The 72,089-nt window shown below is 35.1% G+C and overlaps 1 long non-coding RNA gene across 2 annotated transcripts; it reads left to right on the top strand.

The window, feature by feature from the left end:
* Window positions 1-38,912: 38,912 nt before the first annotated feature.
* LOC131383622 (uncharacterized) lies at window positions 38,913-60,427 on the top strand. 2 transcript variants are annotated; one of them, XR_009213783.1, is made up of 3 exons: window positions 38,913-39,056; window positions 51,172-51,324; window positions 60,297-60,427. It is a non-coding gene; the product is annotated as an uncharacterized LOC131383622 (long non-coding RNA). The 2 variants fall into 2 exon arrangements; XR_009213784.1 differs by lacking the exon at window positions 60,297-60,427 and adding an exon at window positions 53,384-53,444.
* The last annotated feature ends 11,662 nt before the right edge of the window (window positions 60,428-72,089 follow it).

Below are 72,089 nucleotides of genomic sequence, written 5' to 3'. Positions count from 1 at the left end.
TTTGTACTTTCAAGTTAGAGATTGAATGGAGAAATCTCCAATTTTAATTAGTTATCTTTCTGGCTGATTTTTTTCATTAGGTTTTCTCTCTTTTCAGAAAGTGTTTCCTGAATATAATTCAGTAGGTGGGCTGTTGACTATTATCATGTCTGGCAGTAGAGTATTACATTAATGCCACGCTCAGTTTTCTTGATCCTAGATAAGAAGGGGAAAGAGAGATCACTCATTGGTCTAAGGTTAAGGCAGAAACATCAGGGGCAGGTTGCTGAATTTTATGCTGGGTATTTTTACTTTTGAGAAATCACTTAACCTCTGCTTTGATTTTTCTAGTTGTAAAGTGGGGTGTTGAAGAGGTTATACAATTTATATTCCTAAAGTACTCTTAAAATGAAAAATGCTGTGCAGGGTGTTAATTATCTTGTCGTGTTGTTATTAATAATAATTTAAGTCATACATTTTAGAAAATGACCATCATGCCATTTTTTTGCAACCCAGCTGATTGTTTTCCCCAAAACAGCATGCATGTTAGTATAACATAAATTCAGAGTATATAAAACATCTCTTCTGTAATTGCTAGAGGTAGTCACATCTAAACAACTTGTAAGCTTACATTATGTTAAGAGAAAAAATAAAGTAAAACAGATAAGAAGACATGCAGACCAGTAATACCATAACACATGTATGGCTGTGTGTGCACGTGTACATATGTTTGCTATGCCAACTAAGAGAAATGCTGAAGGGATATTATCTTAATGAAGGAACTAGGTCAGCAAACCTCAGTTTATTTTGACAAACTCTGCTTTCTTCTGTCAATTCTCTTCCTCGTAGGCCAAACAGGAGGGGAATTTCAAGTGACTTTACTGGTTTGTGCAGGAAATAAAGAGAACACATAGCTATGTAATACATCAGGGTACTGACAGCTCACGGGCCAAGTAACGGAAAAGCTCCTATGCATAACTCCATTTCGGTTATAAAATGACATTAAGAGCAGCAGCATTGGCAGGATTCATGCGTTTTCTATGCCATCTGAGAAGAAATGCCCCCTCACGTGAGAAGAAATTACCCTTCTTAGAGTTCTTTAGGACATGTGGCAGGTAGGCTATGTGAGTAATCTTGAAAAGTTTACTGGACAGCTGTTATCAGAAGGAGCTTCATTTGTGTAGACTAAGATAGATGTAAAATACTTCTGGAGTATCACCAGAGCCAAATATAGAGCCTAATCTGCTTATTTCAGCTTGGGCCTATACTAATTTCTGTCCCCTGTCTCCTCAGACAACATTTATCTGAACCACAGATTTTGAATCCTGAAATTCCACTCTATGTTGCAAATCACCATGCTTGTTTTAATGGAAAAGTTACATGGTAAGATATGAAACTTGTTGAAAGCGCTTAATATCTAAAAGTGGAGATGAGGTATGTGCATAAATGATTGCAGGAGTTGAATGTTTATTTTCAAAAACCTCCATATCAAATGGCTTTTGTTGTGTAATAAGTCACCCCAAAACTTAGTACTTCACAACAACTGTGTGCTTGGCTCACATTTCCAGGAACTGACAATTTTGCACTAGATTCGGTTGATTTAGATCTGGGATTATTCACATGTCTGCTCTTTGCTTTAGCCTGGAGCCTCAGCTCTTTTCCACATGATGTTGTGTCCTCCAACTGGCTAGCTCAGGCTTTCCCATATTCTGTAGTGTTCCAAGAAAATAAGAGAGAGAACAGTGGAATGCTTAAGCACCTTTCTATCCTCTGCTTGTGCCACATTTGCTAATGTCCGACTGGCTAACACATGTTAAATATCAACCAGATTTGTCTCTTGAAGAAACTGCAATGTAACATTAAAATGTAATTAGGGAAAGAATTTGGGGCCATTTTTACACTCTACCAACACTGAGGGGCAAAAAATGGAGACTGTTTGGAAAGCCAGATGCCATTTCATGTACTTTGTCAATCAAGCACATATCTGCATATATTAAAAATGTAAAGTCCAATTCCTCTTCTTTGGATCTCTTTCCCTTGAGATTTAAGAAGTTTGCAGGTGTCTTATCATGTCCCAGGGGCCATTTCTTGCTATCTCTAACTCTGCTGAATGTAAAACTAGGGGGTACCTTCTTGAGGCTAGAAAGTCTCTACAATCTCTGTTTTTGTTTTTGTTTTTGTTTTTTTTTTTAAAAAAGAAAAAAAACCCGTCCTTCACCAACACTGAACATTCACAGTTTTAACACAGCTTCCATGCACAAAGAGGGTCTTTGCTTTCCATTGCTTGGCTATTGCATGATGCCATTGCAAAGTAGATGGAATTGAGCTATGACAGGGATCAGGCCACCCTATTCCAAAATGTGGCACCTTGGCATACTAAATATTTTAAGCTGAAGGAGTTTGAGAATAGGCAGGGGCAGGAAAGACCCTGACCTTACCCTGAAGCAGGTCATATGTCCCTCATATGAGAGGTGCTCCCCAAATACCTGGCAGAAAGGAAAATTTTTATTCTCAAAGACGGAGGGACACCGACAGGAATCCTAACAAACAAGCCTCGCTAACCGCCCTTCAGTTTAATACACTTAGCTTGTACCCTTTTCTCTTATACTTTTCCATAACTTTCCATTCGTCATCAAATGTAGTATAAAATGCTCAGTTTAACCATTTCTTTGGATCTTCATTTGCTAATGAAGGCATCAAGTCACATAAAACTTATATTAAATGCTTTCCTTTTGTTAATCTGTCTTTTGACAAGGAGACCCAGCCAAGAATCCAGAAGAGTGGAAGGAAAAGGATACGTGTGCTCCCCTCCAGCTATCTGTTCTGATTGCTGCCTCTGCCCTTGCTGCAGAACTTCTTCAAGTTGCAAAGTAAAAACAAATCAGGGCCTATGCTATCTCAGGGTGTTTAAACCTAAATTTTCAAATTTGTGCCTGTACTTCCAACATTATATCTTTTTATATTCACTTACATATTCACCTTACCAGAAAGTAAGCCTGGCCTCTTACAAATTCAGAACTACCATACATACTTTTTTCACCAGTGCAGCTTCTAGGTAAAGCTCAGGAACTGCAGGACGGTTTTATTTTAAGGGCTCTGTTGCTGTTACCTGTGTTCAGGCCTAGTGCAGGGTCATCCTGGTGAGAGGTGACAGCATGCTGGCAGTCCTCACAGCCCTCGCTCGCTCTCCGCGCCTCCTCCGCCTGGGCTCCCACTTTGGCGGCACTTAAGGAGCCCTTCAGCGCCCCGCTGCACTGTAAGAGCCCCTTTTCGGGCTGGCCAAGGCCAGGGCCGGCTCCCTCAGCTTGCAGGGAGGTTTGGACGGAGAGGCGCGAGCCCGGAACCGGAACCCGGGCTGCGCGCGGCGCCTGAGGGCCGGCTGGAGTTCCGGGTGGGCGTGGGCTTGGCGGGCCCCGCACTCGGAGCAGCCCACCGGCCCTGCCGGCCCCGGGCGATGAGGGGCTTAGCACCAGCGCCAGCGGCTGCAGAGACACTCCGAACACGTCCGAACATCAGAAGGAACGAACAACTCCAGAGGCGCCACCTTAAGAGCTGTGACAGTCACCGCGAGGGTCCGCGGCTTCATTGTTGAAGTCAGTGAGACCAAGAACCCACCAATTCCGGACACACTGGGACATCCCAAAGGGTATGGTAACATTAAATTCAGAGATAAATATGTGGTCTTGATCATTTCTTACCAGAATTTCCCTAGAATTCCAGTGCCTACTTTCTAGGTGCCCTCTCAAAATCTTTTATTTTTCGGTGTCTTTCTCTCCCTATACATCTTACAGCCAGAAAACCAATTAATTACTAAATACTCAGATTCTTGGCCACACCATACCACGAAAGTAGAATGGTTTAAGTTATAGAAGAGTTCATGGCAGAGATAAGTGTCCATGCTAAAGATAAATTATTTAAAACTAGGGGAATTAAGAGAAAGATTTTATGAAAATTATTATTTCATTTTTTCCTTTACTTGAAAAATGCATAATCTTTGGTTATTAAGAAAAAAATGGGAAAAACTCTCTGAGTGGATAAAAGTGGAGCAAATACATAATTACTAGAAGTTCAAGCTGTTTGGGCAGAAGAGAATGCTGGAGTAGATTGAAACTTAGAGTTTTTAGAGGGAAGAAAGAGGTGATAATTATTGATGGTATAAAAAAAAGATCTTGTAGTACCTTTAAAGGTAGCCTAAGAGGTTTAAATTTTTCCATAGGGAGTAATAAAAATCACAAAATCAGAGATATGGTTTAGAAATATTAATTTGAAAATAGCTTGAAGAGTGTACTCGAGAAAGGTATGGGTCATATGGAAATGAGCTTTGGGAAAGCTATCAAGATAGTCCAGGGTAGGCCGGGCGCGGTGGCTCACGCTTGTAATCCCAGCACTTTGGGAGGCCGAGGCGGGCGGATCACGAGGTCAGGAGATCGAGACCACGACGAAACCCCGTCTCTACTAAAAATACAAAAAATTAGCCGGGCGTGGTGGCGTGCACCTGTAGTCCCAGCTACTCAGAGAGGCTGAGGCAGGAGAATGGCGTGAACCCGGGAGGCGGAGCTTGCAGTGAGCCGAGATTTCGCCACTGCACTCCAGCCTGGGCAACAGAGCGAGACTCCGTCTCAAAAAAAAAAAAAAAAAAAGATAGTCCAGGGTAAAAAAACTTTCCAGTTCCCTCATTTGTTTAATGGATATAATAATATCTTGTTTACTTACCTTGAGGATTAGAAAAGATATTTCACTATAGTATCCAACACAGTACTTGGCACTTAAAAAGAAGGCTGTAATAATGGTAAATTGCTACTGCAAGTTTCAAATATCCCTATCAGAATATATATCTCGTTTCCAATAGAGTGATTCTAAACTTAAGAGGACAAACTTTTTCTGTGCCTTTAATGACCCTTTTCCCTCTTTATATTTGACACAATTTAAGTTCTCAGAAAATACTTGTTGAGTAAAATGCACACCCACATAGTACACTATTGCTTTTATGTAGAAATATCTATAATTTGACATATATTTAGTTATTCAAATTTTAAGATTATATACTTTAAAAGTTTTAATTTTATTGCCTCTCTATGCTACTGTGCAGGGTTTTTTACTTCCCTTTATTGTTGGAATTATCTCACAAATCCAGAGGTTTTTGCAATCTGGAAAATAAAGTCAGAGGGAGGTTTTTAACTGTCTCATTTTAATGCCAAACCAAATTTCAGGTTCTAGTTCAATTCATTCTATCACAGGCCTTCTGCACAGACTCACTTTGCCTCCAGTTACCTGCAGCAGATAAAAATCGAGCCCCATGTCTTCCAGCACATGTCTAGAACTGGTCTAGCCTGTTGCTTTCTGTTCTCCCTTCTCTCCTGACTTTCAAGGGCTTCTTGGCTTTCTCAGATTTATCTCATTTCTATAATATCTCTGTGTGCACATACTTTTATGACTTTGTCCTTAGTTATTTTACTTGGATTCCATTTGCTATTTGTTTTCTTTGTCTGTACATCACATCCATTACTCTCTCTTCTATCTAGCTCCCCAGATCCGCAGGAGCCTTACTAACTGGAAAGCCCTATTGACCTTCCAATTGATGTAGGGGGATCAGGCACTGTTAAATATTTTGTTCTGTCTTAAGGCAACAAATGTGAGAAGCACTAGAATTAAGTCAAGGCTATAGGCCAATGTAAATGCCAATGTAACTTCCAGAAGAGTGGGATAAGCATGCCACAGGTGGCATCCGGTAAAGGATGTTGCTTATTAGTTTGTACACTCTGGGCTTTGGATTGTTGATGGTGATGGTATTTCAGAGCCTACCAAATCCAAATATGCCTATCTTAGCTTTGTGTATACAATTCAAATATGTTTAGAGACTCACTTGCCTACAGAGGCCGTGCAGTGATCCTTAATAAATAAGATCGTTATTGTGTCAGAAAGAAAATAGAAAATGGAAAAGACAGTAATGAATCAAGAGGATAATTCCATAGAGAGCTGCCAGCTACTACGCAACTCCAGCTAATTGTTCCATGAGGAAATGCAAGCCTGAATATACATAATATTCTGAACTTTTTTCAAAGAAGATGAAAATCTGCAGTTTTATATGGTTAAGTGTACTTAGGACACTGTAGGACCACCATTTTGTGAATGTAACCTCTCTTTTACAATAATAAGAAAATGGAGGAAAATTTTACAAATATGTTACTCTATTCAATTAGGGATATTAAAATTAAATTATGATATAGCATTTACTCAGTAGTATAAGTATGCGTTTATTTACAAAAAAAATATTATTCAGTGGGATTTGTTTTTCATTGCCAATTTATGTATCTATTACGGGATATTTGGAAAATATTTACCAGATTTATTTTTTATTTCTCCTGAATAATTTCCCCCTATAGCCTCTTCTTAAGGGCAAGCCAAGAGGCTTAAGTCTTAGAAAGATGGATATACCAATTAGAGCAATGAAATCATTACTAGATTTTGACTGTCAAATTAGCCATTAAAGCCACTAAGAATTCTGAGTCTTTTGTTAGACAATTATTCTGGAAAGCTAGGCATTACTGAGAGAAAAGAGGATTTTCTAAATTCCTTAAGCTCCATTAACATATCAAGAGCCAATTCTGATAGAGTCAAGCTTGAATAGCCAGTTTTATTCTAAGCCAGGTAGAGAAATAAGGTTATGATGTACTAGAAATTCCACCTGCCAAAATAGAATGCAGAAACTTGACTGAGTTGGATGCAAGAGAATTTCGAGAGAAAATTTTAATGAAAGAAAACAGGTGCTAATATATAATTTTTCCCTCAAAGAGAATCCTCAAGGTGGTCTGTGTGAGAAATATCTAGATTAAGACGGAGGAACCTGGGAAAAAAACAAAACTCTTCTCCAATAATATCACATTGTTTTAGTACCATATCCAGCATCACAAGCATTTGCTAATACATATGTATTTGAAGCAAATGATCAAAGAGTAGTTGTCCTGTTTCTTCATAGCCTGCACACATCGGGTTTCTATGCAGAAGATGTGTAGAATGATCAGAAGATTAACATCTTGTGGTCCAGATGAAGAACTCATGGTATACAAGGCCCATGAACCGAGGCTAATGGCCATGATCTTGAACTTCCACAGCTGATGTCTACAGGATGTCGCTTAAGCTGACTGGCACCTTGGACAGGTTAGTGTGGAGTAGGAAAAAACTCTGAAAGACTGAACTTTTACACATTAAAAAGTGGAATCTACTGGCTTAAACCTGAAAAGTCAAGGCTATCCTCACTTGTCAGTTATAAGTCCTTATTCCTTCCATCACCATTCAACAGGTTAGGAGCTTAAGAGCAAGATTATATAAATCAAAAATAAAATAGCTATTTTCTTGCACACCTTAAGAATGATTTGTTAGTTATTGACCTTACCACATCTCTAAGTAATTAAAAAGCTTCTTAGATAGGGCTAACTCAATGGTCTCTGCTGGGAAATTGAGTTAATTTCTTTTTTATTTTAATTCTTAATGGTCTTATGCTTTGCTGCTATGTCCAGCACTGGTCTTACCTCATGCTTGTTTGCTATAAGATGTTCCTTTCTAAAATTAAGGTATTTGCCACCATTTGGGGGAAAAATCAACCTACAACAGTTCATATTTCAGATTTCAATTGTCAAATCCTCATCAACATATTTTATAGTTCCTATTGTTCAGTTCTTTGTCACAATAAACTAAGAATATTTTATTTCTTCATGTAGTTCTTGGCTGATCGTTATATAAATCCTCAGTTTTCTGTCCTTTTTCTTTTTCTGTAGTTTGCCTGCAAATAACCATCAAATGGGAGGATGAGGGGAACATAAACATTTTATTGGTAGTGTGGAGAACAATTTCACATCTAAGACGGATTTACAAGTCCCTGTTTAGCATTTCCCTTCGCTGTGAACTCAAACCAAAAAATGTTTGGTCCAGAAATATGGACTTTATGGTACATGTATAGTGCCAGGATAAAAAGGCTTGTTTAATAGTAATAACAGATTAGGAAGTTCTTATGTTGCCACTTCCTGACAATGTTCTATAGCTAGGCCAACATAACATATGACTAAGTTGTGTGTCAGATTGGATGGGAACAGTAAGATATTGAGGATGTTTGGGCAAAGCAGCTCTTCAGCACTAGGAAGTGGTCATGGTAGAGAAAATCTGAGCAGGCAAAAAAAGCAACAAGCTAATGGGTTAAATTTATGATCAGGCAACTCACAGAAAAGGAAACTGGAATGAACAAAAGCAGATAAAGAAGAGAAACACTGTTGTGACTGTATTTGGTACAGCCATTGTGGGGTGATTTTGTGGACAATAATAAATAGTTTGAATGTGTATATACTCTATGACACAAGCTTCCACTACTGAGTATAGCAATACTCTGGAGAAATTCACACACATTGACAAGGAAACATGTTCAACACTTCCAACTAGTTATTTCTAGTAACAGGGGATTAAATTTAAAAATAGTAAAATTACATAATGGAAAAGTTAAAACTTGAAAGAATTAATTCTCTTTCTTGTTTGTGTTTTTTGGAGACAGTATCTCACTCTATCACCCAGACTGGAGTGCAGTGGCATGACTGTGGCTCACAGCAGCCTCTACCTCCTGGGCTCAAGCAATCCTCCCCGCTCAGCCTCCTGAGTAGCTGGGACTACAGCCACATGCCACCACACTCAGCTATTTTTTTTTATTTTTTGTAAAGATAAGGTTTCACTATGTTGCCAGGCTAGTCTCAAATTCCTGAGCTCCAGTGATCTACTCACCTCAGCCTCTCAAAGTGCTGGGATTATAGGTGCATGCCACCATGCCTGGCCAGAATAAATTCTCTAGATAGCTAAATAGATTACTCTCTATAAAGGTATGTGTGTATGCATTTGTGTGTGTATGTTACATATATACAACATAAATCCATGGAAACCAACATGAATAGCAACTTTCAGAATAATACATAAGGTATATTATGTGATACTATTTGTACAAGTGATAAATATAATAGACATTATTCATTCATACATATATAGATATATGGAAATTTGAAATAGAGATAAAAATCATGATAAAGACTGCCTCTGTAAAAACAGACAAGAAGATATGACACAGTGTAAGTCAAATAACACTTCTAATACTTCAAAATTATCTGTATCCTTTTCTTAAAATAATACTTGAAGCAAATTTGGCAAAATGGTTGACAATTTCTAAAAATTATTGGAGCATAAGTGTTAGTTACATTATTTTCTTTAACATCGACATTTTAAAAATTTCTAAAAATGATTGATGGAATCAGAAATCCCTCATGATTGTCAGCTTTGAAAAAAATAGATATGGATTATACTATCTTCTAGCTCTTTCTAAGGAAAATGAATCTTAACTTTGTTATAAGATGAGCCATAGTAATAAGAATTCTGCTCCTTTGCTTCATCCCCCAAAGAAACCTGTTCCTAATTCCTTAAAAAGCACAATGAAGGAATTAATGTAGGATTTTTATCTCCATTCCTCTTTGAAAACTTGGGTAGCTGCTGGCATTCTTACTGCTAAGTAATTAGCTAAGGCAGCTCCTGCAAAGACAAGGCAGGTGCATCCATGTGATGGTGGTTCTGAGCTGACTTGTCCAACAAGTTGACACTGAATAGCTTGCATAAAACACTTTGCTCTGATGCTGTTGCTTTAGAAAAAAAATTGCTCCTACTTTCATAATCTCTGAAAACTCATGTAGAATTCAGAACACAAAAAAAGAATACATGTAAATGGCTTTTAGATAATATAAATTTTGAAATTGTGTTCATGTGGATATACACTTCACCCATCTCTTTAAAACACTTTAAAATGAATGGAAGCAGTATAACTCACTTTCTAAGACTCATGGGGTTGAGAACAGTATGTGGCATCTTGCAGCTACTTAGTAAATATTTGTGGAAGGAAAGAGGAACAGAGTAAGAAATTTGTTATGAATAAACATGGAGACCAAAGTTAGATGCAGTGCAATTAGCTTCATATTCAGAAAATGACTTGCATTGTAGTCATAAACAGTAACACCTAGCCCAGAAAAACATCCTGTAAATTTGTGTGAAGTTCCTCCCAAGGTATGGATCTCTGAAATCTTAGGTGAAAGAGTGTTTGAAGGATACATTGTTGGAAGAGAAGCTAAAGAGGAAACAAAAGTCCTTATATTTAAGTGACATTCGCCTGTGGGGACTGAGTTTTTTTATTCTTATGCTATGACTGATTGTCTTTGGATGAGAACCTGGGAACACCAAATGTGAGGCAGGGCATCTGAGGTCCAGGGAGTGCACTATTTTTATACTTTACAGAATTGTGAAAATCCAAGCAAAATGACTTCCTGTGACTCACATAATACTGGGCCCAGATTACAGGGACCAGCACTTCCACAGAGATATTTGAGGCCAAAAAGGTAGATAAACCTCATTTTTTGATCCTCTGTAAATATCCCTGGGATAATAGAACTCAAACATGCACTTCTTTAACAGTGAGATTGTGTATTTTCCCATTGCATTGCGACATAACCATGGTATGAGATCAACTGCCTCCAGAGAGCTGAGCATTCACAAAGTCAAATTTCACAGCCTTGTTAATTTCTTCATTTCCACATTTTAATCAACATTACACTTAGGAGGAAAAAATACAGTTACCATTATCATCCGAATATCGCTTTATTTTCTCTTTTAGGGTAATTTTGTGCGTAATCCCTAACCTGTCATTAAAGTGAATTGAAATAACATACGAATATAAAATACCAGGAAACCTGGGTATGAAATAGTGGCTTTAAACTTCATTTTTGAGAAATAAGAGTATTTTCATACTGATATTTTCCAACTTTTTTTTTCTTTCTGCTTGTCTGTTAAGTTAGTGAGCAGGCTGTTGAACAATGAAAATTTTCCATCTGTAATGCAGAAAGTCTCTGAGATTTCCAGTCACTGAGTTTTTTCTGCTACACTGTGTGAGTTTTAAAGAGTAACTTACCTTGCCGGTGCCTGTTCCATATTAAATTTTATGTATAACAATTAAATTCCCCTCTGAGCCATCTGGTTTATTGGTTGTTTGAATTTACATTCTTCAAGTTGTCCTCCCAATTTACCCATAGTGGGACCAGATTTTCTCAGTTCGTTTTTCATAAATTCCCTGCATGTAGCCAGTCCAGTAAACTCCCCGCTGAGGTGGCTATAATGTGGCTCATACTTTTAAAGTTATATATTCATGCATTAGACCCCACAAGGAAATGCGCATAGTTCTACTTCTGTGCATGCAAGTAAATTGGGACATAATCTACTTTCAGAAAAATCACCTTGCTGGATAAGTTTACTCTGAAATTAGTCCCTTTTTCTCTTTTTGTTATAATTGTAATCTGGGAAGAATTCTGTTATATATGTTATAGAGGTTCTTTATTTATACTTTAAATTGGAACCTGTTCTGTATATATTCATCCAAATAATTTATTTTAAGTAAATGAAAAGAAAAAAGAATTACTTTTCCTCCAAGCTTTTATTTTAGAAGGTTGGTTAGGTCATCAAATTGAGGGAAAATATCCAAATTCAAAAATCAAACTTCTTGTTGAAATGTATAAATTTCTTATTCTTCATACATTGAAGCTGCATAATAGAATATGCAGCCTAAGTAATACATGAATTCAGTAAAAAGGAAAACTAACCAGACTTTCATATTAGTAAAACCTGGTTGAGAGTTTAATATTTCATTAAATATAATTTCAGGTATTTATTTTTGTAATATAAGTGCCATATATAAGTGCCATAAATTTAAGTGCCATATATATAAATATAAGTGCCACAAATATAAGTGCCATAAATTTTGTAATTTAAGTGTCAACAACAGCAAATCAATTTCATCTTACATAATTTTACATGTGTTATATTTTCATTGATTGTTTTATCAACTTTTTAAAACATTTTTTAAAAAGAAAAAGAATCTTTCAAATATGCAGACTATACAGAATTAATAATTTTGAATTCTACATAATTTTTTTCTAAGCATTTAGTAAAGCATATTATGTATATATATAATACCTATATTTCATATATGTATATTTCATGCAGATATGAAATATGTATATACTAAAGCCCTTCAAGAAATAATTGCTAAACACCACAAATGCTGGGTACTGTGTTAGGTGCTAAGTCTACATTGGTGAATGATAGAAACAAAAATTTTTTCCCTCTTGGAACTTCACGCTAGTGAAGGGAGACAAAAAATAAGCAATAAGTATAATCAAACAATTTATACAGTATTTTAGAAACATACAAATTCTATTATATAGGTATAGATGAAAGAGATTGAGGGTTCCAGGGTGGGAGTGGATTTTCTGTTTTAGCTGGGGTTGGGAAGTCATGGTAGACACATGAAGTAGGAGACTGAGTCTTGTAAATAATGGGGGAAGAATGTTCCAGGCAGAGCAAAAAAACAGTAACAGGGTCTTAATGGTGGGACTATTTTGAGAGGGAGGAGGCCAGTGTGTCTAGAGTAGAGGTGGTCCAGCAATGGAGGGAGACATAGTGGATAAGAATAGAGAAATAAAGAAATGACACAAGTCATGAATGACTTTGTAGGCCTTGGTAAAGAGTTTGGGTTTTACTATTAACAAAAATAAGTACGATAATTTTGACTTAGATTTTAATAATATGCCTCATGCTTTTTGTTCTAATCCCTACCTCTTTCCTGAAGCAATCATATCAATAATTCATTGAAGATATTTCTCTTTTCCTTTTTTATCATTTCACTATTTAAAAAATTTAGGACTTTATTGATGTACAATTGACAAACAATAGACCACATGTATTTAAAATGTGCAGTTCGTTAACTTTTGACATATGTGTATGCAGTGAGCCCATGAATGCAATCAATATAATGACATTTCTACCACCTCCAAAAGTTTCTGCTTGACTCTTTGTAATCCATTACTCCCTTCACTGTGTCCGCAGGGAAACCCTGAGCTGCTTTTTTGTCATTATAGATTATTTTGCATGTTCTAGAGCTTTACATAAATGGAATTATATAGTAGATATTCTATTTTTGGTCTGTCTTCCTTACTTAAGGAAGGAAGAAATAAATTTTGAGACTTATTCAGGTTGTTGCATGTATCATTAGTTCATTGCTTTTTATTGCTGAGTAGTATCCCATTGTATGGGTATAGCATATTTTGGTTATCTATTCAACTGTTGATAGACATTTGAGGTATTTCCACTTTTGGCTATTGTAAATAAAGCTTCTCTAAACATTGGCATATAAGTCTTTACTTATATGTATGAACATATGTTTTCATTTTTCTTTTAGAAATGGAATGGCTGCATCATATGTTAGTTATATGTTTAGTGTTTTAAGACGCTGCTAAACTATTTTCCAAAGTAGATTGCCATCTTACATTCCCACTGGCAACATGTGAAAGTTCCAGTTGCTCCACATTTTTGCCAACATTTTGTACGTTGATGATTTATTTGTATTATTTTTATTTTTTCCAGCTTTATTGAGATATAGTAGACAAAAAATTGTATATGTTTAAAGTGTACATGTTTTGCTATAACTGTACATTGTGAAATGATTACCACAATCCAGCCGATGAACATATTCATTACTTCAAATAGTTACCATTTTGTGTGTGTGATGAGAATATTTGAGACCTACTCTCTTAGTAAATTTCAAGTACACAAAACAGTATTACTAGCTATAGTCACCATGCTGTACAGATCTCCAAAACTGCATAACAAAACTTTTAACCCTTTGACCAACATCTCTCCATTTCTTCCACTCCACTTCTGCCTGCCCCCTGGAAACCATCATTCTACTCTCTGTTTCTATGAGTCCAACTTTTTTAGATTCATCATATAGATGAGATCATGTAGTATCTCTCGTTCTGTACTTGGCCTATTTCACTTTGCATAATGTCCTCCACATCCGTCTGTGTTGTCTCAAATGGCAGAATTTTCTTCTTTTTAAGGATTAGTAATATTTCATGTTATATAGACACCACATTTTCTTTATCCATTCATCCACTGATGAACACTTAATTTCATATCTTGACAATTATGAATAATACTATAATGAACATGGGAGTGCAGATATTACTCTGACATACTAATTTTACTTCTTTCAGGCATATACTCAGAAATGAGATTTCTGGATCATGTGGGAGTTCTATTCTTAATATCTTGAGGAACCTCCATACTATTTTTCATAATGACTATATCAATTTACATTCCCGTTGACGGTGTACAAGGGTTCCCTTATCTCCGCACCTTTGCCAACACTTGCTATAAAGTTTTTTGATGATAACCATTCTAACATACATTAAGTGATATATCTTATTGTGGTTTTGATTTGCATTTTCCTAATAATTAGTGACACTTAGTGTTTTTTCATATACCTGTTGGTCATTTGTATGTCTTCCATTAATAAGTGTCTATTCAGGTCTTTGCTCAGTTTCAATGTGGTTGTTTCCTAGCTATTGAGTTTAGTTCCTTATATACTTTGGATTTTAAACTTTTACTTGATGTATGGTTTATAAATATTTTTTCCACTCATAGATAAGTTGTGTCTTCTCTCTGTTAATTATTTCCTTGGAGCACAGAATAATTTTTAGTTTCATGCAATCCCATTTTGCTATTTTTGCTTTCACTACCCATCCTTTTGGGGTCATATCTAAAAATTCAGTTTACCCAAACCAGTGCCAAGAAGCTGTTCCCCTGTGCTTTATTCTAATAGTTTTACAGTTTCAGGTTGTAAATTTAAGCTTTTAATTCATTTTGAGTAGTTTTTTTAATATGTTATAAGATAGAGTCCAGTATCATGCTTTTGCATGTGGATATTCAGTTTTCTCAACATCATTTATTGAAGAGATTGTCATTTCTCCGATTGTGTGTTATTGACAACCTTGTGGAAAATCAATTGGCTGGAAATGCATGAATTTATTTCTGTGCTCTCTGTTCCATTCATCTATATATCCATTTTTATGCCAGTTCCATACTGTTTTGTTTACTATGGCTTTGTAGCATATTGAAATCAGGTAGTGCAATACCTTCAGCTTTGTTCTTCTTGCTCAAGATTGCTCTGTCTATTCCAGATATTTTGTGGTTTCATATGAATTTTCGGGTTGTTTTTACAATTTATGTGCAAAATGCCATTGAGGTTTTAATAGGAATTGCTTTGAATATGTAGATAACTTTAGGTAGTAGAAAAATATTAATTTTGTAATTCCTGAACATTTTCCATTTATTTGAAACTTCTTCAATTTCTCTCATCAAGGTTTTATTGTGTTTAGTGTATGGACTTTTCACCTCCTTGGTTAAATTTATTCTTAGTATTGTATTCTCTTTGATACTAATAAAAATTGATTTGGTTTCTTAATTTGTTTTTTGGATAGCATTTTGTTAGTATATAGAAACACTTTTTCTTTGTATTTTGGTTTTGTATTTTGCAAATTTACCTAATTCGTTTATTAGCTCTAATAGTTTTTACGATTAAGTCTTTACTTTTTTTGTACAGAAACAAATCAAATAGACTCAAAGCACCGATTTTTATCATTCTTATTATTTTATTGTCATTATTATATTAAAGAGTGAGTTTTCTAGTTCTAAGTGTAACATGCAATTATTGACCGTACAGTCTTCTTATATCTTTTCCTATTTGAATGTTTGTTTTTTTCTTAATTATTTGTATGACCTCTGCTGCATATCTTCTAAATATGAATCATTTTTCATCAAAAATATGTCATAATCTTCTTCTAGTCTCTTGTCTTTTAAATTAGTTTATGGTATTTATTTCTATCTTTTTGTTAGATTGCTTTTCATTATCCCCATGTTAAGTTTAACAATTTTTAAAATATATTTTTATATCTTGTTTTAAATATTCTTTCTATTCTGAGGTAAAAAAATAAATAAATAAAACAAACTGTCGATGTGCTCATAAAAGCGTTGAATTTTTTTTCTCCTCTCCCAGACACAAAGTTTTGAATTTTCTTCCTCATTTAGGCCATTACTACATAAAGAGTTTATCTAACTTTTTATTTCTTTTCCATGTAAAAAGCTGGTTTTCCTAACCAGTTTGAAGGGTCCTTTCCCCAGTGATTTCCAATGTCACCTCTTATTTACCCAGGTAGCTGTTTTGTATATAACTGACCATTTTGTTTATGAAGTTTCTGTGGGAAGAAAATCTTATTTGTTTATCTTTGTAGCCATACTAATTAGCATGGACCAGTTAACAATAAAGTCTTTCAAAATGGAATGTCATTTGAATTGGAGCTTGACAGATATGGTACAATTATCTAAAAGCACATGACTGGCTCATGAGTTTTTATTAAATTTGGTTTAAGAAATATTTCTTGAAAGCAAATATAAATATAAGAACTATTTTCCTATCTACTATACCACTCTAAATGTCTTAAGGGCTTACATTTTCAATTTATGTTTGAATAACTATTAAACATAAGATCTTCACGTTGAAATTATTTTTGTTTATTCATTTAACCAAATATATTGATTATTCAATATCTAATCTGTGATGCACTATAGCTCAAGGCATAGGGTATAAAGTCAGCCAGGTCATATTGTCTATTCTCATGAAGCTCATCATCTTTTCAGGATAGGTGGATGAAGAAGTAACTTTGATATAATAAGTGCTCTAGGACGGACATGTATAAAGGACAACAGAATATAGTGAAGGAAGAGTTAATTTTGCAATAGAGAGCCAGAGAAGTCTTCACCGAAGTGATCATGACTTAGTTAAATCTCTATATGAAAATTTAAAGTTCACCAGGCAGGAAAAAAAAAAATGTATTTTCTTACCAGTGGAATTACAAGCACAAAGTCACAGAGGCCTGAAGTCATGTGGCATGTTCAGGAAATAGCAAACAACCTTTTATAACTAAAGCAAATACATCAGATATGGGGAAGGGCATTGGAAATTAATCTGAAAAAAATAGATTGGGATCAGATTTTGAAGAGATTTGTGTGAAGAAGTAGGTCATAAATCTATGCACAACAGGCAACCACTGAAATTTTGAAATAAGCACATCATGTGATCCAATTTTTATTTCGGGAATTAACTGATGTCAGGATGATGAATGGACTGAAAGACATAAAAACTAAGACTTAGTAACGTTTATTTTTGTAGACAGAATAAGAAACAGATTTCTGGGTTTCTGTAATAAAATCTTCACTTGTTTTCTTGCCTCTATCTTTGCCTCTTATAGAATAATCATGACACAGCAGCCAGAGCTATTCTTTTAAAGACAAAATCAGGAAAGCAAATCAGGTCATGTCACTTCTCTGCTCAACTCTTGCAATGATTCTTCAAATAGCTCAGAGTAAAAGACAAAGTCTTTGTAATCAATAACTTACAAGCTCCCATCACCTGTCTGCTTTTGTCTCTTACTACTCTTTCCCTGGTTCCTTCATTCTAGCCTCAATGGCCTCCTTGCTAATTCTCATAAATGCCAGATATGCCCCATCCTAGGATCTTTGTCTCATAAATGCAGAGTTAATTATTGCTTTTAAATCTTAGCTCAAGTGTCACCCTTTCACTGAGGGCTTTCCTTGTTACCCTATTTGAATTGCAAACATCCATTTCTTCCTAGCACTCACAATCCTCTATGTCCTGCTCTACATTTCCTCCCAAAGCATTTGTTATTCTCTAACATACTATTTAATTTATTCTTTAAATTATCCTGTTGTCTTTCTCCCTCGCAAAAGTTTAAGGCAGCAGTCTTCTCCTTGGTTCAGTAATGTGTCTGAAAATGCCTAGAACTTTGTCCGGCACATAGCAGGCTCTTAATTAATATTTTCAATGAAAAAAATAAGAGTCTTAAGACAGTAAGAGTGAAAAAGGAACGGTTGGATTGAAGAGTTTTGAAATGAATTTAGTGTAATTGTGGGTGGGACTTAGTAACTGATTTAATACAATCATTAAGTGAGATGAGAGAATAAAAGCTTTACCTATTTATTTGGCTTTGTTGAATCAGTGGATTATATAGTGTTACTAGCCTATATTCTCTTATTTCTAGTAAAGGCAGAAAAGTTAGTTTCCTTATTAATTTTAAAACCATGTAAAGACTATACAAAATATATTAAAGATTTTAAAACTCTCTTAAAATCTCCAGCTATACAAATACGCATTGTCTTTGCTTTAGTGTTTGATAAATATTTTTATTTTTCCTTGGAAAAGACAGAGAGACAGAGACATAGAGAGAGTGAGATGCAAGAAGATAGGCTCTCAAATTATCATCTACCTTCCTCAAATACACAAATTAAATAAAGAGAAAAATAGATCCAAATTACCCTCTATTGCTCTTGTTTCTCTCTCCCTCTCTCTTTTTTTTTTTAAACTATGGGACCCTTGTCCTCATGGTTCTGGTTATTGTGAACTTTAGCTCTTACATAGATGTAATTACTTGCTCTTGCAATAGTCTGGTGTCCTATAAGAGCATAGGTACCATGACTACTATACTCTGAACAGTGTGGCCCTGAGAAGAGAAAAAAAGAGCTTAAATCTAGCTTGGATTCAACACTTACTTTCAAGTTCCAGCTTTGTTAATTTATTAGCAACAAACCATAAAGCAAATTATTTAACCTCATAAAAAATCAGTTCCTTTGTTTGTAAAACAATACTATTGCAAAATATTGTCGTGGTGAAGAACTGTAGTTTTTGAAAATCGTGAAATGCAGTAAACATATAAGATATAGTCATCATTCTAAAGAGCAAAGTGCGCTCATAGACAAGGAATCTGGCAGAGAAATTGTTACTTGGTCTTTAGAAAACTATTCTATTTGTGGGGGGAGGGGAAAAAACAACTAGTTTTACAATTTTTTCAACCAAGTCTGGTACTAGGTTCCAGTGTTATTTTTCTACTAGACAGTCACAGACAGAGTTGTCACATTTATATTTTTGCCCCAAAAGTTGCCTTGGGGTATAGTCACTCAGGGACCCCTCTAAACTTTATATTAGCTCATATCAGGATATTTCCTGACTAGAAACACTGCCGAATGACATCTCTAAGGGAGTTAAGTGTGTTTAAAAATTAATCAGTACTCTAATTTCACCTTCAGAATATTAGCTAAAATCTGCTAATGTGTAGTCACAAATATAGCATCATACTATTTCTTATTAAGTCTAAGATTTGAGTTTTTCATCTTGATTATATGTTTGGAAATTTCAATAATCAGTAATCCTTTTATTTTTTTTCCATAATTTTCACTGCTAAAATTTTTCTGATATTATATAAGGCAAAGTCAATAGTAATTTTTTTGCTTCGTCTTTGTACTTATAAAAGTCAATAACTGTAGCAATAAGACATCACAGGTAAAACAGGACTACTTTGAACCTCAGGGAACTAAGGCATTTTTATGCAGTAGAAAGTCCACTGAACCAGAATACCAAAGGCTTACATTTAGTTCTAATCTGCCATTAGCTAGATGTCAGGCCAATCATTTTATCTTTCTATGAATCAACTCTTTACCCAAAAAGTAAGTAAATAGACTACATAATTTGTCAGTATGTTTTACCTAAAAAATTTTATGAAAATTTTCTCTTCCTGGAAGAGGGATGGCAATTAGTGGAAAAGGAATTGTTTTGAAAGCCTGCTAACTGAAAGTTAGCCAAAAATGTTTGAAGCAGATACCGTCCTGATAACTTGTAGCCGTTGGAGAAGACACCATTTACTAACTGTCCAATAGAATTAAAAATAGCAGCATAGAGAGGCAATTTTGTTATATTTATAAAATTCCCTCTCTAGGTAGTATAAAAGTCAGTAGCCAGTGACATCCAAAAGCATGCACTTGTTTTGGCTTCCCTGTGAAACTACTTTTGATATGAGAGTTTGTCAGAAGAGATTAGTGGTGATTTATATTCTCTATTTCTAATTACTTTGCCCATTTCAGATCTCCTGAACAATTCTTGATAAAACTACAGTGAAAGTTTCACAAAACCTTCAATATCTATTTCTTAAGGCTCTTCAGTTAATTCAAAACCAAAGAACAATCTGATATCCAATTTAAAAATCACAGTGCATGCCATACTAATTATTTATCTGAACAACAGAGGGTTTCAAATAAACAAGCAATAAAAGCAATATGTTAGGGGAAGATGGGAAGAGTAACAGCAATTCCATTTTTAATCAATTCTGCTGATGCTATAATTATTATTAGTTTTTGGAAATACTCCTTCATCAAAGAATGCCTGCTGAGGCATTCTGGCAGAGCCCATGTAGAGTTGATGATAAGCATTGTAAAAAGTCCCTATGCTTGTTTTTCTCTGGGAAATCAAAAACACCAACAGCTACCAATATGGATTATGAATAAAAACAAACAATAGCTCAGAGTAATTGTGTATGACCACTGTATTTTCTTTCATAGGCTCATTAATTCATTCAGGAAACATGTATTGACAACTCGTTACATACCAGATACAGTGCTCTAACTTAAAACTGTTCATGTTAGACCTTGGGTTATGACTTTACAGGCTACTAGGTACTTTTTTCTAAAAAGAATAACTTTTTCTGGCATCTTCAACATGTGCCATTTATTGCTGTTTTTCCTGATGGTGACTTCACTTAATGTTGCCTTATGTTGTACTTATCAATATTCTTAAAACATTTATTGACTCCATCTTGCTTATTACCAACTCATAAGCTTTCTACATATTTTGCTATCATATTTTATTTCTGTATTGTCCAGAGCTTTACACTTGAGGTGCAGTCATCACAGTTTGGAAGCTTGTGAACATGTTGCACTCCACAATTTACAACTGCATGGAGAAACTCATTTTTCCACAGTGTTCTTATTTTGAAAATCTTCAAACCAATTGCGAAGTTGAAAAAATAGTGTGATATAAGCACCCGGATAGTCTGCAGCTAGGCCTACTAATTGTTAGCATTGTGCCATTTTAAGTCTATTTACACATAGATACATTTTTGCTGAGCCATTTTTTAATAAGTTGCATAAACCATGACTCTACTTTTGCATGAAGCTTTGAAAAATTACAATAAAAAAAGAGTAGGACGTTTTCTACGTAATCACAATAACTCCATAATTATAAGTCTTGAAAATTAAAAATTGATCAAACAGATTTATCTAATTTACAGTCCCTTATAAAATGGCCTCAGTTGTTGTCCTGGTAATGTCCTTCATAGCTGTTTCATTGTTTTGGTGTTGAGCCAAAATTCAGTTAAGGATCACATGCTATAAGTTAACTGTCATAACTCTTTACTGTCTTTTCATCTAAAATAGTGCCCTGCTTTAAGAAAGATTGTCTTAATGTATTAAAACTTGAAGAATCCAAGGCAGCTGCTTTTGTGATATAATTCATACTTCTCTAATAATGCTACATAGCTGGTGTTGGACCGTGGTCAATGTTTCACTAGAAGTCATGTATCATAAGTTTGATCTATGAGTGGTAATGTTTTTTTTTTTTTCTGTTGTAAAGGCATTTTATGTCCTTTGTAATTATTTTTAAACCCTATTTTAAATAAATTTGATGTAAATCTCTTTTTTTGACAATTTACTAATGGTTTGCAGAAGACATTGATGACTCTTCACTGTCTTGAAAATATAAACATCTTCATACATCTGTTACTCTTTTTGCGCTGGGTAGATCAGTTACAACAATCTTCTTGTTCCCCCATGATTCTGTCTAGAATAACTTGAATTCTTGGGCATGCAATTGTGAAATCATTTTTAACTTTTGACCAAATGTAATATCTATTAAATTTTCATATAATGATTCCATCAATCTGTTAAAATAAAGCTGGAATTAATTATCGAAAATCAGAAATATTGAACAGGAATGAAGTCTAACTGTACCTGTCGCATGATACAAAATGTTAGCATAGTTTCTAATATATTCTTTCCTGGGAACCAAATCTTAGTAACTAGAAAATCCAGGATGACTCGTTCTCCAATATCTTTAATAGATGTAGTAAAACAGTAATATGATTATCTGCTGGTTTCCTAAGTAATACTCTTGAACTATAATGTTGTATTTTCTAAGTTGTTGAACTCAAATATCTTTTCGAGAAGAGGACATAATTTAGCAGTTTCTCTTTCTCTTTCTTTCCCTTTCTTTCTTTCTTTCTTTCTTTCTTTCTTTCTTTCTTTCTTTCTTTCTTTCTTTTTCTTTCTTTCTTTCTCTTTCTTTCTTTCTTTTTCTTTCTCTTTCCTGCCTGCCTGCCTTCCTGCCTGCCTGCCTTCCTTTCCTTCCTTCCTTCCTTCCTTCCTTCCTTCCTTCCTTCCTTCCTTCCTTCCTTCCTTCCTTCCTTTTTCTTTCTTTCTCCTTTCTCTCTCTCTCTCTCTGTCTCTTTCTTTCTCTCTAGAAATACAAAGAACTTCAGCTTTTTTTCCCTAGATTTTTTGTTTGTTTTACTTTCTTTCAAGGCAAGAAACTCATGGAGTGGTTATACACTCTTTTCCTAGGTCTATGCTAAAAGCTAGATGAAGGGAAGGCACCGTGGCTCACGCCTGTAATCTCAGAAGTTTGGGAGGCTGTGGTGGGTGGATCACCTGAGGTCAGGAGTTCTAGACCAGCCTAGCCAACATGGCGAAACCCCATCTCTACTAAAAATACAAAAATTAGCTTCGCGTGGTGGTGCACACCTGTGATCCCAGCTACTCGGGAGGCTGAGGCAGGAGAATCACTTGAACCCAGGAGGCAGAGGTTGCAATGAACTGAGATCACGCCACTGCACTCCAGCTTGGGCAACAGAGTGAGACTCTGTCTCAAAAAAAAAAAAAAAAAAGCTAGATGAGTATACCAACATGGTCTGAAGCTCTTTCATGGTTTATTACTTTGGCCAAAGCAATTACATTTTAGCAATAAAATACAATATTACAAATAAAATAACACAAATACAATACAATACTTTTTGTGAGCATTCTGTACTTTGCCTGTACCCTCACCAGCACTAGGACAAATGTATTGAGAAGATTGCCAAAAATCCTTGTCCCTGAGGGGAGATTCTCTTTCTGTCAATGAAGATGATGAACTATTTTCATTTTCTAATTTGAGAAGACAGCCAAATGCCCTGCTGGGTTTAATCTTCTCTATTCCAGAGTATTATTTGGATTCTACAGGCTACATCGACGATTTATGTGCCTTCATTTGATTAGCAGATTATGAGGGTGGAATGTATAAATGCACTTCTTCAGCATTAACATTGGGAGCACATTTTCTTTAAATAAGAATTGTACAAAATGATGACTGTAATAAATAATAATCATTGTATATTTCAAAATTGCCAAAAGAGTAGATTTTAAATGCTTTTATCATTTAAAAATGATAATTATATGAGGTGAATTTGTTAATTAGTTTGATTCAATCATTCCACAATGTAAACATGTATTGAAATGTCACATTGTGCCACACAAACCTATGCAATTACTATTCTTATTAAAAATGGTGTGTTTTTTTTTTAAAAAAAAGAAGAGCAGCACCACCTAGATTTGACAGTGCTCTACAGTGTAACAATTTTTTAAGAGATAGGGAATATCAATGAGAAATAGCACAATTCATCTAAATCAATGTGAGAGCCGAGAGCCATCCTTTAATTTGATGCCTCATCATTTTACATTTGTTGTTTTTAAATTAATAATTTCCCAAAGGGTTCAATTTGATCAAGCCTGTCGTACTCTTCAAGTAATCAAGGTACAGTTAGAGTTCAATTTCTATGCCAATTCACTATCTTGAAACAGAGTGACGAGTAAGACATATTTCAAACATGCTCGGGTGATATCCAGAGTTGACAGAAGCAGAAACCTTATTTCCATTTTGTGTCTGTTGCATATCAATAATTTATAAACTTGACCAAATGGCCTGCATGTTTTGGTTAAGACTTTTAAAGAATGAAACAAAAAAAGGAAACTAGGGTTTAATTAAAAAAAGGCAAATTTGCTTGGGATTCATCCTCTATTTCCAATATTAGTGTTAATAATAATAATGATAATAAAACAGCTTCACGTGCCTTGTCCTGCAGGGCATGAAAGGTTCAAATAGAAAAGCAGCATGGTCATGGGGCTGACTGTTCCAGAATTGATGTGCCTGTGCTCCGTGAGGAACGCAGCTCATCTGTACCAGCAAATGTGTTGGCTCCTGCCTGCAATTGTATCATTCAGGTGTACATTGTAAAAACAATTCACGGATAAGCCTAGGTAAGTGTTATTACTCATGTCCTATCCTGGTAAAACTATGTAGTGTAGACATGCTGTGAAAGTGCTCACTTTTGTCCAAGTGTTTTTCTTTGGAAAATTTTTAATTGGTCCCTTTTCTGTGTTAGATTCTTGACTTCTTTCGGCAGCACTTTGAAATGACATATAAGAAGGGGTATTATAATGTTCAATGTAAATAAGAAATTCCTTTTTAGTTAAAGTTTTAGGATTCTCTATCTTATTACCTCTCTCAACTAAAAAGTAATACCACGAGTTCCTGATTCTGCTACTGGTTGACTTTCTAATGCATTCTTTCCTTCTTTTTATATTTTCTTTCTTTCTAAACATAGTACAATGTCTCTAGCTAAAAAAGAAATGGGTAAGCCACAAATCTGAAATATATTCCTCAGTCATGAACTTCACAGGTAACCAGTGTTCATTATAGAGGCTGAAGTTTTTACATTTTATGAACACTTTAAATCAATGCATTTTGAGTGGCACTGAGTAATTTGAGCTAGTTTTCCTCAGTCGTTTAATGTCCCATAAGTGAACTATCACACAAAATAATGCAATGTTCACTTATAATTTTCAAATAATTTTTGCATGAATGTTACTTTTAATTTAAACAGTATTATATAAATTAACATTCTGGAGTCTGAAACATTGTTCATTCCCTCTGTAATATCCTGGTTACAGACATTGAAATAATTTCACCTTTCTTAGATCAGCCTACTATAGCAATAACAGAGTGTCATTTGGTTTCTCTTTAAGAAAGCATACTGATAAATTTACAATATAGTTTGCAACTATGGCCCAACTACTAAGGATATTCTCCTCCATGAAGCTTGTTAAGTTATTCAACATAATGCCAAGGGTATATTTTTAAAGAAGATAAAATGAATGCTCTTAATGTATCAATTGTTCTGTCATTAGGGGTCTAAACTATTGTATACTTTTTCTTGGATCATTAGGCAACCTTGTAATAAGGAGAAAAAAATGTAAATGTCTGGAACAATTTGTTCATAGCTATAAGCCTACAACCACGGTGTTAAAAGCTCCCTAGTGGCAAGGTAGTTTCAGAATTCCCATGTGATATATAGCACTGCAAATGAGGTACTATGAAAATTTCTACAGATGGCTGCTTAATGTGTAAATTCATCTGACTCAGTAAGGATCTTGCCAGTCACTGGCAGCTATAATTATAGATCAAAATAAGATCTTGCTCTACAAATTTGTTCAACCAGAGAACTGTAGCATATACACAAGTTTATTTAAATACTTTAATTATTTACTGCCAGGATTTGTGACACATGTGTGCTTCAACTTGCAAACACTAATAGGAATGATATAGCACCATGTTAGTAGCATAAAACAAACAAGGTAATTAAAAAACATAGAGGAAAAACAACATAAAATAACAAAACCAAATATCCATCTCTAAGCACAATAGATTTTCAAAGAAAATTGATTAAATAATAGACATCAGTCAGAATGGGCATTTGGAAGGATCCAATTAAGTCTGAAGCTGATACTTCTTTACAATCTTATAATCTTAAAATTAAAATTAAAATCTAAATTACCCCAATTAAGCCCTCATTAACAAGCTTAATTCAGAGGTCTACTTAAATTTCAAGGTAACAGCTGAAAGTTTATTTAAGACAAGCATATTTACACTTAATGAGATTCCTATGAATTTTTGGCTTTTATTTGGAGAGTTTAGGAAAGCGCCAACCTTGAAAGTCACATCTGTTCTGTTACTAGAACTAGAAAACAATCCCCTTCCTCCTATTAACTATGAGAAACAGAATTCTCTAGGAAAAATACACTGCAATTGACAAAGGATCCCCCTTTTCCCCCAAGGTAATCTTTAATATTGTCCTTACTTAATTGAAGTAAATCCTAATTTATATAAACTAATCTGAAACTCCATTTAAAGAAAGGAAGAAATGGTACCGTAAGAGGAGATCTGCTATTACAATTTCAAAGCACTCCTTATTTTCTTTGAGGGTAATACTTAAAAATAGCTTTAACCAAGCTCTCTGCCTAATATTGAGGAATGTGGCCTTCTCCTTTTCATAGTGCCAGTCTGTCAATGGAGAGATGATTAAACTATATACATCTTTCTTCACCTTCATCAAGAAACTGTGTAGCATAATGTAGGGAACAGAAGGCTGAAAGTCAAGACCTGGGTTTCTGCAAGAATAGCTGATTGTCAGCAAAGCACTTAACCTCTATGAACCTCAGTTACTTCATCTATAAAATGAGAAGCTTGGGCCAGAAGACATCTAAGGTGTCTCTTTCAGTTCAGTATTTAATCATCCTATAAAACAGTGTGTATAGAAATGAAGAGAACTGACTGGTTCTCTAGCTAATCTTGACTCTTTAAACAAAGCTTCTCAGTGATATGGATGTTTCAAGGAAAAGAAGTTTGCCTTAATTTTTCACTTCACACAAAAAGCCCTACTTCTGGAAAGAAGAAGTATGTACCTCCATGATATATTCTAAGGTACTGGAAAATCCGTATAACCCACTAAAGGCTCTGAAGTTGTCAGCTTTAGACACTTCTTCATGTTAGATGGCAGCATTTTTCGGTAGGCTTTGAAGTTGATTTGCTATTACTGGGTTTGTCAAGCTGGGAGCATGGTTGTTTAGTGATCTGATCAAGTTAAGGTTATTCACACTTAGTGCAAATGTGTTTTTTAAATCGTGTCTCAGGTCCCCATTCTGCAGTCAGTACAGAAGGATTTGGATGGAAAAGGGACTGAGCATTACCATTTTAGAAAAGATTCTTGAAAGACACTGCATTAAGGATAACTAAGTATTAGCAAACACCAGAAAAGCAAGGACAGGAACTCTGTGTCTCAGGATATTCAGGGTACTCACAAAATATGATATCCCATTGGGAGGAAATGGGATTTCCTCTTTTCACTAACAGAAAAACTTAGTGTTTTGCTGCTGATCTTATCATGAGCTCCTAGTAGGGTTTGACTGTTCTACATTCCTTGGTCCTTTAATTAAAGCAAGACTAGAAAAGCGAAGTGCAACAAACATGAATGGTTTAGTAGCCAGGGCTTTTTCTTTCTTTCTTTTTTTCTTAGAAAAACAATAAAGCAAAAGAAAAAAATTATTTGATGATTGCTATGTAACATTTGTGTTTGACGTTGGGAGGAAAATAGAGATTAGTGGAGAAAATAGCAAATCCCAGGTCTAAAAGGGGGCTGCACAGGTCCTCAGTTTCAGCCAATGTTCCCGTATGATGGGGGCTCAGTATTGCCATTGATTGCCATGTCTTCTGAGTTCTCACGAGAATTCTTCAATCTAGACTTTCATAAACCATCCTCCATTTTAAAAAAAAATTGACAGCTATTTTTCTTAAAAGTTTCAAATATTATTCAGGTTAAACAAAACACATTGGCAGGCTAGATTGACCCAAATCTACCAGTTTTCAACTTTTGAACTAGAGCTCCATTAAACATATATGTAAGTATCAAACCCTAAAAAGCCAACACTCCTAATTGAATAAAAACAGCAATAACAACAACCAGACTCAATGCCCAAGTCAAAAACCTACCTGGGGGCATACAGTAGGCTATCATCACCTGATTTCCTTGATGTTAGCCTGGTACTTAATCCACAGTGCCATGCTTTTACTGGTTAAGAATTTTTTTCCAATAATATGGACATGGAAGTATACCACCTACAGAATCAAAGATCACAGTCATTATTGTGACTAAAACAGCAGTCATATTATTAGAGACACTGACATACACTCAAAAAAATTAGATGTGGGTGTTTGAATATTTTGAAAAAGGATTATGCAGTGTATCTTCTCTATACTCTTTGCAGCTAATAAGTTACCAAATATGTTTGGAGGACAATAGCTGGTTTCCTTCTAAAACAACTAACAGTTTTTAATTTTTCTTATTTTTTTCTTGTCAGCCATTTGCTGGGAAGTATCCAGTGTGTTCTTTCTTTTGCAGATTGCCACAAAAGGCACAACATTGAATTTGAATATTTCATTGTTTTTTAGCTTCTCTAAAGGTAAACCAAGGGAGGAAAGAAAATTCAAGTTAATTAAGGCATAATCCATTAATGGCATAAATACCACCAACAAAAAAATAATACTCACTACTCTTAAAACACTTCTAGCCCAATTTTGTTGATTAAGTAGGGGATTCTACCCCTTAGTTTTCATATTTTTGCGTTTGTTTCATAGGATCTAAGCTAATACCATAGGCAGTGGTACCCAAATATTTTTTGTCTAATTCCATATTACTTAGAACACATAGTTAAAATTATATGTGTAGTCACATATACTATATAGACCGTGTGCGTGTGTGTATATATATATGTGTGTGTGTGTGTATATACATATATATTTATTTATTTATTTATTCAACAATTATTTATATGGCACCTAGCAAATGTCAGAGACCAGAGACCCAGTAGTAAGCAAGACACCTACTTCCTATTCTATTCTAAATTTTATAACCTGGTGATTGATAGAAACATCAAACAAAAACCATTAAAAGAGTTATTAAAAGTTTAATTGTGAAGAATGTTAATTAAAAAAAGAGTCTCTAATGGGGAGATTAACCATGGCCTGGTGTGGGTGGGGACTGAGAGTTTGGGTCTTGGAGGACAACTAAGAAAGTAGCATTTATGTTAGACTTGGAAGAAGGCATGAATGCTGGCCAGACCAAGAATTAGTGGAAGAGCATCCCTAGCAGCCAAAAATCAGAGTTGACTTTTAAATACTTCTCCCCTAATGGGGCCTCATTCAGCTTTCTTTAAGGCCTGTCAACAATTTCACATTTTATTATGACTTTGGTAAATGATAGTACTATTGGCAAAGGCCTTGGGTCACACAAACTGGGTTCAGTTTACTCACTGTGGAAACAAACAGAGTAAATTCTTTGAATTCTAATTATCTTATTTGCAAATAGAAGATATAAAACCTTGTTTCTTCTCTAAACTTTTTTCGAAATGAAATTAAGTAAAACATATTAAGCAAAGGGCTCAAATTTGATATACAGTGGCTGTTAGTGTGTTATATTTTCTTTCCCCTTCATGATGAAAAACCCTGAAAAAAGATACATCTTAAGAATATTGCAGGTGGATAGAATTATGAAGTTGATTGAAGGGGCTTTTATCCCTATATAAAAGTGTTTGCTTGCAACCCTTTTCTTTGCCTTTTACTTACTCTTCAGGAAACAAATAATTCTGCTTCCAGAAAAACAAAAGCTGCCATTTGTTTAATGTAAGACATTGCACTGAACAACTTTAGTAAGATGTTTGGTTTGGTCTTTACAACCCTGGGTATGAGGTATTCTCACTTCCATTTTACAAAAGGAGAAACTGAGGTTACTGATCTTAAGCAATTTGCCCAAGGTCAAATTCTTATCAAGTAGGCGCTTAGGATTTAAACTTAGGTTGCATAACTCTAAAGGCCGTGTTCTTAAAACTCTGGGGCATATTTTGTGGAATAAATATTTTAATTATGTGTGCACATGGTTGGAAATAACTTGGAAAAATCCTATTACGTATTACATTAGAATTTTATATTTGAAATATAAAAATGTTTATTTTTATGATACAAACATCAGAAAGTACAATTCAAAATATATTTTCTTATCTCAGTATTCGTGTTTCCTCAAAGGAAGGGTGGGGTGAGCTGAGTTTCAACATTTTTGTTTGATTGTTCTTTTGGATTTAAAACAGAAAGATTTGAGAGCCATTGGCATGGAAAGACATAATAAAATTGAAAATATTTGCTTAAAGTATTTTTCTTCTGATTGTCTCTCAATAGGAAATGACAGAAAATGAGAAAAGAGTTATATACATGAAAATGCCTATTTAAATGATATTTTAAAAAGTGAGCAATTAGAATCGACATCTTTATCCAACAATAGAAAAATAATTGATTAGTACAGAATTAATTCATAAACATGAATATCAAGTAGCCATTTAAAATGATAGTCCTAAAGACACTGGCAAAGTAGATAATATTTTAGCATATGAAGATGTTTGGAGGAAAGCAGGATATAAAACTACCTATTAAAATTTTAACTCAGAATTGAGTCTAGACTCTCTTCCCACCTACAAGATCCTGTTGCGGTGATCCCTATACCTATCACCATGGCTCCCCTTAAATAAAGTCTGCCTTATCATATTTAAAAAAAGAAGAGAAATTATAACTATATAAAAATAGAAATATAATAAACAGACAACAAAATGGTAACGGTTGTTCTCTTGGACTTATATGTAGGCATTAACACTATTTTTTATTTTCTATTCTTTTTAAAGTGGCCAAAGTGCTTTAAATTTTAAAACATTATTTAAATAAACAGCACACACCAAGTTGTAGACATACAGAGCAATTATTTCTAAAATTGTTCAATAGTAGATTATTTCTCCATCAGTTCACCCTTTCTCCTTTTACATCAACTAGACAGTGATTGTCATATTTTAATATATTTGTTTATGTGTCTAGTTCATTAGCCATTAATTAAAAACTGGGATTGTGTCTTATCCATCTTTGTATATTCAGCGCTTAGCACAGTGGCCTACATTTAGTAAGATTTCAGTGTACTTTGGTTTAATAAATGGATGAATCACTGTATCTTAATACCATTTATTTCTCTAGTGTGGATACAAGGGCTTGGCGATAAAAATTAAGTTTTATTTGTAATGGGGAATTAAGTTTACTCATTATTTGTAGAGGAAAATTAAGTTTACAAAATAACGGATTCAGGCAATGACCATCAGTAGTGAAAAACGCAAGAGAAGGCAAGGAAAGCAGACCTTATTTGCCTCTTGATGGAAGTATACAACATCCTTAATGAAGCATTCTTGCCTAAAGTTGAAACTGAAATAGAACACATCTCAAGATTCAACTAGTAGAAATATAAAAGATAGAAGAACATTAAACAACATCATAGAGATTCAGTCATCAAAGTCCAGAACATGAGAACTCTAGGGGAGAAATGACCCAGTTTTGTCAACAAATAAATTGCAAAATAAAAAAAAAGAGAGAGAATGGAAACATACATTAAAAGAGGCCTAAGAGGCAAATTAATCAAATGCAGACTGGAGCTGGTTTGAATCCTTATTCAAACAAACAAACAAACAAACAATATGAAAAAGGGACTTTTGAACTCTGGTGTTTTGATTGTATTATAAAATTAATGTTAATTTTAACTGTGATAATTATATTATAGTCATTTTATTGGTGTGTTTTTGTCTTTTCGAGATGCATACAGGCATATTTATGGATGGTAATGAAGTCTGGGTCAGTGAGAGAAGAAGGAGGGGTATAAATGAAAATGAAACCAGATTGCTCATAAGTCCATAATTGCTAAAGTCAGATGATGGATATGCGGTGATTTATTATACTATACTATACGTTTATATATGTTTAATTTTTTGGAATGAAAAGTTTTAAAAAATAGGTTCAAAATAATTCAAAGCAAAACAAAACAAAGAAACTGGCTTAGCAAGGAGTCCCTGTTTTATTTATTCAATCAATTGCTTTCTAATACCTGGCCGGTAAAGCACTCCTTTTGTTTTGTCTGTGATAGATCAATACATTTCCATCTTATGACTATAATTTTTTTAATGTTTATTTTTCTTTCAACAGTTTTTGGGGTATAGGTGTTTTTTGGTTATATGGATAAGTTCTTTAGGGGTGATTTTTGAGATTTAATGCACCTGTCACTGGAGCAGTATACACTGTATTCAATATATTTTATATATATATATATATACACTATATATAGTATATATATACACTATATATATACTTTATATACACTATATATACTATATATATACACTATATATACTGTATATATACACTATATATATACTATATATACACTATATATACTATATATACACTATATATACTATATATACACTATATATATACTATATATACACTATATATACTATATATACACTATATATACTATATATACACTATATATATTACTATATACACTATATATTACTATATATACACTATATATTACTATATATACACACTATATATATTACTATATATACACTATATATAACTATATTTATACACACTATATATTACTATATATACACTATATATATTACTATACACTATATATTACTATATATACACTATATATTACTATATTTATACACACTATATTACTATATACACACACTATATATATTACTATATATACACTATATATATTACTATATATACACACTATATATATTACTATATATACACACTATATATATATTACTATATATACACACTACATATATATTACTATATATATGCACTATATATATAACTATATATATACACTATATATATTACTATATATATACACTTTTATCCCACACCTCCCTTCCAACCTTCCCCCCATGTCCACAAAGTCCACTGTATCATTCTTATGACTTTGCATCCTCATAGCTTAGCTCCCACTTATAAGTGAGAACATATGATATTTAGTATTCCATTCCTGAGTTACTTTACTTAGAATTATGGCCTCCAACGCCATCCAAATTGCTGCAAAAGGCATTACTGTGTTTCTTTTTATGGATGAGTAGTATTCCATGTTGTGTATATGCCACATTTTCTTTATCTACTCATTGGCTGGTGGGCACTTAGGTTGGTTCCATATCTTTGCAATCGCAAATTGTGCTGCTATAAACATGCATATGCATATGCATATGTCTTTTTCATATAATGACTTACTTTCCTTTGGATAGATACCCAGTAGTGGGATTGCTGGATATGATTTTTTTTTCAATGATGTAGTACTCCTAGGATGAATACAGCATATAAAGGCCAATGTATGCAAATGAATGAATAACTGTTAAAGAACCACTAGTCTTAATTTCACAAATCTCTTTTCTTGGGAGAGGACTAACACTTTGATTTCTTTGGTATTCAATTATTTTTTGCTCATCTGACTCTCTTAGGAATTCAAAAGACTCCCCAAAGTCTTCCTGCAGCAAAGCCATGTCTGGGGCACTATGTAGAGTTAATTAGGTAAGCCAAATAGAACACAGAGGTTAGCATAAAGTATGGTTAACCGTGTCTACCATAGGGTAATTGTGTTTTCTTACCACTTATGAAGAAATGATTATGTAGTAAATTGATGTTCCAATTTTACTATTATTTATAAAGAGCCACTATGTAAAAGACATTAAAAACTTCTGTAATGGTTGATCGTTACGTGCCAACTTGGCTCCACCATGGTCCCCAGATAATGCAGTCAAACATCATTCTGGATGTATTTGTAAGGGTGTTTTTTGATGAGACTGACATTTCAATCTGTGAATTTTGAGTAAAGCAGATTTTACCTCCATAGTGTGAGTGGACCTCATTCAATCAGTTGAAGACCTAAATAGAACAAAAAACTGACCTCCACCAAGCAAGAGTAAATTCTGTTACAGGCAGCCTTTGACCCTGAATGGTAACATTGGCTTCTTTCCTGGAATTTCAGTCTGCCAGCCTACTCTGCAGATTTTTGGACTTGCCAGGCTGCATAGTCTTGTGAGGCAATTCCGTAAAATAACTCTTTTCGTACACACACACACACACACACACGCACACTCTAAAGGCTAGGTTTCTCTGGAGAACCCTGACTAATACAGCCTCAGACAAAAGTTTGGAGATAATAAAAGTTTCAGTTTAGCACTAAACAGAATACCTATTCACAATAGAATTTAGTAAGAATATTAGCAGTAGTCTGTAGCAGCTACATATAAGGGTCGTCCTACCTTCCCTTTAAATAGCCTTACTTCTCAAACTCATCTGAAATGTTGTAGTGTCTTTTGGCTATGTAGTGTATAGATTTTCTCGTTCAATTATTTTTCTGAATTATCCTTTTTTAGAAGCAAATCCCAACTTTTTCTCATTATGAATTTTTACATATTTAAATTTTTATTTACTCTTAAAATACGCAATATTAAAGATTGCAGCAGGTAAGAAACAATGACAGCTCACAAATGTATACTTTTTAATGGGTTACAGTTTTGGAGTCATTCTATGCAATTTATTTAGGGAATATAAAGGCTGTTTTAGTCAGTTTGGGCTGCTGTCACAAAATGCCATTCACTGAGTGTCTTAAAAAACTAATATTTATTTCTCACAGTTCTGGAGCTTGGGGATTCCAAAATCAAGGTGCTGACAGATTGGGTGTCAGTGAGTGCTCTATTTCTGGTTTGTAAATGGCCTTCTTGTTAAGTCCTCACATGGCTCCTTGGTGTTTTAACAGAGGATAAGAGAGAGAGGCAGACAGACATACAGAAAGAGGTAAGGAGAGGGAGAGAGAAGGAGAGTTCTCCTATTTCTTCCTCTTTTTATAAGGGCATTGATACTATCACGAGGACTCCACACTCATACCTAATCTAGTTACCTCCCAAAAGCTTATGCGCTCTTGTTGCCAGGGCTGGAGTGCAATGGCGCTATATCGGCTCACTGTGACCTCCGCCTCCCGGGTTCAAGCGATTCTCCTGCCTCACCCTTCCCAGTAGCTGGGATTACAGGCATACGCTACCACGCCCGGCTAATATTATATTTTAATAGAGACGGGGTTTCTCCATGTTGGTGAGGCTTGTCTCGAACTCCCAACCTCAGGTGATCCGCCCACCTTGGCCTCTCAAAGTGCTGGGATTACAGGCGTGAGCCAGCGCCCGGTGGAATACTTAATTTTTAAACATTTTATGAGTGCTTCAATGTATAAAATTTGGAGAGACAACAAACATCCAGTCCATAGCAAAGGCAAATAAAAATTATAGAACCAAGATAGATCAATGACTCAGCTTCATCTTTTATGTATACATTCATCATCCTAATTCCTTTTCTCATCAAACAAAAGTATTATATCATTTATTTTCCGATGTTCATACTCACTCTGGATTTTTGTTGCTGTTAATGTGGTCTGACTTCACTGGTATATCCCCATATGGAAGACAGTTCCTCCTATTATTTAAACAAAAGAAAAGAAAGCAGAACAAAACAAAGTACAAAGAATGTGAAAAAGTTTTCCTGAGTATAATTATTTATTAAGATTTGACAAATGAGGATGAAGAGGAGACAAAAAAAAAAAATGTTTTTCCACAGGCCAGGGCAAAATTCTATTTATATTTCAATCAGGACATTACCCTGCAATGAATCTACTACCCCTTCAATATCTCACCTCTATCTCATTTTGCCAAATCATCTATGTTGTTTTCTGTCCATCTTTTTTATCTCTTCCCTTTTCTTATAAGAAAAGTTCCGTCGTCATGTTGTGCTGCCTGGGCTCTTCTCAGCACCCCCAACCTTAGGGTCTTTGAGCTTATTCAGTTATTTCCCACTAAAAATGAGTTGCTGTTACAAGCAGAATTGTGGTGCAAACTGTTAAATGTAAAATCAAATAGAATTAACTAAATTGGAAATTATTTAGTTAATTAAAAATAAATAATTATAATTTAATTAATTAGAACTAATTATGTAGAAATAGATACAATATATTAATAACCATAATAAAGTATAGACTAAACTTACTTTTTAAGTTAATATAAATGAATTTTTAAAATCCTATTATACACTCTTTATAAGAGATACATGTAAAATAGAAATACAAAGAAAAAGTTTAAAAAGTTGTATAAAAGTTATATCAGTGCAATATTAAACAAAAAAGATGTTGGTTTGTCAGTATCTGATACTGATAAACTGAACAATGACTTCAAATATATTGTAGAAAAAAAGAAACAGAGAGAATTTGATGAATATACCATTAAAGTGCACACAAATAAAAGCATTTTTGTAATTAATAGATCAAGTAGTCAAATTTAATAGAGATAAAGATTTAAACAAAGCAATCAATAAAAAAAATCTAGCAGATATACATAGAGAACTCTGCGCTGAAGATTTTAATAGTATATGTTTTCTCAGATGTACACATAAAACATTGATTAAAATTTACTAAATTCCCAGTCTCAAATCATTTGTATTATACCATGAGTTATCATGTCCTATGGGTCTGGGAAGACCCTATAGTGTCAGAAATGAGAAAGATATTTTAAATAATGCATTTGGAAATAGAATAAATGGGTAAATGAAGCTTACTACCTTCAATCAGTATTTTACTCACTGATATATTTTCACTTCATCCCTTTATGCTGCCCTTTGCGTGTGGTGGTATGAATATTCGACTTTAGTACTCTAATGTTTAGATCACTATACTAGTATCAGGTCATTACATATAGTTTCATTGGAAAGTACTCAGGGTAAAATGTCTCATTTTGATGCAAAAATTCATTTTGTTTAGTCGCTCCATTAGTAGTTGGGATTGATCAGAAGGAAAACATATAGCATGGATTGGTTGAGGCTAATAACTTTACCTCTGTTTTATGTTTCGATCTTTCACTCTACTACAGGTTACTACCTTTATTTCTTAAATTTAAACTGCCCAAAAGATATTTATCTTTCCCCCACAACTTGTTCATCCTCTTCTTTTTGGTTGCCCTATGTCAGTGAGTAGAATTGCATATACCCGGAAAAATGCATTCTGAGTCAGAAACTGCAGACAGACTCTATCCTCCCTTTGAATCTTCACCACCAATCTTTACTGTTTGGACTTAATCTCTCATCATTTCTCATCTTGATTTTGCGTCAGCAGGCTAACAATTCTTCTTGCTTCTAGTATTGTTCTCTTCTAATCCTTTATGGTACAACCAAAAGAGTCTTTCAGAAATACAAATCAAATTATAGCACCTCTCTCTTTATTTTATTGATTCCCATTGCCTATGAGATATATTCTAAACTTATTTGTGCAGCATATAAGGTCTTTCAAGAGCTTACCCTTTCTCGGTTTTCTACCCTCAAATCTTCCCTTTTCTGTCATACTCATCAAGTAACCCTATCAAACTATGCCTTTCTTTGTAACTTCCACGATGCAAAATGCTTTCTCTTGACTCCTTCTTGCTCAGAGAGCTCCCTATGCTTAGAAATTTTTTATTGTTTTTTTTTTTCCCATTCAGCTTCACTAATTCCTACATCATGACTCAGCTCAACATCATCTCCATGAAGGAATGTGTTTGCAATTACTACTAGTTCGTGTGCTTTGCCATGTGACCATAATTCCACTGTAATTATCATCCCTGCATAGACTATTTTCCCATGCATATGACAACATTTAGATTGCAAGCTCTTTGAGAATAAAGAAAGAATTAGTCATTTGTGTATCCTTGGTGCCTATTATTGCTCAACATATATGACTGACACGTCTCATAGGAAATGTGTAGCTGAAGTAGAACCGAAAGGCATGAAGGGAGTATGAGAGTATGGGAAGGAATGCAGCAAGGAGGGAGGTAGTCCCTATTTCTATATTAGTTAAATGAAGTAATTTGGATATATTATATACCTAATAAAATTAGCCTGTTTATTTCTTTCATGTGAAAGTCTTATCTGTGCACCCCCAAATTTCCCAAAATGCTGCAAGAAATGCTTTGGAAATGAACTTACTACTCCAGTATACACAGCATCCCTCTTTATTTTGGCTGGACACAAGGGCTCATTCCTCTAATCCCAACACTTTGTGAGGCCAAGGTGGTGAGAGGATTGCTTGGGTTCAGGAGTTTGAGGTCAGCCAGGGCAACACAGTGAGACCCCATCTTTACAAAAAATAAAAAATTAGCTGGGCGTGGTGGTGCAGGTCTGTAGTTCCAGCTACTTGGTAGACTGAGGTGGCAGGATTGCTTGAGCCCTGGGAGATGGAGGCTGCACTCAGCTGTGACTGAACTACTGCACTCCAGCCTGGAAAACAGAGTGAGACTCTGTCTCAACGACAGCAACAACAACAAAAGAAACATTTTTTTAAACTAATCTAAGAATAATAATTGATGGTATTAATGGTATTCCTGTTTCAAAGGCAAAGATCTAAGTTACACAGAAACTTTCCTTCAGTAGTTAAAATTAATTATATTCTTCATACATTTTCCTCCTTTCCTACCATTGCTAATTCTGTTTCCTCCTGAAACAGAATTCTGTTTTAGAATTTATGCACTTCATTTTTAAAAACACTTATTTATTGTCTTCTCTTCATATTTTGACAGGTATATTTAACATCATACATCTAAATTTAAAATATCTCTATTCTAAGTGGTCTTAGGATTCTGACCACTCTCTTTTCCTCAGGTATTATTATTGTCAAGTATTTCAGTTTTAATGTTCTTTTTCTCTTACGTCTCAAACTACGAGTTCTTATTTTTGTACAGAGTAAATTTTATTTTACATTTACCAAACTTCATATCAACTCTTACTGACATTTCTTCTTGCATTTTAAATTTTCCAGCTGGGACCATATTCTCTCTTCTGAGGTATATTATTTAGATATTTCCTAATTGAGGATCTGTTATGGTAAACATTTAGTTTGTTCAGCTCTGAAAATGATTGATTTTTTCCTAAATTTCAGTATAGTAATGCAACTGCCTGAGGGGTTCTTCCTGCCTTGTAATAAGGAGAGTTTAGTAGATACGAGGCCTGCAACACCACATGGGATATGGAGTTTACTCAACTCATCTCCTCTGAAGCTCATAGGTTAGGGGTTTTTCAAAGGCAGTTTTGGGGGAAGAGGTGGGGGTAACTAGGTAACAGGCGCTTGCTGCTGATTGGTTGGGGTGGAGATGACATCATAAACAGTCAAAGCTGCCCTTTTGCAGGCTGAATGGCTTCTGGGTGGGGCCACAGGAGCAGGGTTGATGATGCAGGTGAGCCATGGGTGTCAGACATGCAAGAACCCTAGAAAAATATCTCAAAAGGCCAATCTACAATAGTGGTATTTGCAGGAGTAATTGGGGACGTTGCCGTAGTAAGACTCAGGCTCTTCTTCTCCTCATCATCATGGCCTGCCATTAATTTTACAAAAGCAGATGAGTTTTGGGTAGGGCCTATTATCATTTAAATGATAGCTTCAATGTCTTCCAAAATGAGCTTAGAATAATCATTAATTATTAACATAATAATAATTATCATTGTAGAATATATTAATTGTATTAACCAATATTACATTTTACTATATTAATATATTACAATGTATAACTTTTAGTATAATTATTCCTTTGAGTAAGTATAAGTATTCATATAATTAATTATTAATATAATTAACAATTATAACTATATGGTCTCAATTATTTCTGGCCCCAACGCCCAGAAATAATTAAGGGAAAGGCACGATGGGCTGTGAGTTAGCTTAGCTTACTGTTAGAATTTTTCTTACTGATAATGTTTACAAAGGTGGTTTCAATTATTTAACTGAATATTAAGTTCTAAGTTAAGTTTTCTTTTTTCTCAGCCTTTAAAAAAAGGTCATTCTGCTACATTCTGGTTTCCCTTGTTAGTATTGAGAAATTATTCCCCCATTCTAATTAACTTTTGTTTTTAGATGTCTCATTTTATTTCTTTTTTCTTTAAAGATCATCTCTTTGGTGTTCTTCAGAATCATGAAGAGCAATTTCTTTTTTAGCTATCTGGTTTGAATTTCTCAGGCTTCTTAAATCTGAGGAGTCATGTTTTTCGTCATGTCTGGAATATTCTCATTTTCATTTTGACTGTAGCTTCTCTTCCATTTTTTTTCCCCCTTTTATCCTGAAACAGAAGTTAGACATATGTTGGACCTCCTCAGTCTGTGCTTCATGTACCTTCTTTTTGTATTTTTTATCTCATTGTTTCTCTGTGTCAGCCTGGGTGGTTTTATCTATTTGTTATTAACCTCACTAGTCCTTTCCCAAGGTATCTGAATTAAACCTGCAATACATTATGTCATGGAGATTTTAATTTCAATGATTATATATGACAATTTTTACAAATTATATCTGATTAACTTATATATATTATTCTTTTTGGTGTTCCTACTTTTTGGTAAGCAAATAAAGCTTATTATATATCATTTAACTGTCATTCAATACTGCAGTATCTTTGTGGGTATAACTTTACTCTTTTTTTCTGCTTACTCTTTTTTTTTTGTACATTGTTTCTGTAATTTTGGGTGATGAGCTCTAACTATGGGATTGCCTCATCCAGACAATACTTGCTTTTACTACTGTTAAATTCTGGTAATACTTTTGAGTTCGTATCTTTTGGCTGAGTGTTTTAGATCTCATAGTTTCAGTCTTTCATTTGGATGTAGCTCTTTTTTTCAAACTGTATGTGTGTAATCATCTTCCACATCTTCCAAAGTAAGCTTACTATTCTGATTTCAATTTCTTTAGTTTGGGTGGAAGTTTTCTTAACTTATTACAATTAGTTATATATCTGAAAAGTTATTTTTTGTATTGTATCCAAAATTTAAAAGTGTTTTGTTAAAAATTTGTTTTGTTAGTATCTATTCTGTTGTTTTATTTTTTCATTATTTCAATGAAACTATGTTAAGTACTAACTATGTACCAGGCATTCTGATAGGTATAGGGAGTTGGGATAAAGAAATAAATTATTACTGAATGACATAATATATGCTTTACTGAAATCTGAATAAGAATTTATGGACACACACGAGATGTTGAATCAAAAAACAATTATTGGCTGGGTGTGGTGGCTGATGCCTGTAATCCCAGCACTTTGGGAGGCTGAGGCAGGCAGATCACTCAAGGTCAGAAGTTTGAGACCAGCCTGGCCAACATGGTGAAACCCCTGTCTCTAATAAAAATACAAAAATTAGACAGACATGGTGGCACACGCCTGTAACCCCTGCTACTTGGGAGGCTGAGGCAGCAGAATCATTTGAATCTGGGGAGCAGAGGTGGTTGCAGTGAGCCGAGATCACGTCACTGCACTCCAGCCTGGGTGACAAAGAGAGACTCCATCTCAGAAACAAAAACAAACAAAATTATTATCCACTTCTAGGAAAATAATTTTTTTTTTAAAATGTGTATGTATATATGTATATGTATATATGTATACATACACGTGTATGTATATATGTATATGTATATATGTATACATACACGTGTATGTATATATGTATATGTATATATGTATACATACACGTGTATGTATATATAGAGAGAGCATATTTACTTTGGAAAATGTACTTTTATCATTTGCTTTGGAAATGATAAGACAGGCATTCTTTCAAATATGTGATCAGGATATCAGGATGAATTTTGTAAGTGAAGATAAAAGGGAGTATATTTCAGTTGAATAAATGGTAGAAACAATGTCACTGAAATTTAAAAATATATATATTGCCATGAATTACAAATATTTAATTGTTCTAATTGGCTAGTGAATTGATTATGTAAAAGAGAGAAGTAAAAAAATAATATTGAAAAAGCAGATTCATGAGAAGGAAAGCTAACACTAGAACTAAGAAATTTGAATTTTATTTTATTGGTGAGAGTAAGTGAAGCGAGTGGGTAGTGGTATTTGACGTTATTTGAGAAAGAAATTACATGAGGAATGCTCTTCTAAATTTGGAAAGAATTTTTACAAAATGAAAGGTGAGTAGAGATATGATGTGGGCAAAATAGTTCCTCAATCATATCATTCTAAAAGTATCTTATAACTGCAGGATTATTACTGTATGAAAATAATTGATTCAGTCAGGATATTTTAGGAAAACAGAAGCCTTTCTAGCTGTTACATGCTGGAAGAATTAAATACAGGGGAATAGATACTAATAAACCTGCTGGAATAGTTGGAAAAGTGAAGACCGTGGAAAAACATGATTACAGTTCTGAAAATCAGATAATACAATAATCACAAAGAGCCTCTACCAATTATTGCAGCAACCTGTAGAATTGAAGGGGATTATTCATGAAAAGAAATCAGAATATCTCTTGTGAAACTGCAGGAAGTCATCTGCCACAGGCTCTCTGCCTGTGTGTTATTTTCAGGGCAAAATGGCTTTTCATTCTCTCTGCCTTCCAAATATCATTCAAGTGCCATTTACTGGTGAATCTCAAACGGAACCCTGATAGCAAGGGAGCCTGAGAAATGTAAACTCTTGGTTTCCTGCCTCTGAGATACATTAGGGACATGGGAGGGAACAAAAAAGATGTTGAGAGGCCAACAGAAAATTCAGCATACACTTACAAATTTACTACATAGCTCTCAATATTTTGCTCAGTACGCAAAGCAGTAAAAATATGTACTGGAAAATGCCTGGAGTGTTTACTGACAATTTTAATCACTTTAATGCAGAAACAACTAATCAGAAGGTTTAGAAAAATAATTCCTATCTGAAAGCACTTACTTTTAAAAATCTGAAAAGTACCAGTGAAGATTAAGAATGGGAAACAAGTTTTTTGATTTGTCTGTTTTTTCTTCAATGTGTGAGCTTTTGTCACAGTTTGAACACCGTATTACAGGATATGAAAAGAAAGCATTCTGGAACTGATGCTCTGTTAGATCACTCTAAGTAATAATTCAGTTTTATCAAGGTGGGAACTATTCCACCATGTTAAGTAAAATATGTAGGAAATATAGGATTCCACAAATCTACCAAGGAATATATATTCACTAACACACCAAAATACACACAGCTCTCTCCTAAACTGGCATTCAAATAGATAAGGCATCTGGATATCAATGTAAGTACTTTCCAAAAAGCAAAATTGTTACATATTTGCTTTTCATAGCCAAGCTCATACCGGTCTTTTAAATCCACTTTCTATCCATTTTCTTTTAGTTTGACCTGTTACCAGCAGTCTCCTTTAAGGGTAAAAAACCTAAGAATCATAAATACATGAGGCCTCGAGAGAAAATGTAGTTTACCTGGTTAATTCATGATTTTGACCAACCATGCTTTGTAACAGACACTAAAAGAAATATATATTTCAATTATATTCTTTAAATTGTATACACAACTCTATTTTCATGCTAAATAATGTATGACTTTCATTTTATAATATTATATCCAACTTTAACATTGTAAATAAGACTCGTTAAGTAATAGTTTCAGTTGATTGTTAACTGTACATCTGGAAATGTTAAAATCAGAATTTTGTTTCCTTTTTATCATATTTTAAAAATATCTGCTTAACTTTGTTATATGGCTGGATTATAAAAGCAAATTGATATCTCATACCTAAATCATAACCTTTTTGGTTCATCTCTCCATGTTAGTTGATTTTTTTATATAGGGAAAATGAGATGCAAAATAGTTGAAAGAAAAAAGAAAAATAAATAATAAATCAGTAATAGTAAGCCTGAGTCCCTAAGACCATATTTCTATATCATTGCTTGATCTCTCTCTCTATTTCAATAATTTCCATAATTTCAAGTAAGTGCAAAATGATAATATTCATTTCATTATTTGTCTGGGTACATGACCCCAATTTATAACAGCATCCAAATTTACAATCCATAGCACTTTTTTTTAAGAGATGCAAACCAAACATTTCTCTTTATAGGTCAGTGTAAGTAATCCTTTCATGCAAAGGGAGCTTTGCAGGTCCTTAAAGAAACCCCTTAAAGAGGTTCAGGGGTATTACAGTGCAGCTTTCTTCAAAAACTAAATTTGCATTGGAACTGTTTACCTGAAAATAGTTTTTAAAATGTCTTATGCAGCCCCAGAGACTTTTGAATATACTTAGTAAATGAGGTAAATACTGGTTAGAATGTTTTAACTAAATAAATACCTGAGAGTTACTCTTTACCTGTTGGCAAGATGCCACAACTCCAGTATCTGAGTGAAAAATAAAGCCGAATTTTCCATCAACCCCAACAATACCTTGGTCTTCTCAGAGACTTCATTAAAATGAATGTTCTTAAAATTTAAACATTGCAGCTCTCACCTCTAAGGTTTGCAGAAATGATTCTTTATTTATGAGAGACCAAAAAAGGTTATACAACACCAGTCATCCTGTCACAAGGGTTTTTGAAGTTTAGTTATATTTTTATGCTCCTGTTTCTGTTCTTAAAAATACAAAGTTTTCAGCAGCATGTAAAGAATATTGCCAAGTGTATTTCATAGAATTATTTTCTTCTAAAAAGGATATTGCCCTCATTATATCTGCTTTCTTTCATAAGAGAAACAAATTATATATTTTAAGAGCACATTTAAATTTGAGAAACGAGAAAAAAATAAAGATTCACCTAGATATTTAAAAGTTCCAATGTTCCAGTGTTTTACCTTTCACAGGTGGTTTAGTGATAGGAAAAGGCATTCCTTTTATTAATATGTGTGTGTGTGTAAAAGAAAAACTAAAAACTATATTAAATATAATTCCCAGAAGGCGTGGATCTCATATTCATCTTTATCAACACAACTTAGGGAGCATAAGGGAAAGAAATAAATAATTTCATTAAATGCAGGCAGAAATTAACCTACCTGATAACTCTAGTTGGCTAAAAGTCTTCTTTAAGCTGTTGAAATTGTCAAAGGCAGGCCACAGTCCGTATTGACTGTAACTACAAGTTAGCCATCTTAGCTGAAGTCCTGGGGAATTCTAGTTTACTTTATAGAAGTATGATACTGTGGTATTTTTTTGGACTTGCTCTTACATAAATGACAGATGTTTTGCCAAGTTGTTATCAGTACCTGCAAGAACCTCTAGAGGAATAGGCAAAAGTTAATATCTATTGAAAATCATTCCCATTCACTCTTCTAAGTAAATAGAAAAAAACAGGTTCATTGCTTGCCTAGGTACAAAGCCTACAAACAGCATTTGAAAGCCAGAGGCAAAAGGTCCAAGCCTTCTCCTCTGTACTCTTTTCAAAAACTTTACATTTCATTTTCTTGAAAGTCGAAAACAACTCCAAAAATTCAGTTTTTTAAAAATTACTGACTTTGTTTCCTTTCATCCAATGAGTCCAAGAAAAGAGAAAGCAATATCATAATCACTTACCTCTTACTTTCATTTGAGCCTAGTGCCAGGAAGCATTTAATAAGACTTTTCAAAAGATGATACAGTAGCAAATTGAAATAAAGACAAAACAAAATGAAATAAAGATTAAGGCATCAAAAACCACTTTTAAAACAAACATAAAATCCAGGTCTTAAAAATTTTTAGAAAAGGATTCAAATGTTATATCAAAAAGGGTAGTTATATCCTTGCAGCTGACATAGAACTATGGCCAGATCTTAAAGACACATTTCATTTTTGCATAATTTCTTTTCACATTGGGTATATCAACATGCAACTGTAAGGTAATACATTTTAGGTACATGAGATTCATGCTTTCCATACTACTTTTGTCTTATCTTACTAGATTCAGTTCTACATATCAGCAGTATTGGTAATTATATGTGTTGGCTGATTGAGTCTCTAAGAATTCCAAATCTCTAAAAATCTTTCTGTCTAACAGGAAGCCGTTTGGGTTACTGATGACTTGGATCATTAGCCATAAACTCAAGAGCCTACAGTAGTCAGTGAGAGAATTATAATCGATTAGAGTGTATTTTCTGTGCCGGTTATCAATCTATTGCCTCTCAGCTTTAAATCCATATCATGCTTTGCCCTGCTTTGGATTCTGAAGCTGGTCCCTCTTAACATTTTTCCTTTGCCAACTGGCACCTGGGTAAACTTTATCATGGGAAGCAATGGTGGGACACTGCAGGAAGAAGAGTCATCTCTTGCAGGTTCCAGTGTCTATTTCTTTCCTTCTTGCTTCTGCAATGTGTGGCAGCCAGCAGTAGGCAGGACACATGGTGGCACTCATCCTCCACAAAGTTTTTTATGGTATCCCAGTGGGTGACTTCCCAGTGAGTCTTGCTGGCCGTCCAGCAGGCAGGTTTCTGTGTCCAGTCTTGCAGTCTTCCCTTCTTCCTTACCCAGTATGTCATAGCCAGACCCTCTCCACTGAGGAATCTAGCCCTGGGTTTGAGGGTGATTGTACTCTCTTCCAAATGTGTTTCTTCCCTAGGTACTTTGCCTTAGCCCTTAACTGCTTCCTATGGATAGGATCTATGAATCCTTCAAGGATCTCTTTACCCTGTGGCAATTAATCCCTTGTTACTAGCTAATAATTTTTATGTTAAATTTTCCCTGTACAAATTACTGGTGTGGTTTCTCTCTCCTGACTCGACCCTGAATGATTTATTCCTATCAGTTCTGGCTATTACATGGTGGAATACGTGTTTTTAAATCTTCATATTTTTCAAATAATCTGGAGGGGTTTTTTTTGATAAAAACTTTAAATTTCATATATGCCATTTGACTTAAAATTTAGAAATCATTATGCAAACAAACATTCTATAAATTTTATGGTTTTCTAGTCCTGCTACAGATAAATGGGGAGGCAGATAGGTGAATGTAGAGTCACTAAGCAGGCAAGTTTGTAGCAAAAGTGAAATTCGAACACATCAGTGCAGTGAGCCATTGAGGCAGAGAGATTGGAAAGGTGAGGTTAGGGTCAGGCTTTTAAAAGATTGTTTTGGGCGAAAGTTAAGAGAGAAAGAAGATATTTCTCAAGCAAACAAAAAAAATTGCAGCCACTTCAAATGTTGTCAGGAAGAAGTTCCACATAATGCATGTACACACATACACACACACACACACACACACACACACTCAGTTAAAACATATAGAGAATTAAAGTTAAGTCATTTGAGGCTAGAATCCCTCATGGAAATGGAAATGATTTCCTATTTCAATTTAACGTGAAAAGAATCTTGAGCTTGCCTAGTTTTTAAAGGGTAAATTGGCACTTTTTTTGCAGCTAAGAATTTTAAAAGATTAGAAAGGTCTAGAAGAGAAAAAAAGTGCAAGCAATTTTAAAAGTATATATATTATTTTTGAAATATCTCAAATAAATGTGATGTGATTTTGTCACTTTATTGTGATCTAATTGTATATTCAGGAATGCAAGCCAGTTGCAAGGGTTGGTTCTATTTTTAGAACTCTCTTCTTTCACATTAAAAACGGAGAACGAAAGGGATAGCCAGGTGAATAGTGTCTGCTAATCTAGGTACTGTCCACTCAACCTTAGCATAATGGTTAAAGAAGGCTAAATATTTGAACAGTTTAGCATACAGAAGCATAGGGTCAGCACATCTTTATTTTTCATCTAGGTAGCTGGGCAGAAAATTAGTCAATTGAACTCCATCTGTCTCTATCTTTTCTCATTAGTTTTTGGAGGAAACATAACATTTTTGCAATATATATGCTTTTTTGTTTTTTTTCAGAGTATATGAATTATCCTAATGAAAAGGTATGATGAAAAATACTGAATGTCATGTCAGGAGGTTGATGTATTTTCTCCTAATTCTAGATAGGTATTGACATCTCCCATACATAATATAAAAATGCTGTTAAGAACAGTGCTATTTTTCATCATATAATATGAACAGCACCAACAGTAATTCATAAAACAATTAAAATGTTGGATAATAAACATATAACTGTGACTTACTAACTTATATGTATGAGGCATATAACCATGAAAAAGACAAAGTACCTGCATTCAAAGAGCTCTATTTTTACTAGCGTGGACGAACACATAACTGACCAGTTTTCTTCCTAGATTATGGTAGGTATTATAAGATAGTAATAAGCAAACTGCTAGGCACCTGGGTAACAAGCTTGATTAATTCTTCCCAAGGTTGATTAACAAAAGAGATTAACTGTGCTATGATAAATGACTAGGTTATCCCGATGCATACAAGATAGCAATGGTTACCCACTCAAAGAAAATTGCCTGAGAAAAAATATAGAATGTTTGGAGGTAGCCAATGATGTAGTTGGGCTAGAACATAAGGTAGTGGGGGAAAATAACCGGTAGGGCAAAAAGTGAAAGGATTGATGCCCTGCTAAGGAGTTTAGATTTCATTGTCTGTGAAATGGTATTGCCAGAAATGTTTTCCAGCTTCAGAGTGGTTATATATTCATATTTGTGTTTTAAAAGAATAAGCCTAGCAATGTAAAGAGCATATTTGGGGACAGAATGCATGAGCTCCCGGGAGCTTAGGGAATGGGCTCATGGAATAACTGAGAGCATTTGATGATGACAACCGGAATCACAGAAGAAGTGTGGAGGATGAAGCATAGGACAAATTCCAAAGACATTTCAAAGATAAACTTGAGAGGACTTGGTTGACTGGATTTAAAGGGTTAGGAGAGGTCGGAGTCAAAGATGATTGAAGTTTTCTAGCCTGTGTGACTGGGAGGAGATTGGCCCCATTACTGGAGCAAGGGAACACAGAGGAGCAGCAACTTTAGGGCGGGGGTGGACAGATAATGAGTCTAATTTGAAACATCTTAGGTTTTGAGTGTCTGTGGGCCAGGCATGCTTCGTATTTTCTAAAAATAAAAGGGCTTTTGGGGCAATCATCTAAAATAATTGTAATATTAAAATATAATTTATAAATGTCACCCTGATGTAAAAATATTTAGCAATGCACATCATTAGCTCACACCATGCTATTTCGAGAGGCCTATGCATACACATTAGGTCTAAGGTGTAAAAGTCTTTCCATTAGAGAATGTGGCCCAGACAATTACATTTGATTTGACCTACCTCCTTGTGCATTTTGGAGACATGGATTAAAGAAATAAAATATTTTTTCTCTTATTTTACTAACAAATATTTTGGATAACTCGTATATACAGATAATTGGATTTTTTTAAAGTAAAATTAGACAATAAAGTATTGAGTAGAGAATTGGGTGGCTTTAACTAATGAAAATAGAATGAACTATATGTTCCTTTTAGTAAAGACTAGTCTTTTAAAATGTCTAAAATCAAACAACAGTGCTCAGTAATTTCTTCCATTAAATTACTATATTAAACCTTCTAATTATGACTGCTAAATATTTGAATTGGATTGTAGAACAGAACAAATAATAGGATTAATACTAAATTCTAAATCTATTTTATATAGTACTATTGAATTTGATTAAATCAATGGTAATTTGGCAATTAGTAGAAGGGCATATAAGATGTTACTATGCAAACAGTCTGTAAGGCATACTAGCAAGCTATTAAAACTTTGGGAAACAGCAGGTACTGGTTGTTAGTCTCTTAAAGTCTGTTTCCTCACATTTTCTTACCTCTAGCCAACCCCAAAACTCTTTAGAATACTCACCCAATTTTATAAAAATATTAACAACTCATCCGTCTAATTGATCAGTACTTTCAACTCTATTGGAACTTTTTGATTCAAATAGAATGCTGGAGGAGCAGCATGCACTAGCGTTGCAGTTACATGCACTCTGTTTTTAATATTTATAATTTCTCAGTTTTACTCAGTATTAATGGGCTTACACTCCTGCTTTTAGAATTGTCTTACCCCAGGTGATTGTTTTGCTCATAGCTCATCTCAGAGTATACAGCTTACTCCATCACAATTTTCACACATATTTTTGATGACAAACATCAATGCATATTTCTTGTGTATCATCACAGTTCATGAAGATTTCACTTATTTTTCTAATTTGATACCTTCAATGGCTCCAAAAGATGATCTGAGAAGTATTATTTGAACACATTTACAGAAGAGGAAATAGTATCAATGATTTGTTTAAGTTCACATCACTAACAAATGATGGAAATCACACTAGAATCCCGAATTTCTTTATTCAAAATATATGTCACAGACTTAGAATGGCCAAAATGCCAGTACTAGAAAAAACATTCCCACTGGAGATTTCTTTGTCTTTGATGTTGTAATGTTAAAGAACATTCTCTCTCTCTCTCTCTCTGTCTCATTAAACGTAAGATGAGAATGATTCCTAGTCTAATAGTTAAAAGATGCACACTAAAGTAATATATTAATAATATTCTTTTTCTACAAATAAGCACAACTTACTGTTCAGATTGTCTTGTTTACATTCAATCTTTAATCACCAAAGAGTCTTAAAATTTTAAACAAGCGTTTTCTATCAGTATAGAAAATGTGGCCAGATACCAGCAATCCCACACAGGAGCAGACGGAAATAACTATTCCAGATCCATGCTCTAGAAGGTATACAAAGGTATCACATCACAAGGAGCAGGACCTTGGAAAATGCAAGGAAACGGAGGCTCCTCAGGACAATCCAATCCATCTCCATTTTGAGTGCAGTACGGTCCTAGGAATTTAAGTGGGCAGAATTATCTCTTCTTTCTGTTCTGTTTTCCTATGTGCTCTCCCTTTCATTGAGAAACTAATGAGGGGAAAAAATAACCCAGAAGAAACATTCTGCCTTATCAACAGAGTTCAGTGCAAATAGTCAAAGCATACTGGATATAATAATATCGCAGCTTAATTAAAAGGCTTTTAAAGCAAACCTTAAAATTATCCACATCAAGTAGTGACATCGGCTCTGGTCAGAGCCAGTGCTCTTAGAAAGCTTTTATCCAGAAAGAGATTCATTTCTGTAAAATGAACAGAGTGGTTGTTATTGCTCTTTCTTTGTTGGCAGGTTGAGAATCTCCACTAGGTAAAAATGTGTAAGACCCTCAGTGTACCACCTCTAGGGCAGTTACTATAGAATCTCAGAGGTCTTTCTTTATCTGTCTTTATATTTTTTGTTTGTTAATAGAACAGTGAAAACATACATGAGGCCATATAGCATTTATTTCTAATCCGTACTCAAATCCTAACTTCTCTCCTTTCTAGTTGTAAATTTTGAGCTACTTGTTTAACTTCCTTCAGTTTCAGTTTATTCATCTCTGAAATGGCAAAAGTATATCTAGCTCACAGGCATGTGGTGATTATTCCATGAGACTATTAAAGTACTTACCAGTTTAGAGTAATTTAGGTGTTGTTATTATTATCATTTGTCTTACTAATACCAATTTCATTGTTATTCTGTGATCCTGTGATGTTTTGGAGATCCAGCATACAGCCTTAAAGGTGAGTCTTCACTTAGATTGCAGCTAAGGAACATTGCCATTGGCTGGTTATGACTGTATGCTGGCACATGTCCCCATAATTCTACCTCAAGTCCCAGAGGGTGCTAACTGTGAAACAAATTCCCAACAGATCAACAAGAGTTCTTTACTTTTTAAATTCACTGGTACAATGGGCTCCATGAAAAGGCAGTGACTTGCACTTTGATTCTTTATTTCTTAAGTCAGCTAAAAAATTCTAGGTTGTGCAAAGACTGAAAAGATACCTATTTATATTTATTTCAGTATTATCTCCACCACCCCCAAGCCATCAAGTGAAGGCAGAGAGGCAAGTTGTCTGCAAATCAATATGATATATAAAGGAGTGGTCCTTCAGTCTTTGCTGTGTCCTGGACAGCACATTTCCTGCTCTTTGAGGCCAGTCCAGCCAAGGGAGAGGTAGAAAAAAATGCTGTGATTGACATAAGACTACACAGTGGGCTGTCTCTGAATCCTGACAAGTTGAATCACTGCTGGAAAAAGGGCACGTATTGAATTTACAGAGCTCTGTAATTAGTTGCAAAGCTAAATTTGCAGCACTAGCAAGCATATCTCAACTCTTACCTGATCCTTATATCGCTGTAGTTGAGATTGAGTAAGCTGGCCCTCATGTTGGCACATTACAGAAGGGGAAATATTCTAAGAAACAATATTAGCAGAAAAAAATGTAGATTTTAAAATAATAAGTAGCTCAACATTTTTCTGATCAAATTTATAAAAATAACTATACACACATATGCCCCCTTTCCCACCTTTTCTTCCTTCATTTGTTCTTCTTTCTTTCATTTAAAGATAGAGAGAAGACAGTAAAAGTCATTTCATTGGATCCAGTGGGATTTGGTGGGGAACTGAATTCCCATTGGGATTCGGTGGGGAACTGAATTCTCGGTAGGATTTGATGGGGAACTGAATTCCCATTCCATGGGATTTGGTGGAGAATTGAATTCAGGCTCTGGGTTGAGGACTGGCTGAGCACAGCGCAGGCTGCCTTTCAGCCCCACCACCCTCACTGGCAAGCAATTGCTGAGCAAGGCTTAACTTACACAATTGTACATGGAGGCCCTGACAATAGGAAAGAATTACTGGGGATGAGAACTGCAGTTACTAGAGAAGAGCAGAATTAACATGACTAATACAATTGGGAAAGTATTAAAGGCTGACTAGATGCTTCTTCATGTGGTTCTACTGAATAATCTTTCTGTCAGTTTAGCCAAGAATAAGAGCACAATGGGCAATTATCAAGTTTCATAGCAGGTCTCAGGTGGGGGTGGGTGGGATTAAGTGTAAAAAGATATTATGCAATATGAGGAAGCTATGCAACGGGGACCAGTGAACAGTGTCTGGTGGTCAAGAGCCACCATAGTAATGGGACTGCAGATCTCCTCCAGATTCTTCAGATTATACACATTGGTATAAACATGTCAGTCTTTTCTAAAATGCATGTTGTTGGCAGCTAAGAGAAATGAGAAAACAGGTGATTCATCAAAAGACTTGTCTAACTATAACATAATTCAATTAAAGAAGTAGAGGCTATCATAGTTAAAAAATGTAAATTGTAATTCCTGATCTCTATGGCAATATACTTTAAATAACCCAGAATTTATGTTCTCTTGTGATATTTAAGTTCTGTATACCAGAAGTTTATGATGCAATATAATAGTCTTATAATTAAAAGGCCCATTTTGCTCTTAAAACTTATAAAGCAAATTAGAACTGATATGTGTTAATAAATGAATTCATTTATGCGTATTGTGCTTTGTTCACTGTTGTTTGCCCAGAGCCTGGGACAGTTCCTGACACATATAATGGGCATGGTATAAATATTTTTCAATGAAAGAATGAAATTTAATAAATCAATTTTATGTACCTTAGCCCATTTGATCCTGCAGAACATGTATTAGAAATCCTGCTTGATATGTATGGAAACATAGGCTAGAAAGTTTAGAAAGAAAAGTTCATTTATTGTTGGACAAAATTTCATTAAGTGAAAACTGGATCTCAAACATAAAGACTACTGGATTCCACTCTATGGCCTTCTAACATATACTTACTCTCTCATTTGTAACAGTAGGCTATTACCTTCTAACTTCCTAATTCTCTCTAAACTAAAAGTTGCTTCCTGTGTCATAGATTTTCAGATGTTACTAGTAATGGCCCAGGGCTCCTTTATCACAGATTAAATAACAGAAAACAAATATTTGAGTAGCAGGTTATACATGAAAATATTTAAGTATAGGTTGTTAGCACCCAGAGTTTGGATCTTTTGGACCATATTATATTACCTTCTGAATAATAGGAGGCCTGTGTTTTGGTGATAATAAGTAAAAAGGAAATTTAGTTTTTTAGAACATATCCAGACATGGCTTTGTTAACTGTGGTGTAATGGGTTGATTATTTCAACGCTTCACATCTTCAAGGACTCACACTGTTTTTATTGCTCTCCTCCCTGCCATCCTAGGAGGACTCTCCTCACCCTGCTACAGGCACAGCATTGTTGCAGCATAACCGTGTATTACATTAATGTCACAAAAGTGACCACTGATAGACTGTTCTTTACTGTGTGTCTGTTTCCAAGAATAAAGAAACTTTTCCCTAAAGACCCTAAGCAAACTTCTTTTAATAGCTTTTTGCCATAATTATGTCATATAAATCAATCAATGGCAAGGAGAATGGAATTATCATGATTGACTATCATAAGCAATATTTACTCCCGAGGAACACTAAATGAGACAATATAGGCAGCTTCCTTAGCACCATCCCTTAGCACAAAATGTCAGCTTTCAGTAAATGTGAAGGATTTTCTCCATTAGTCAAGAAATAGGCATATTCTGTGGAATTATGAAGGCAACCACCAAAAGAAATAACTCTGGGCCAGATAAAATACAGTTTCTCCTATAAACTGTGTCTGCATTAAAAGAGGAAGGGGAAGATCATATTTTCTTTTTAATTTGTTTTTAATTATATAGTTGAAATTGCTTTGCTATGTGTACTTATTAATTTTTCTCATGCTTACCCCATTATATTAGTGCATTTCGGTATTAATGTAAATATCAGAACCCATTTATTGAACTTGAATTATTGTATTGCTGAGCCCTCTATGTTTGCCATAGTCAAAGATCCTGCCATCATTTTTGTAATCAACACATTTATTAAGCACCTATGATGGACCAAGCATAAGGAGAGACTCATAACTTGTCAAGGGGCCTCTCATTATCCTGTAGTGCCCAGAAAGCGTAGTTCTCTAATAAACATCTACTAATATTAATGGAGAAAAATGGGAATTTTTAGTTTTATTACAGCGTTACAACCCTACTTTTTAAAAGATTGATGTTTATGAAACAATCTGCTAGAATAAATAATATGGAAGACTCAACTTTTCCTATACATTTGTCAGTTTGGTCTTCTTTTTTATGGCAAGATAAATTATGTGATTTGCTAAAACAATAAAAGAATTAATTTCCACAATTATCTTCTCAATAATAGAAATATTCTTAAAAATTTATTAAACTTATCTTTTCTCTTTATATATGTATAAACAGTCTCAACTTCTTCTATTTTAGTGTAGTGCAATGTTAAACAGCACCAGCTTTGAAATCAGATAGATCTATTTTCACATTCTTATCCTCTTGGTTTTTCCATTTAGTCTGTGCATGACTTTGAATATAGGCAAAATTCTCTAAGCCTCACTCTCCTTATCTATAAAAGGATCCTAATAATCCCTTTCTAAATTGGGTTGCTGTGAGGATGAAATGGGATAATGCAGTAAATAATTTAGTACTGAACTTGACCCATAGTGAGCATCCACTAAATATTAAATGTTATTATTTTTATAGTGAGTAAATGATATCTATTCCTAGTGTCCTAGTGAGTAAATGATACCCCAGGCCGGCACAGTGACTCACGCCTGTAATCCTAGCACTTTGGGAGGCTGAGGCAGGTGGACTGCCTTAGCTCAGGAGCTCAAGACCAGCCTGGCCAACATGGTGAAACCCCATCTCTACTAAAATACAAAAAAATTAGCAGGGCATGGTGGTGCATACCTGTAGTCCCAGATACTCGAGAGGCTGAGACACGAGAATTGCTTGAACTCGGGAAGTGGAGGTTGCAGTGATCAGAGATGGCGCCACTGCACTCCAACCTGGGCAACAGAGTGAAACTCTGTCTCTAAAAAAGAAAACAATAACAACAACAACAGTAACAACAACCCCCCTCCCACACACACACACACACACAAAACCAAATGATACCTAAATTGGCTGTTTTCAGCTGTGTTTTAGGATGTATACACTCACAGGAACAAAGTTTCAATGGAAGCTAATTTTTTGAGGTAGTCCTTAAACACCAAGTGAATTAAAAATCTATTAAAAGGCCACATTGGTACCATATGCCCAGTTCTTGATTTGCTGCCTCATTTGGGGGAAAAGCTGCCCCATTTGGGGGAAAGAAGGAGGAAGATGAAGAATAGGAATTGGAGAAGTATGGTGAAAGGATAAAAGTTTTCTGTTATTAATACTTCCTGGACACATTGTTCATTTTGGAGACTAGTTTGAAATAGGTAAAGCTTTCTTTTTGATTTGATATATATTCCCTTTCCATGAAGCCTCACAGGGTAAGTCTTCAGGTTTGCAGCATTGAGATTCTCTAAAAGAATAAAGATTGTCAGAGTGATTCCATAACAATAGTGGAAACATTAGGGAGTAATAAAATAGTGAAGCAAAAATAGTGTTTGTTTGTTATTTGCTTGTACTTATTTCTAACTTGAGTATTGCTTTTATTTGGTATATTTTAAAATTGGAGACTATCTAAATTTATGAAGTGTGCATAATGTGTATTTGTATGTGTTCTTTTGAAAGTGTATCCAGGCTCTTGTAAAAATGGAAGACTCAAGTCATTTCTACCAATATAGGTTATAATAAAGCTATTTAGAATTTGCTTAAATGGAGAATGTGTACTCAGTTAGGTATTCCGTTATCCTTATAAAAATTTCATGTAGGAGTTTTTCCTCAATTAATCTGCTGGCACACAAGGCAAAAAGGCATATGACTTACAAATTGAATGAAGAGAAGGATCTCATGCAAAATGAGAATAGAAATAGCAAAGCTGCATCATACCCTTTACATATGGGCTAAACACTTTCCTGAAATGTCTGGAAAGCGAATTTCTGCATTATTGAGCCTATTACCTGTCATTCTATTTACTGGACTGAATATCCATTTTGCCAGGGGTGGAAAAAGAGCCATAAAGAAAACTAAATTCCTTGGCTTCACCCAGATCTACTTCTGAATTCCCCTTCCTCTTCTTTCCCAAATGGAGACCCTGGGGGTAATGCTCTTCAAGGAGACTGTAGACTGTTCCCAGGAAAACTTCTGTAAATCTCCAGACTAATTAGGATGGAGATTATTTCTTGTCCTGATCCTGTCTTTTTCTTCCTTACCCTCAACCAGGTCCTTGTCTGTTGTCTTTCCAGAGATGAACACAGGGTCCCTAAAGGGTACCCTCCTTTACTCCAAATATTGCCAGTGGTGAGGAGCTAATAATACTCATTTAGCTGGGATTTATCTAGAATCTTCTCATTTAGGGATAAGAATGGGAGCAAGGCATATTCCCCTAGTGGGCATCTAAGCATATTTCCTCTGTTCCCTGTGAAGACCATTCATTTGGCCCTAGGAAACATTCCACAAATACAGGGTTGGGAGAATGCATGCTTGAAACCATATTCTTGATTTATAAATCCCATAACACAAAATGCTGCACACAGGTCATGAAGCAAAAATCCTACGTGGTCACATAAAATGCTCCGGCTTTATTTATTTAAAGAATTAACCTTTCTCTCATAGGCAGCTGGAATTTCTATCAGTTCCCCCTAACTAAGGTATTTTATATGCAATTGCCACATTGCCCCACTCAAATAAGAGACACTGTCAATTCACTCTGTTGCCTCCAGTTGTTTCTGTCACAAAAATAGGACCCTTGACTGCTTTTGCTTCCTTTTAACAAGTATTTGTTAATTTTGATAATTTGCAGAGTTTAAAGAACAGCAGTTCTGTTTGTGTAAATCACAAGATTTAATTAGAGAAGAGGAATCCAAATGGTGCAAATAAAAATCTGTGCATAATAAAATATTAATTGCCTTTAAAAATACAATAGTGTTCCAGTATTCTATTACACTCTAGCGGAAAGTGCTGCAAGCAACAGAGTGCAGTATCACAGCTCGGCTGTAATCATGGCAGCCATGGAAAACTGTTTGCAACCCTGAAAGGTTGGAGGAGCAACTGCCTTTGTTGCATCGCTGATTAGGATATCTTAGGTGTTTTTTCCCTTGGGGTGTGGGACATCCATCATATTCTCATCGTACTTCTCATCCTTGCACTCTTCTGTACCTTTTCCTAGAAATTTCTAAAATGTGGAATACTGTAAAGAATTTAAGATCTTAGGGTTTCTGGTAGAGGGAAAAAGCAAGTTAAAAGAAAGGAATTTGTTTTGGCCCTACCATTGAGATATTGCATTAGTAATAAGTCCTGTGACCTTGGGTCCACAGCTTCACATAATGAGATCTCTGCCTCTTCACCTGTGGAATATATAAGGGCAAAGTGCTCAAATCAAAAGGGGTCCCTTTGATTTCTAGTCAGTCTAGTATTCTAGTTAGTATTCATTTTCACATTAATCTTTTTTCGGAGAAGTTAAGTCTAGAATAAAAATTGTGATATATTATTTGGTAATACATTGTGCTTTCCAAATATAGAGTTTATGATAAATACATGTAAGATCAGAAGTAATATCTTGTCATTTTGCATTGTGTTCAAAGATATGCTTCACAACTTTGGGAGGTGGGTGGACGCTTGAAGTAAGGAGTTGAAGACAAGTCTGGCCAACATGGCGAAAACCATTTCTGTCAAAAATACAAAAATTAGCCAGGTCTGGTGGCAATTACCTGTAATCCCAGCTACTTGGGAGGCTGAGGCAGGAGAATTGCTTGAACATAGAAGGCAGAAGTTGCAGTGAGCTGAGATTGCCCTGCTATACTCCAGCCTGGGTGACAGAGCGAGAGTCTGTCTCAAAAAACAAAACAAAACAAAAAACCAAAAAGATATGTTTGACATACATTATGCATTTGATTGTATTCAATAGAAATTATCAAGTAATTCTGTATTCGAAGAATTTATAAAGTTTAATGCCAAACAATTATGGTTACTATTGTTATTAGAATTATTGGATTAAATTTTCATAAAAAATAAGCATAAATAAACTTAAGTTAAAAATTAAAATCCATATTAGATCCTTATGTTATAAGTTTATTTTAACTTATAATAATTTAATTTTAGAATAACTCATTCACTCATGTATTCATTTATTTATTCAAAAGACAGATATTAAGTGGCACACTCTTTAAAATTACTATGCTATTAATGAATCTGGGCAAGGAGCAAAAGAGGTGTTGGCACCAAAGTCACAGATCTTTCCATCCAGGGCAGACAGGTATTTCAAGATGTAATTTTACTTAGTTTAACATTAATTTAACATTCAATGAGTACGATAATAAGGAGGCTACAGTGTGCTTTAAGAGTATACATTAAAGGTTTAATATCCTTTAACATCCTAGTTTAAAAATAACTAGTAGCCATTGATTAGTAGCAAACACTAAGTATCCCTTTCTTCTAAAAAATTTTAGCTTTTAATACATACGTTTTCTATATTTTTATTGAAAATATCTAGGAATTTCTACCAAATTTGATTTCTAGAATATACATTGTAGAAATTTTATATCAGTAAGTATCAGTGACAGGATAGTCATTCATAGTGAAGAAAAAATATTTTAACTCTGCTTCCTACTATTGTTAGCATAAATCCTATGGCAAATAAATATTTATACTAACAATTTATTTTCTCAACTATATTTGTTCTTTTATAGCTGTCAAAGAAAATAATATTTGGTGTGAACTAAGCAAATATATCTACCTCCTGTCTCTCTGGAGAATCACTGGAATTAAAGTCTAGAATTAGAAAACAAAATAGTCAAAACAATAAATAGAATATGAGAGGTGTCACTGTTACAAAAATACTTTAATACATTTCTAGAAGACCATAACTGGGTGGGGAAAAGCCTTAGCCTAAAGTACAATATTGATTGCTGTAGGAAAAATTGGGGTTATTCCATCTGAAAGAGCTCCGGAAAATTCCTGTGACTCAGAGGCAACAGATAGGAAAGAGGACAGACCTGTGCGGTAGAGCTACGGTGCACTGGACTGGTCTCTCCCTCCTGCCTACAGAGTGAAGATGGCATTTACCCAGCTATACCATCTGGGGAAGGGTTATGCTTACAGGCTGACCCATAATGACTAGCAATGAATGTTTTCTCATATTGGCATGGTGGTGAGGGCCTGGGGTTACATTTGACCCTGCTCTACCTGCTGTCCTTAAAATGAAGCCAACAAATGCACCCACAGACCCCACCGCACCCTTCCACTCAGAGTGTCCGGGCAGAATTCCACACTCAGGGAAGAAACCAACCAGAAGTAAAAGCAGAGGAAATCATACTAGCTATGTGGCCTGTAGAAACCAAAGATTACTCACATACGAGGACAGCAAGCTGTGTGGAAGAGAGACACCATATAAACAAAGAAAAACAACACCACAAAGGAAACGTAATTCACAGCACCAGGCAGGTTTTAGAAATTTTTATACTTATCTTCTGAGATATTTAATAAGTTATCAGGTTCATAAAACATGAAAAGTACACAATCAAAGGATCAGTCAAAAAACATGAAAAGCTCTTAAGAGACCAAAATATGGAATCTGAAATTAAAATAAACCAACAAAACTAGAAGATAATAATAGCAAAAATTTGTATATACTTACAATATGCCAGATCATGTTTTATGCCCTTTATGTGTGTTACCTTATTTAATTTTCACAACAATGCTGATATAGACACACTATTATCCTTTTTTTATAAATAACAAGCCTAAAGCACACAATTGTTAAATTGTTAAAGGGGCACTTATTACCCAGTAAATAAGTGGCAGTAATGAGATACAAGCCTTAGTATTCTGCCCCCAAAAACCTAGCAGTTAGGAATTAAACTATATTTCCTCCCAAAATACACGAATGATAAAGAAAAAATAAGTTTAATAAGGTTCCAAAGGGAGAAAGACAAAAAATTATCTACACAGTAGTAAAAATCAGAGAGGCATCAGACATTTTGTCAACCACACTTTATGCCAGATCGCAATAAGGCTCTTAAATTATGACATCAAATGATTTTCAATTCAGATTTAATATCAAACCAGGCAGTCGACTACAAGTGAGGACAAAATGAAGGCCTTTTATAGCATTCAAGGACTGAAACACTTGACCTCTTTAATACCTCTTAGGAAGTATCTGGAGTATGTGTGCCATCAAAATGAAGAAGTACAACAAAAAAGAAGGATGCACAAGATAAAAAATAAATCTGGCCAACCATAGGAAAAAAAACAGAGAAAGAGGAAGAGAGAGAGGAAGGGGGAAAGGTGTACATTACTGTATGCTACTGTAGACTTTACAAACACTGTACACTTAGGGTGTTCTAAATTTGTATTTTTTCTTTCTTCAGTAATAGAACTTAGCTTTCTGTAACATTTTTTACTTTATAAACTTTATTAACTTTTTTGACTCATAATATCACAGCTTAAAGCACACATTGTACAGCTATACAAAATATTTTCTTTCTTTATATCCTTATTTTATAAGCTTTTTTTCTGCTTTAAACTTTTTTGTTAAAAACTGAAACACAAATATAATCATTAGCCTAGGACTACACGGGGTCAAGATCATTGATGTCACTGTCTTCCATCTCCACATCTTGTCCCACTGGATGGTCTTCAAGAGCAATAAAGCACATGGAGCTGTCATTTCCTATGATAACAAGGCCTTCTTCTGGAATACCTCCTGAAGGACCTGCCTGGGGCTGTTTTACAGTTGTTTTTCTTGTAAAGTAGAAGAAGTACACTCAGATATAATGACAAAAATGTATTGCACAGTAAGTATATAAATCAGTCACATAATAATTTGTTATCATTATTAAGTATTATGTGCTATATGTACATAATTGTATATGCTATACCTTTAACAGCTGTCAGTGCAATGGGTTTGTTTACACCAGCATCACCACAAATGTGTGTGTAAGGCATTGCACTGCAACATTACAGTGACTAGGATGTCACTAGTTAATCGAACTTTTCAGCTCCATCATATTCTATAGGACCACCATTGTCTATGTAGTTTGTCATTGACTCAAATGTTACATGGCGAATGACGGTACCTGCAGTGCAGTTCTGATGGGAGTGGGAAGCACAAGGCTTTGGATAGTGATCTCCAGAACAAAATGACAAATGGAGACAGCAGAAAGTGGAAGCTGTTCTGGCAAAAGTGAAAACATGCTGAAGGTATAAAAATTATGAAGAAGAGGCCGGGCGCGGTGGCTCATGCCTGTAATCCCAGCACTTTGGGAGGCCGAGGTGGGTGGATCATGAGGTCAGGAGATCGAGACCATCCTGGCTAACATGGTGAAACCCCGTCTCTACTAAAAATACAAAAAATTAGCTGGGCGTGGCAGCGGGCACCTGTAGTCCCAGCTACTAGGGAGGCTGAGGCAGAAGAATTGTGTGAACCCAGTGGGTGGAGCTTGCAGTGAGCCTAGATGGCGCCACTGCACTCCAGCCTGGGCGACAGAGCCAGACTCTGTCTCAAAAAAAAAAAAAAACAAAGTAGAAAACACTTTAGCAGCTCTCGGAATAACAATGAGTTTGAAATATAAACTAAACTGAATTATGGCATAATTCTGAGTAATTGAATGAATATAAGCAAAGAGAATCCACCTGACATTGCTGGTAGAAACATTCTCTTTAGAATAGCCCAAAAGTCATCGAATTGGGCCCACTAATCCTAGTGTCACTGCTTGGACCAGCACCGAACAATATATGCACAGTCATAGTCAGGTTAATACTGATTCTCAAATTTTAGAGTCAGTCAGTATTCATAGAAGATTTATTTGTGGTTGCAGTTTAGATTGTAAATATGACCTGCATAGATGGCATACATTCTAGAATGTAGCTGAGAGGTAAAATGAAAAAGAGGATTAGGAAAAGTTGAGGAAAATATAGAAGCTCAATTATATTCATCTGACAAAATGAAGAATCGAGAGAGTTTTGAATGCTATTAACACTAAAAATTGGGGTTTAAAAGGTAACCAATAGGAGATGAAACTGGAGGTCACTGTGTTAACTGAAATAAACCAGATACAGAAAGACAAATATATTGCATATTCTTATTCATATATGGGAGCTAAAAAGTAGATCTCATAGAGGTAGAGAATTGGTTGGTAGTTATCAAAGGCTGGCAAGGGTGTTGGGAGGTAGCGCTGTATTAGTCCATTCACACTGCCATAAAGAAATACTTGAAACTGGATAATTTGTAAAGAAAAGAGGTTTAATTGGCTCACTGTTCCACAGGCTGTAGAGGAAGCATGCAGCATCTGCTTCTGGGTAGGCCTCAGGGAGCTTTATATCATGGTGGAAGGCAAAGGGGGAATGAGCTCTCTTACATGGGAGGAGCAGGACGAGAGAGGGAGGTGATTCCACACACTTTTAAACAACCAGATCTCAGGAGAACTCCATCACAGGAACAGCAATAGGAGGATGGTGCTAAACCACTCATGAGAAACCATGCCCATGAGCCAATCACTTCCCACAAGACCCCACCCACCTCTAGCAGTGGGGATTATAATTCAACATGAGATTTGGGTGGGGACACAGACCCAAATCATATCGGGGGGGAATGAAGAGAGGTTGGTTAATGAATACAAACACACAGTTTTATAAAAGAAATAAATTCTAGTTTTTGATAGCACAGTGAGGTGACTATAGTTAACAATAATTTGTTGTATCTTTCAAAATAGCTAGAAGAAAGGATTTGAAATGTTCAAACACAAAGAAATGATAAATGTTTGAGGAGGCAGATATCTTAAATACCCTGATTTGATCATTACGCATTGTATGCATGTATCAGATATCACGTGTCCCATAAACAGGTACAATTATTATGTATCAAGAAAAAATAAAACTGATAATTACTAATCAAAAGAAGGAGGGAAAGATGAGAGTACAAGTGAACTAAATCTTCATGTATCATAAAAGCAAGTAAATTGATAGTTTCCAATATGTGCTTACAGAGGTAAGCACTGTAAGAACTAGAAAGAGTGAGTTCAAATGGTATAGGGAGTGGACTAAGGGTGGTGAGAATGGTACTAGGGCCAGTAGTTTCATCAGACATTCTCTTTACTCTTTGATTGTTACTCAGTACACGTATATTTTAATAAAAGTAAAATTGTTAAATATTATAGTCATTTTGAAATATACTAATTGTAATTTTCTAATTTTCTAAATCTAAAGATTTAAATGGGTTGATCTGTTATGGAGGTAAAAAATAAAAAGAAGAAAATAGTATTCAGTCATAAAAAAGAAGGCAACCCTGCCATTTGAAACAAAATGGATGAAGGTAGAGGAGGTTATCCTGTGTGAAATTAGTCAGATGCAGAAAGACAAATACTGCATTTTCTCACTTATATGTGGAATCTAAAAAAGTCAAACATGAAGAAGCAGGGAATAGAATAGTGGTTAGGGGCTGGAGGGAAAATGGGAAGATCTAGATCAAAGGGTACAACAAACATTCAGAAGATGAATAAGCTCTGGAGATCTAATTTATAGCATGGTGACTATAGTTATCAGTACTGTATCATACACTTGAAATTTGCTAAAATAGTAGATCTTAAAAGTTGTTACAATACATATGCACACACACATACACAAAACAATGGCAGCTATGTTAGGTGAGAAATGTGGTAACCAACTTGTTTGTCATAATAATTTTCAATGTATACTTATATCAAATAATCATATTGTAGACCTTGAATACATACAATTTTTATTTATTAATTATTCTGCAACAAAGCTAGAAAAAAAACAGGAAGTATGTTTTCAGCAATATAACCAGAAGGTTCTGTCCTTTGTGGAGTGGGCTCGTGGATTCCACAGATAAATTCCTAAGATTACAAATGAGTGTGGGACAAATGATTTGGGTCAGTATGTTTTCTATACTATAATATCTGAGTAATCATGATATATTAGATTCATATGTAGCAGAACAAAAGGCAAGATTTATTTTCCAAAAAATTTCTAGATATAAGGAAAAGACTGAAAGTTTATACTTGAAGGCATTTACTCCTTTGAGTTTTGAGTGTATAATTACATGGGATGAATACAGGGTATAACGAAAATATATTTAGCAGATAATTGGAAGACATGAATCTTGACTAATTACAATGTGACAGTGGCCAAGCACTCTATCATTTTTGTGATTCAATTTTCTCGTCCACATGAAAAAGTAAGAGAGGGAGAGAAGAAAGAAGGTAGAAAAAGAAGAGGGAGAGAAACAGGGAAGAAGGAAGGATGAATGGAGAGAATGAAGGAAGAAAGAAAGAAAAAAGGCAGGCAGATAGGCAGTCAGTCAAGAGAGAAGGGGGGATTTGACTTCAGATTGGCTCTAAAGTTATATATTATTCTGAGTGAGGAAGATGGTTTACTTGGAACTGAAATGATAGATGTGTAGTTTTGGAGATTGGTAGGGATTTTAGAAAGCGTTGAGGCAGAGGTGTATATTTTAGTCGTGGAGTTTCAGGAAATGGGGTCCCTGAAGTCTTAAGAAGTAAGTGGTGGGATCAAATCAGTTACTAATTACAGAAAATGAAACAAAGCAGAGGATACTTGGAGGCACTGGCAATTTTTTAATGCATCAAAACTACATTACTCTATATTCAAAGTACTTTTTTAGGAGCTTTAGAGGTTCAACAGACACAGGCTCTGATTTAAAGGTTTCACCCAGACAGGAAGACAACACACCACACGGTGTCTTCTTAAACTTATAAAAAATCAAATGCAATTGCCAAATATGTTGTAGAAAATAAATGGTCTGGGATTGCAGAAGAAAAACCACTACTGCCTTTGCTAGAATGAGAGAAGACTTTTGAGGGCACAACGGGTTAGAGACTGAGATTTCATAGCAGTTCAGACTGGGCCTCCCTCCCCGCAACTCTCCCGTTCTTTTTCCCTTTCCCTCTCAATTTCTCTAAAAGAGGCTACCTGAAACAATAGACCTGGTAAGGGAATACGGTTAATGCGATCTTTCAGGGAAGGTGGAGTCACTTTGTTTACCTGAGAAATGAAACTAGAAATTGTTGGTGACTGGAGACTTTTCTCAGTCTTTGTATGGAGCGCAGAAGTAGTTGGATTTCGAAATCTATATGGCCCTTGATCCCTGGAGCTTTGCTTCCATTCTTGCCTCATTCTTAAGTAGCTTGCTTAGACTAATCAATAGTGGACAACACTGTGGCTCTTCCCAGCCACTTCCCCTAGAGCTCTCGCTCAGCATGTGAGGCATGTTTCCAAGTTATCTCAGACAATTTTCCAGGTATTTGTACTGCACAAGGATTGTAGTTGTCCAGCTTCAGATATCAGTTTTAGCGCCACCTGCTGCTTAACTGTTTTTTTGTTATAGCAGTACTGCCTTCCAGTGACATTTTCTATAACATATCTGGCCACTTTGCGAATCATCTCCGATCCAACTAGCGGGAAGAATCATATGTAAGCAGTATCTTTGGGGCCACGTCTGAATAAAGTAGACATCCTTTCTTCTACATACGGATGGTTAGGACTGTCACATGGTCATTCATAACTACAGAGGTTGGGAAGTGAAGTCTAGCTGTGTGTCCAGGAAGAAGGGAAAGTTCATTAATGATCCAGCTAGCAATATCCAGGAAATGGAAAGAGTGTTGTGATAGATTGACAATGCCTGCCACGGGAAAAGGGTTGATGTGGAAATATTTGTGTCACGTATTTGCCATCCTGGCCATAAACAATGCAATTAGAAACAATTGTTAGCCAAATCTCTTAAAAGTTTATAAATGATCCGATTTTATTTCAAATGTTTCCCCGATAATCTCCATCTTTTCTTAAGGATCCTCTTTAATAATGCTTTTAAAACAAATTTTGGCTAAAACTAGAGTTTACATTTAAAACAGCCACCAGAGTATCTTTTATAAAAAGCCTAGTTTTAGAACATCCTCCGCTTTAAAATTCTACTATCTGTTCTCTAATTCCACAGGGCCCAAATATTTCAGAAGCAATATGATCTTCAGTTTACTTCAAATTTCTAAGCTTTCCCTAGGGCACTTGTCTCTCTATAGGACATGAGTAACTAGGAACTTCGGTCTGATGCTATCCACTTGGTTAAAGTTCACAAGGGGGAGAAATTGCCCATGTGGAAACTGCAGTTCCAATACTTGTCGCTGAACATAAAATAACTCGGGCCTCCAGGGTTAATGGTAACATTAGAATCACTTGAGGCTCAGGTAAGAAAATTGTAATTAAAAAGGAAATAGAGTTTGAGATATAGTTGAACTTTATTATATAAAAGTACAGTGTAGCATTTCCTTCTTAACCTTGGAGCCAAGTCTCTGAACGTGCTGAAGTTTTTGATACCTAGAAAATGCCTTGATGAGGGAAGGGGAGAAGGAAGGGGGGGGCAGTTAAATAGACCACTGTTGGAGTTCTGCCCTGAATTTTTTAGAATAATTAAGCCCTGCTTGCCATCTATTTCAAGTTTCTCTGCTTTTGTTTCATCTCAGCTCAATTTTCTTCTCATCAGTCCCTGTGCAAGGTGCTTTTGGCTTTAGTTCCTTCACAACTGATTGGCATCCATCCCCTTCCCTTTATGGAATACCCCCCCAATTTCTCCATTTAGGAGTTTAGCCAATTAAGCAGAGTATCTTTTTCTTAATTATTATTAACTAAAATTTCATGGCCTAGTAGCAGTGTTTTCTTATTCCTTCTCTGTGACAGGTTGAAATAAGCACACCACCATCTGATAAAGGTCAGCTTTGAAATACAGCTGCCTGCTGGGCGTGGAGCGCAGATACAGTGCACCCCAAACCCTTCCTGACTACTAATACAATTTCAAATCCAATTAAAACCCTTAGCCTCCTCATTGAATCCTGAAGGGCTTAGGGAATCAGCCTGTTCAGACATAGCCTAGTGAAGTCTTCTTCCCCTTCCTACTTTCAATCACCACTAACTCTCAGCAGTTGTTTATTTCTAGAACTAAATTGAAAAGACCTCAACAAAAACATTTTGGAAATGGAAACCCAAGAGCATAGACCTCTCACTTTTCACATATCCACCCAAGTCTTGGTACAATAATTCACAACGTGGCACATACAACTTCCTCCCTCAACAGACTCACTAGCTTGGAATCCTAAGTCTGCCAAAGGCTGTTTTGTTTTCCCACTTGCATTCACGTGGTTTAAATGGAGTGAAGCCCAGGAGAAATTGATTTCTCTTGGTTGCATTATACTTACATGTTTGTCTGATCTCATAGCTACACTGAGTGCCTAGCAATATGACAGTTTTAATAAACACCACACAGTTCTGAATAGGAGGCATGCAATCAGGAAAGGTGGGGACCATTAGCGTACCTGCTTATTAGTCCCTTTGACAAGACGGACGTAGGGCACTTGGTATCTTGCACCTGTTACAGATGCTCTGATCTTCAGTAGTGATGTGCCCTTCACCTGAGGACTCAATTGCAGCCGTGGTATGCGTTTCTCTTTGTTGAATTTCTATCCCTCCTGATACTTCAGCTCTGCAAAGTACTCAGTGGGCCAGAACCACTCTTTCTTTGTGTTTGTGCACATGGTGGTGAGGGATTAAAAAACGGGGAGGAATATTTACCCTTTAGGAAGTGAAGTGTTGGAAGCTTACACTGCTGCTGAACAGCTTATGACTGCTAATGGGGGGTTTCCTTTCACTCAGATGGTCTGGGGGCTTGAGAATCACAAATGTGGTTCAAACCCTTGACTCTACCTATTGTGGCATCTGTCCTCTCCATGCTATTATTGGTGGCTAATATACAGAGCAACCTCTTTGCAAAACATTTACATGTAGGGAAATTTTGCAAAGTACTGAAAGGAGTTTCAAGTCCTCTCAGAAAGTCCACAGGGTTCAGTGAAAATAGAATCTAATCAACCTGTAAAAATTGAAATCCCACATCTATTGCATGACTTGATTTGATTTGAGGTATCTTCTTTTTGATCCCCAAGCAATAAAATGAGTTGACTATCTCTCCTGGAACATTATCTGCACCTGTCTTTGCTTTTCTCGGCCTCCTCTTCATTCTTTGTCTTCTTTCAGGCTTCTATTTCTGAAATCTTACTAATTACTCCTTGGCCCAGGTATAATCCGTCTTTACTGTGGTGAGTGGCTTTGCCACTAACTAGAGAGGAAAGGAAAACAGTCCTTACTGCCTGCTTCGTATTTATGAGGTACTTCTTTGCCCATCCGTTTTTTGTGCCCTTCTTTCCCTAGGTTTCATGATTTCCCCCCTGGCTCCCAGGGTTTTATAAAGATTTTGTGAAGCATCATTGCTTAATCAATTAAATTTGAATCAGAGCAGTTTCAGAATTCTGTGTGGTGTTTAGACAGGCGTCTCCTGTACTCACAACACAACAGTACCATAGGGAAGTTGATGTTTAAGTAAATCTTCTTTCATTAAATGTTTCATGACTGAGACATCTGTCTCATTCACCATCTCCAATAATAAAAATATTGTATATTCATGCAATATTTAAAAATTCACATGAAGGTGTAACTATTATTTAATTTTATCCTAAAAGGTAACCAGGAAAATTAGTATAGCACTTTTTAAATTAATTTTTTAACACATGAGAAATTAACACTTGAAGGATTTTAGTGGCAGAAATGGAATTAGAAGCCAGATCTGATAATATTTGGTCCACCTTTCCATTATAACACAGTTGACACAATATCTAAAAATTATAATCAACAGTGATTATTAGTTTTGACACTATATATAATACTTGCACATATTACATTAACCAAAATTTGCAATTTGTAAAATGTCGATTTTTCATGTTACATCTGCTTCTGAATTATTAGTTTCTTCATTATACCTTGTCCTATACCGCCATCAAAAACACATGTTTAGTATAATATTTTACAATAGGTTTCTTTATGTATTAATACAAACAGCCCTTCATTCTGAGAAACTCTGAGCCTGTGTATAATGCCAAGCTCACCGAAGCGGTAAAAAAAAATTTTTTTTTCAGTGAAAAATGTGTGAATACAATATAGAACTCAAAGGAATTTTACTATAGGGAGTCCAAACTTCCTTACCTACTCAAAAAAAAATTTCATGGGGATGCTAGGGAACATTGTTTAATGCCACATTCCAGAGACAATACCCAAAGCAAGGGTTCCTTCTAGCATCACGTTAGCCCATAGGTTCAATTATGAATATGTGGAGAACATCAGTGAACTGCCTCCAGCTTCTCCTTTGCCTCTCTTCCACAGTCATCTCCCATCTGTACATTGTTAATGATCTCTGAGCTCTGTGCTGCTCAACTCTAAGCACAAATGTGATCACAGCCTAAGGAGGGAAAGCCTCGTTTGAGTTTGATCTGTTCGTTCAGCAATAGTGGAAGGAAAGGTGTGGAGTGATTTGCCCAACTCTGGAAGCACTTCTGGAGAAGCGTGTTGAAGCCAGCAGACTTAACTTGTTTGACCTTCAGATTCCATCTTCCTTGAAATTAAGCTTTGTTTTCATTCTTTTTCCTTTTTTGTTGTTGTTTTCATGGCCAGTGGTGGTAACTCTTAGAACAGTCAAAACTGTTATGCATATATATATGGCAATTATGTGTATTTGGGTGTTGTGGTGTATGGTCTGGCATTACATTAATAAACAGATCCCACGTTGCATAATTCTAAGATTTAAGATTACTACTTTGAATGTTTTAAAATTTTTGTCCTGATTTTTGCTCATATATATTCTAGCATACTTCATCCTTCCTATGAGGAGAGATAATAGGAGGCAATTTCTACATTACTTATCTCTGCTTTAATTACAACATATTGCATGGGAGACATTATTTTCAAATGCTTTCCTTTTATTCTCAGTCCTGATTGTTTCTCATCCCAGAGCAAATATTCACTTAAATGTTGTAAGCCATCTGTAGTTTATAACACACCTTTAAGCTATTGTTTTAAAGTTTCATATCTTTTAATGTTTTCCTATTTATTTCCTGCTGATATCAACATATACCCTGCCAAAACCAATCTTTGGTGGATACTAACATATTCCTATTGAACATTTGATCCAGAAAGTTTGCATATATTAAGCAGAATGAACATCTGTGAGGGCTAGATAATTTTTAATATTTATGGAGAGTTCACTTCAGTGTTACAATTCTTATGATGAGTTTGGTATTTCAGGACACTGTATAGTGTGAGTCCTTGAAGCAGATTGCATCATGGGACAAGTTTGAGAACTGAGTACTAAAATGTTGGTTAATTGGGATTTCAACTGTATAGGAAAGTATTACTTGTAAGAATTTGAGCACTGTGCAAGGTCCTCATGAATAGGAGTTGATGTCATACATTTTAAAATTGGCATATGCTAAATGCGTTGCAGAAAAATGTTTCCACCTTAGAGAGGTAAGTCTACAAATGAAACTTAATGTTTTTACTCAACAAGATGTCTAATGCTTCGGCGAACACTTTGGAAAACAGAAAAAGTGATAATTGTGGAATTAGAATAACATCTTATTAGTATATTCTCCTGTTTGTAAAGTGTTAGTGCCTGGAAACAATTAGTCACAGGTTCAAGTATAATATCAATGCATTATATGGCAAGGAAACTTGTCAGAGTTGGTTTATTTTTTTGGAGTCTCGCCCTGTCACCCAGGCTGGAGTGCAGTGACACAATCACGGCTCAGTGCAGCCTCAGCCTACCAGGTTCAAGCGATTCTTCTGCCTCAGCCTCCTGAGTAGCTGGGAATACAGCTGTGTGCCACCACGCCAGGGTAATTTTTGTATTTTTAGTAGAGACAGGTTTTCGTCATGTTGTCCAGGCTGGTCTCAAACTTCTGACCTCAAGTAATCCACGCACCTCGGCCTCCCAAAGTGCTTGGACTACAGGAGTGAGCCACCATGCCCTGCCCTACTCTGAAGTTTTTGGGTTTTATTGATTTTTTTTTCTGTGGTATTTTAATGTTTTCTTTTTTTTTTTTTTTTTTTTTAGTAGAGACGGGGTTTCACCATGGTCTCGATCTCCTGACCTCGTGATCCGCCCGCCTTGGCCTCCCAAAGTGCTGGGATTACAAGCGTGAGCCACCGCGCCCGGCCTTTAATGTTTTCTAACTCCTCTCCCAGGTAGTTTCCTCAGGGTCAGATGAAGTGAACTGGTTGGCACAGGAGTTTGCTAAGATAATAAATGTTGTTATCATATACTGATTAATAAATTGCCAATCAGATTTAGATTCAGCGATCAGAACGGTATTTAGAGATCGTGTGGTTTCACCCTTCATTAAATTGCACTCTAAATACATTTTAAAAATTCATCTGATGATGTAACATAGTTTGAGGCAGATGCAGGACTGAAATGTAACTCTGTCTCTTAAGGTACCTGAAGCATAGTGAATCTGGGAAATAAGCTTGAATAATGGCCAAGATGGGTAGAAGTTAATCTGCAATGACTATCCTTGTTTATGGACTACTACTGAGGAGCCTCTACTTTTCTTAACAATCCTCTCCACACATTACGACTTTAGAGAGAGCCATCCTCCCCGAGTTGTTTACGTTGGTAGGCAAAATCCCTTTGTGTCCAAGAACAGTATTCGTAGGAAAAAGGGCTTCAGGCTTTTTATTCTGTAATTCTCTTCTACCTATCTTTTTCTGCCTCACAATTTCCATTTAGATCCTGAAATTGATACTGAAGATAATTAACCTTAGATCAGAAAAAGCAGCCTCCTCTTCTCAACTAGCCATTGGAAATGGCTTCTTACCTAGCCATTGGAAAATAATGAAAGAAGATATTGGAAGATGGTTGTAGCACCATAATTTTGTTCCGTGTTGTTTTAAGCTTCCTAAATATATAAATTTGATTAATTATTTATTGATCAAAATCATGCTATGAATTTCCTGTGTATGTTTCACTTTGGGTCATACAGAGAAATATAGTTTATTTCTTACTGGTTTTGGAGATAATGATCCTGCTGAAGGTAT

Source organism: Hylobates moloch, unplaced genomic scaffold (assembly GCF_009828535.3).
Source record: "Hylobates moloch isolate HMO894 unplaced genomic scaffold, HMol_V3 SCAFFOLD_5, whole genome shotgun sequence".
NCBI classification, from domain to species: domain Eukaryota; kingdom Metazoa; phylum Chordata; class Mammalia; order Primates; family Hylobatidae; genus Hylobates; species Hylobates moloch.
The sequence above is the reverse complement of the archived record's forward strand: the minus strand, read 5'-3'. Positions and strand labels throughout refer to the sequence as shown.